A 72,089-nucleotide genomic window follows, 5' to 3' on the forward strand; every position below is an offset into this window, starting at 1 on the left:
GCAGTATTGAGATATAAAAGAAACTGTACATGGATGAGTAACTTTGTAATCGTTTTTGTTCCAGCTTCCCTTCTCCCTTATTTCATTTTCCTCTTCCCGCCCCCACTGCTTTTTTTATTTCCCCCGTTTCTCCTTCTTTTTTTTACATCATGAGTTAGCTGCTTCTTTCATTAAAGTGTCATGCTGAGTCTCAACGTCTGGACTTTGTCGGTGAGGGATGAGAACGGCGTGTCGCCATGGTAACCCACGTGCGATCTGCACAGAAATACACATGTAGTGTGCAAACAGACACTCGCACGCCATCTGTGCGTGCTTGTGCGCTGTGTGTGCATGCACTGGCACGTGCACTTACGTCACATTAACAAAAAAATGGACATGAGTAAAGGAGAGACAGAGAGACAAAGACTCCGAGGCTAAATACCTGTTTGAGAGATTATTTTAGTCAAGGTCGTTTTAAATTCCATTAAGGTTTCAGCTGCTTGTTTAAAGACTAATCTGAGCCCCCACACTGAACCTGTAGTGTATCAATGTGGTTTTTTTCTATCAATAGATATGCTGGAGAGGCAGTATTCACTTCACCTCACAGACTGCCATGTCCATTCCTCCTCCACAACACTCTCTTGCAAAAAACATGAAGCATGGTGAAACAACAAAAAACCTTGTGGATAAATGATTAGTTACATTACAAGCTTACGAATGAGTCGTTCTACAGAAACGGTGGAATCTAGTACAGATCTGCTGAAATGTATTTCTCCTTGCATACCAAAAACGTATTGTGTAGCTTGCATTTACATAAACCAGGTACACTTTGCCAGTATGAATAACCTATTATATACCGTTTAGACAGCATGCTGATAAAATAACTTTATGCCGTTGTGAAGCAGTTTGACAAATGGCACGAGGTAAGCGGGGCGGCTGAGATATTGTCACCGGAGGGCAGCGATACCCTTAATAATATTTATCTGCAAGTCAAATCATCGTAATGGCTTTGGTTCATTTATTTATCCGTGCTTTATGTAATGGCAGGGTGACGTCTCTGATGTATTAGCCGGCGCTGAGTGGGCAGCTCAGATCCATTACCCATCTACTAATGCAGGTCTTTTTTTTTTCTATGCAGCCATTCATCTCAGCCCTCTCCCACTGTATAACTCAACGGCTTCCAACGCGAAACTGATGCCAGTTGAGATGGGAGAAAGAGAGTGCATGCAGCAGCCCATTTGGAACAGGTATAAAAAAGGGGATGGGCTATCAACAACTCTGCAACACCAATAGCAGATCAGTTCCTCCCCCGTTTGATATGTTTCGCAAAACAAATGGTATATATATATATTTTTCCAAGTAAAAGCACGATGAAGTGTGATTGTAAACCTTAACACCCACACAGCAATAAGCTCAGAGGAAGCCACAAAGCTGGCCATCCTGAGATCCTCAAAAAAAGCTATTGTGAGGCCTGAAGCCAGAGGCTCTGGTGTGGCTTTGATTGGCAGCTGACTAAACTGCGCAGGGTGGGATTTGAAAAAAACAAAGTTAATTACTCTTCTCATTACACGCAGTGATCGGGAATGCTCTCAGTCAGAGACACATCAGACACTTCTTTTTTTTTCATAATTCTTATCTGGAAGATTGCAGTCGCGGCTGATCGCACCTGCTCCCCCCCACCCACCCCCCGAAACGGATATGCGCGAGGCTGACGTGCTGCGCCGATTCCCCCATTAAATAAAGTCCTCAGAGCGTTCGGCACGTCCGCACCATCTTTTCTCCGCTTTCATTGCACATTCACAAAGAAACAGCGCGTCGCGGGCTAATGTCAGATATTTCAACAAATTAATTTTGATGCATTTGGCATGCACGTTGCATCGTTTTTTTTCTTCCCCCTCAGTGTGTCAGTTGTAATTGCCGCCACACAAAGGCAGTGATTAATGAGTCTTGCTGGAACTTTTAAATCTACTTTTTATTATCATCACAATTGGAATAATAGACCACATACACTGAGATTTCCGTCATCCTCTCACAGAAAAAAATTGTAGTTTTCCATCACAGCTGCTCTGAAAATCTGATTGAAATAATCTTTTATGAGTTTACAGATAATAACCACAAAATACTTTGAGCTTTCTTACAGAAGGAATATATTGAGGATGGAGATCTCTTTACTGTTCATTCATATATGAATCATTCTTTTTGTGTTAGTGTGGTATATTTTCAGGCCTTGCACAATACAGCGAAGACCCCAAGTGTAGTTGTCTTAGATGAAAACCAGATGTGCAGGAGACCAGGGGCAGAAGGGGGGATGTGTAGAATGAGGAGGCCACATACATTCTCTTACGTTCCGCCCAGATGTAAACATGACATGTACCCTATATAAAGATGAAGCGAGAGCCCTAGAAGCAGGGACTTTTCGGATTCGACTTGAGACCTCCGGACGATCTAGACGTCCGTAATGGCATGTGTTGCTTGTTTGTAATAAACTTTATTATACCAGCAAGAACAGTGTCCACGGAGCATCCTTCCTCATCACTTCAACAGCACTGTCGCATGCAAGAGACGACATAGATGGCGTCACGAGCAGTATCGGAAGTGGCCTTGCAGTTTCTTACGACGACTTCACATACGGTGAGCTCTCTCGATTGAATGCTGGTCATTAATTGGGGCTGTTATGTGGAATTGTTATGTGGAGTTGCTTGGACACACCGTAAATTAAGAACCTTCTTGTTATGGACATGTCCTGTTGATTTGATGTTTAAAGTGAGGCTCCGTGCTAAATTTAATGTAAAAAAGGGGGAAGATAAAAAAGTGAAGAAAAAGGAAAAAGGAATAGTTTAGAATAGCTTCATGGTAACGATAAGGTGTGCTAAACAGTATCGTGCAAGATTAATGAAGAGGGGCCCTCAACTTCTTAACGGTAAGACACATGCATATTAGTCACTGCGTAACGATGGCTCTGACATAGTCCGGAATTAAGTTAGAAAAAACAAAGGGGGAAACCTGGATCCAGGTAATTTGAATAAATAAATGTAAAAGGTTAAAGGAAAGAGTGATAAGGAAATAAAGGAAATGATCATATGATTGAGCCGCAAATCAGATAGGTAGAGCCCTCAAGTGTAGGAGCATGTAGTACGGGCCGCGTAAAACCTGAAACGACATCTTATGGTCAGTTTAATAACTGGAGAGTGTAAATTCACAAATTCGATTGACTGTTACCACTCTGACATTTGTTGACGAACGGTGTCTGATGCAGCCTCTCATCGAATATTTACACCTCAGAGGTAGCATGAATTTTATAAGAAAAAGGAAAATAGCGGCAAAAAGCATGCTGTGTGAATGAAGACTAAGAGAATGTGTGTGTGTGTTTACTTTGGGATGAGAAGAGAGGGGAGAATGGGTGTGTGTAGAAGTGCTGAAGGGATGTGTGTGAAACTTAGCTGCTGATGTGTTCCAGATGTGTGCCATAAAAATGCATAGGATGAGAATAGATGCGTTAAAAGAAAGAAAAAACATATTATGATTGAATAAACGTACATAGGTGGTGATGTTAGAACGGGACATTTAATAATTTGAAAGGACAGATATGTGGCCCGATGTATTTTATAAAACAATGAGCTTCGTTTGAGAAGATGTAATGAATTGAACGATGTATTGTAAATAAATAAAACATGAGCTCTTCTTAAAAGGGACGTAAAATAACAAATGAGCTGTTAAATGCACAATGAACTTCGTTTAAGAAGGGTAGAATTTGACACCCCCCCCCCCCCCCCCTTACTCGTCTCAAAGTTCCCTCCAGATGGAGGTCGGAATGTGAGGGTGGAAAGGCGTTAGGTGATGATAAAACTCTCTTGGGAGATACAGAGAATTTCGTTGCCAGTTGAACTGTTTGGGTTCAGTTGGAGTTCACTAAATGCTACAATCTTTAGGGAAGGGGTTCAAGTTAGGAATAATATTTATGTATGCTGTTAACGGGACCGAAGGGGTTCATAAGAGACTAAATCATTGCCTGTTTCTTGTCTGTTATGCCATTTATGGTGAATGAGAATTGAGAAGGACGGGCAAGGCAGTGGACCGGCACATCACGGAGTGTGGCTGGCTGACGTCCACGGGGAGGCTTACGTTTCAATCTACTAAAGGCCGGTACAAATTTATCTACAGACTCTTTATGCATTTTCCATAGTGGTATGTGTTCTCAGTCGTAGGTAATATTGAGGGTACACATATAAACCTGCTTTCATTTATAAGCCTAAGAGGATACTGACCTGCTCCTATACACATGAAAGAATACATGCTCTAGGCAGATAGGAGAAATAAATAAATAAATAAATAGAAAACTTGGCAACTGATTGACCAGTTAATGCATTTAATTAATTAATGGCATATGATTGTTTGGTCTAACCTCTGCTGACAATTGCAGATGTCCATTTTTGTTATTGTGCGTGGTTTGTTCTGATCTGTGCTGTGGTGTACATCAATATGGTGACTGTCTGATGATATGAGCTGAATATTGGATAATTGATTAATTTGTTGATTGATTGATTGATTGATTGGATAATTGATTGATTTGTTGACTGATTGGTTTGTTAATTTGTTAATTGGTTAGTTGTTGATTGGTTGATTGGATAATTGGATAATTTGAGAATTGGTTAATTGAAGGGGGGAAGTAATCTAAATAGCCTTGAGTAGTTTTAATTGTAGCAATTAATTCTTAAAGTACAATAACGGAACCTAAGAGGAAGTCATTATAATGGGGAAAAAGAACACTAAAAATCCAAAAGTAATCACTCCTGTTGAAGTGGTACAGAAGAATAATCCTCTAATTAGAGGCATTGCAAACATTGCAAAAATATCGGAAAAATGGCATAAACGCTGGCCTGAAATTGACCAACCATGGCCAGTGGAGGGGACTCTTAACCCAGATGTAATTAAAATAATGCTGGTACTTGTATCAACATACAAGGCAGAGCAAAAGAAGGGAAAAAAGAGGAGAAAACGCAAGGAGAAGAGGCAAGTGGAGCTTGGCATTCTCCAGTTGTTTGAAAAAGAGAGGACAGAGAGCAAACGAAGAGGGAACGTACAGAGAAGGAGCAGAAAGAAAAGGAGAAAAGAGAGAAAGCACAAAAAGACAGGGAGAGAAGAGAGTATGAGAAAGAGCGAAAAGAGAGAGAGCTGAAAGAGAGGGATAGAAGGAAAGGGAGCAGAGAGAGAAGTAGATACAGGAGAGAGAGCAAAGTGAAAGGAGAGGGAGAAGGAGAGAACAGATAAAGAGAGAGAAAAGAGAGAAAGGGAGTGTATAGGAAAAAGGATGAAATGCCAAACGAGAGTGTTCACCAATTATTGATGACAACAGAGACTGAAGCTTCTACAGTATGTTGGATCGGAAATCTTAATGAAGATTTTCTTGAGCCAGTTAAGTTGTGGGAAAAGTTTATCATCGTAAATATGCCCGACGCGAAGCTTCCAGAGTATCCATGTCACTGCACGCTCAAGTATTTCAAAAAAGATGCTCAAACATACGCAGAAGAATGGTTGAGTCGACAACCAAAACAAGTTCAACTAAATTCGGGCTGTATAATTTTGGGACCACAAGGAGCAGCTATGAAGATACACAGAAATGACTATTTGGACAAAGAGTTTGATATCGAGAAGAGTGTGCCACATGTGACCTTGTGGGTGTGTGAAGAACATACGCCGAAGCAAGTGGGAGAAATGATGGCGGAGGCAGAAGAAGCTGTTTTTACACCAGTAACAGAGAATCTTGCCATCTGGAAGAGCGAGGATCAGAGGTTCATTAAGATCATGATCTCTGCTCAAGGACAAGGACAGCCACATGCTGTGCGAATGACACATGAGCCAATCTGTAGTACTAAGATGGACTCAGACCCAATGAGAGAAGAGATGCTACAACAAGTCCCAGAAGGTTTGTGGGCTCGGCATAGTACTGATATTGGACTTGTGAAGTCAGCTCAACCAGTAAGAGTTGAACTCCGACCAGGAGTCAAACCACCTTGGAAGAACCAGTATCCACTGAGTGAAGAGGCAATCCGAGAAATTGAACCACAGATTGAAGGACTTTTGAAGGCGGGTGTTTTAAGAATAACACAGGACCCGCAGAGCAACACGCCTTTGTTGCCAATAAAGAAGCCAGATAATTCATATCGCCTGACACATGATTTAAGAGCGGTCAATGAAGTGGTGGTTGATTTTCAAGCAGAAGTACCGGATCCACATACTTTGTTAGCCCAACTTCCGCCAAATGCGACACATTTCACAGTGTTAGATTTATGTGGTGCGTTTTTCAGTGTTCCACTTAGTAGGGAAAGCCAAAGCTTATTCGGGTTCACGTACAATGGACAATCTTATGAGTATGAGAGACTGCCACAAGGGTTCAAACATAGTCCTCACATTTTCAATAAAATAGTGAAAGACGATTTGGAGGGAATAGAGCAGGTATTAACAAGTAATGTAATTCAATATGTGGACGACATCATCATTTGTTCACCGGATGAGGAGACATGTCATAAGGACTCAACTAAATTGCTACAAATACTGGCAGAGAAGGGTCACAAGGCCTCTCTGAAGAAACTGCAGTATTGTAAGGAGAAGGTAACTTATTTGGGTCAAACAATAACGCAGGGACACAGAAGCATCTCTGAGAGTCATGTGGAGGCTATTCGCAAGGCTCCAAAACCCAGAACAGTTCGAGAGATGATGACATTTCTTGGTATTGCAGGATATTCTTCAGCATGGGTTGAGGATTATGCTAGCTTGACAGGGCCTTTGAGAGCTATGATTAAAGATACTGGGAATGCTAAGCTACACTGTAATCTGTCCTTTACACGATGGCCTTTTGGCATTTGAAACGAAAAAAAAAAAAAAGCCAAGTTCTTATGTAGAGAGGTCATAAGCAGGTGGGGACTTCCAGATCGAATATCCTCAGACAATGGGAAAGAGTTTGTGGATAAGACGGTGAAATTGATTTAGCAAAAACTTGGAATTAAACAGCGTCTGGGTGCAGTCTATCATCCGCAAAGTCAAGGGATGTGCGAAAGAATGAATGGTGTTCTGAAGAATCGTTACAACAGTGACGACATCTGTGGCACCTACGACATTTGTAAACATAACGCGGACATCTAATATGACATCTAGGACGTTTAAGGATGTGATTAATGCAACCCAGAAGCTAATATCAAAAATAGAGCCTAGCGTGAACAACAGTAATGACATGGTTGAAGTTAGAGAACAAAGGATGGAAGAGAATCATGTAGAGACATCCATGACAGCTCAGAGGACTATTTCAAACGTAGATAATAACTTTGGTGACTCTGATCAGGCACCAGAGTACATGATGGATCAATAACATACAGTACAAAAGAGGGACACTAAATGGAAGGCATTGCAGTGTTAGTTCAGATTGTGGTAGCGCTCGTTCTGTCGTTGTGTGTGATGTTTTGTTTTTGTACGCTGTTGTTGACCTTTGCAAAGGCAATGATAATTAGATGGGTTGGAGTTGTGCTACCCGGCGATCAAACTCTGATGCCATTATTACACGAAGCTGACACGGACATGGATGAGGATGACGCAATAAAGATCGAAGTGGTGGAGGAATATCCATTTTGAATATCTCATGATTATAATCCTATTATTTACCTCTGTTATTGCTTGCGTAGTTTGTAGTGTTGATTTTGTTTTGCTCTTTCGAGACTTTGTTTAGTCTCGAAGGGGGGGTATGGAAACAAATGAACAATATGATTAATGGACATTATGAGTTATAATCTCACATTTTACTTATAGAAGTGTTATTATTCGGTGTTTGATGTTTTAATGTGTATCTGTTCTGTATGCAAAAGATACTGGCCTTCTTTTCTTTCATTCTAGAACATATTGGGGGAAGACCACTGTGAGGGTGGTGGATTGTCAGGGACTCCGATGGGCTGAATGGATTCAGACACTTCAAACATGAAAATACGGATGGTCTGAAGGACTCTGAACGTGGACTGGCGATACAACATCCAGATTCAAGACATCATCGATACTACACCTGAGTCACGGCTGCTGAGAAACTGCAGCGTTATACAGTCTTATGTCTTCTCTGAAATGTTACATTAGTATTATTAAAAATGAATTTTCTTCTTTGTATATTAAATGCTTGGGAAATGATGGTTTCTAAATATAATGGGACGTCGGATGTTTTCTTTTTCTCGATGTTTAGGGACAGTGGGGTAGGCAGGAAAAGGTCCATAGAAAGGTGCGATGGGTCGACCAGCCTGACTTTGGACATTGTTTTGTTTTGATTTGCTGAGTGTTCCATATGTATTTGCTTAAGTCATTTCCTTACACAAATTGCTAAATTTCTCATTTCAGTGTTTTGGAGTATTACTTATGGTTGCCTTGGCAGAGGGACCGTGAGAGAATTTTCCTGTTTACATTGTTTAATGGATATTTCAAGAAAAATTAGCTGCCTAACAGGTTTTTCACTCTCACTTTTATATACTCCGTACCGTTGCTTTAATGTTAAAAAGGACGGGTTGTTAATTTTGTCATGATCCTACACTTGTATGTCTCTTCTGTTAGTTTTTCGAGACTTTGTGTAAGTCTCGAAGGGGGGAATATGTGGTATATTTTCAGGCCTTGCACAATACAGCGAAGACCCCAAGTGTAGTTGTCTTAGATGAAAACCAGATGTGCAGGAGACCAGGGGCAGAAGGGTGGATGTGTAGAATGAGGAGGCCACATACATTCTCTTACGTTCCGCCCAGATGTAAACATGACATGTACCCTATATAAAGATGAAGCGAGCGCCCTAGAAGCAGGGACTTTTCGGATTCGACTTGAGACCTCCGGACGATCTAGACGTCCGTAATGGCATGTGTTGCTTGTTTGTAATAAACTTTATTATACCAGCAAGAACAGTGTCCACGGAGCATCCTTCCTCATCACTTCAACAGCACTGTCGCATGCAAGATACTACATTAGTTCATCGCTCATAGTTCATGTTATATGTTTATCATTCTGCTTTTTCTCACCAAACCACATTAACACAAAATTGAAAATTAGATAAATTAAATGTATTCATTGGAAAATATATTTTCTCTTGTATATTTAGCTAGCCTGTTTTGCCTTTTGCACAGACTGTCTGATTGTTTGCGTGGCTGGATTAACCCATTATAGGGGTCAGTGGGAGAACTGATTTGTTTGTTTTTTACTGTTTACGCACTGTGTATCAGTAATTATTTTGTGTTAATTGAAACAAGTAAAAATGTATGTAGGGATGTGCAGTACAGACTGAAACGATGAAGACTATCGACATTTTTGGAAATATTCCTCATCGTTTTCTTGCTGAGAGTTAGACAAAAAGAGTTGTATTTTCATCTATCTAGTAAACCTGAGTTTAGAGCCAGGAGACGGTTAGCTTAGCATAGCATAAAGACTGCAAGCAGGGGGAAACAGCCTGTCTCTGACTAAACAAGAATTTTGGAGTTTCGGAAGTGCCAATTCCAATTCAAATACTCCTTGCAATTACTACAAAAGGCATTATTAAAAACACCGTTGTCTTTAATGTCAGCTCTTAATTACAGTGACATCATATGAATAAAAACACCATTAATTCATTCAGAAAGAAAAACAAATCTTTCTTCTGGCAGAGTGTGTTTCTATCCCAGCGATAGATGGGTAACTGCTGTACCTCAGAGGGTTGGTTTTTTTGTTCTTCTCTTTTTTATTTTTTTAAATGAATGAATCTTTCATGGTTTGCTGCCTGTGTTGAAAATAATAGTAATCAAATTGGCAGGATGGTGACTATTTGGCTGCAGGTGTCCTCACGCTGCGTGGTGAGATAAAACTCTGTGTGCTGGCTCCATTTAATTATGTGGCCCAGAGCCTTTGTTTTCCATTGCCACCGTGTGGAAATCCTTCTTGACTCCGACATATAGGCCGAGCAATGAAAGGAAACACGTTTATACTGTCATAAGAGAAGGCATTGAACTGACTCTTATGGTCTGATTGTTGCGAGCCATAAAGAAATCCCAGGTATTAACACAACACCATTCATTAAAATCACCCAGGGGGGGGTGCAATGAGAAAGCATGACATCCACTGCATCTTGTGGTTTATAAGATATGAGCACTTAGTTGCAGCCTCTCTCCCGAGTATGAAGAATACGCCTATACATGTAATGACCTATTGTTTGGAGGGGGGTACCGGTTGTAAGATGGGGGCCCACATATTTTGCATGAGCCCCCAAGTATTTACAATTATTCCTCAAGGTCTTTAGCGAAAAAGGTGAGGAGTCTTACAGGTGAGGTCGCTCCCTACAATTAGAATGAATAATAAGGGCACTTCCTGGTGGATCCTGTTACAGCATTGCAAATCCAACACAATTGGAATACATTCAGGTGGAGAATTTGCATTTTTATGTTTGGTCTGACTGTGAGAATAGGCTGGATGAGAGAGAATAAGACAGTAACAATGGCACAGGTATCTTTTTGCCAAATGATGAGTAATAATCCCAGTTTGTTCCAGCAGTTTGTTCAAAAAGATGAAGTACAGGTTTCGTAAAGTGCAACGTGTCGATCTAGGGAGTGTGGTGAAATGTCTGTTGTTACGGGGCTGTGTCTGTCCGTATGCAACAAAGCTCGGTTAAATGTTGAAATGTCTGTCATTTTTTATTTAATAGAATTTTTCTACAAAAGTGTAACAAAAATAGGTTGCAAATCGATGTTCGCAGTGTACATTGTGAATATTGCTGAAGATCCCTCACATGTGTAGTGCAGGTGGATGGTTTGTGGCTACAGGAGTCAATGCTCTACAAACTGTTTAAAGAAATCAAACGTACAGATGTATTTGCCAGCTTCACGACTGATAATGAAATCATCTTGGGTTTATTTAACATACGTTGTAGCACTACACACTTTCAATCCCAGCTGTGCATACATTGGTAAAGTTTGTTTGTAGGACACTGGCTTATTTTATTCCAGAACCATGACTTTTTATTGTGCTTTTGTATGTAATTTATTGAAAGTAGTCTTGGGTTTTATCTGGATCCTGAGTCTGTAATAAATCTTTGATTGATTAACACACATCTGCTCTTTGCTCTCTTGACTTCAGTACATCCCCATGTATCAGCAATCACGAGGACAAACCTGTTATACTAACATATCTACACAAAGGAGAGTCGGTGCATGAGTCCAGCATGATCAATACAAGATTGTAGACCCCCAAGCGAATTCTGAGAATGCTATTGGATTTACTAGCAGCGCTGTGACAGCCGATCCGCTACATCATGACATTTTTCACGAAGAAAATAAGAGAGGCAACTAAAAGAGAAACCAACAGAGACGGATGAATGCTGGAACTGCTGAGCTCCAGCATTCACGAGGAGACGTCCTCCGCTCTCTGTTCCGACGATGAAATCAAAGTCGAGAAGATAAATGAGGGAGAAGTGCCATGGGAGAGTCGGCCATTGATCCAACGGAGAAACAAATCTGTCTTCCTTTCTGCCTGCAGAGATCCGAATAATACAGTACGGATAACCTGCGGCTGACTCTTACTCTGTGTCGTTTCTCTAAACCTGCTGCCTTTCCATCTGTTCACATCTTGTCGTATGCCTTTGCCAGGCACTCAAATTTGATGGTGATGAAAAATCTGGTGTTGTTGGGGCCTTACTTCTGTCTAGACAGTCGTAATTTTTTTTTCTTAATGGCATCACTTATATTTGTATCGTTATTTTAAATCAAATTTTGTGTTTCATATATTTTTCTGAATTAACCATTCAGTATATTCACACTCAGTAATTGCCTCACTATATACTAGTTTACATTGGAGAGTCATATTTTACAGGTAAACAAAGATACATACATGTGAATGTCTTGGTGCACAAAATGGAAAAGGAAAAAAGGACATACGTCGCATCCTTGGTAGTATAAAAGAAACAACTGTGGGATAATATTTAAACGCCCCCTGTGTATGTTAGCAGACATGCAGGATGGGCATTCCAGCCACTTTGGAAAAACCTGTGCTGTATAAATTGTGTACCTACAGAAACGTGTTTGACAGGAAACTGCGCCTTGACCTAGACATGCAACCCATTCCAACTCCCACCTCGTCAAATACTGACAAGTTGGGACCAAGAACATTTTGAGACACGCAGAAGACAAAAGCCTGCAAATGCGCACATTCATGTAAAATCGAACTTTCGAGTATTTCTGGTATTTTCAGTTTATGGCGTGGTACACCTTGTAGGCCAAAAAGGGGGCAGGAGAAGTCTGAGTGGAGAAGATTTGTTTCTAAATATATTTATTTTTGCCAGCGTTATAATGAAGAAAACATATGATCATGAGTTCAGTATTACTGAGGCTGACAACATTGAGCGCACAACTTGCGCTGCATCATGTATGAATAAATACATTTGTTCAAAGATGTTTTCACAGCAATTTAGAATAGATATTATAGAGGGACAATATGAACTTCCTAACACTAGCTCTAGTGAGCTTACAATGCTTCATTAAAACTACTAATGCCAAGATTCTTTTAAATTATGTTTTTATGCAAATAACCGCTAAAGATGAATTATAGAGCCTTGTATACCAGCTGTTACAAAAATAGAAAAGAATAACAAAACGATCTATATCGGCCAATGTTGTTCATTGACTATATCTGGGGCAAGAAACATCATTGAAGCATCTGTAAAAGTTTTAGTTATTCCCATTTTGTATTAACTGATCCAATTTGTGACTCAAAACCGTGATACAATCTGTACTGTGAGTTTTGTGATCCCTACTGTACAGGATATTATCTGTTACAAAGTTTTGAAAAAAATGCATTCCAGGCTCAGCTTCGTGCAGAAGCTCTTGCACTCTGAACCTCTCGCCATTGGAAAACATGGCAAGATCATCTTTTGAACCATCAAAAGATCAGGGCTTTGCTAACCATTGTAGGAAGGGGGGAGTTGGGGCCCAACATCGGCTTGATTATTGTGTAGTTTGAACCCTGCATTAGACGCCAGAGTAGATGAATATAATTATTCAGGAAACATGGTCTCTATTGGCTGTCATCGTTTCTGCAGTATCTTGCCAGACTTCCCCGAAATTGTCATCATCTCATCAGTTGTTAGTTCTTGCTCTTCTTCTTTGGTGTTGATGATTCTCTTTAGCCATTAGGTCTTACTTGAAACTCATCAAGGAAGGCACAGAAAATATGCAAATTGAGATAAAGCCTCAGTTGTCTTCCTCTCTCGCAGCACAAACCCTCCCTCACTGGCTTTTTTTTCTTTTTATCTCCCTCTTGTTTTCTCTCGTCTCTTGGTATACAGGGAAGCATGCGTGTTAATATCAGTGGCTAGTTGAGAGGAATTAATTAATCTGGCTTCCCTCTGCTCTGCATCTGAGCAGACACACATCCACTTGGTGCAGCCAATAAAGCAATTGGTTCTGCTGCAGCCTGAGGACAACAGGCAGAGGTATATCTGCTTCTAACAGATGGCCTCACTGAGACTACAGTCTATTGACACACTGACAAATCACACCACACATTTTGTAGTCAAACCTCATTCATCTAAACCTCAAACTTCAAAGCCTCCTGTAGTCCATGGTAAAGAACCCCAGAGTAGGTCAGGCTACAGTTTATCCAAACCTCAACCAATGAAAAATGTTTCCCAATTAAAAGTGCTGCAAAGTTAATTGTATCCCATGAATAGTAAAATCATACTTCCAAAACCCGATATACTCTTGTATGTATGTAGCCATCAGATTAACAGCACTATGGTCCATTACCGGCTCAGAGTCCAATTTATTTAAAATTTCATGCCTTGAAGCAGTCTATAAATAGTGACTTCACTTATCCAACGTCCCATTAATATAACTATATACTCACTACACACTGCAGTACATTCTCACTGACAAACCAACTACTACTGTATATACACTGCCACAGCATGCAGCCCATATACTGCCAGGCATTGACCTCCAATGGTTGAGATTGTCTAACAGTTTATTCAAATTTTAACAATTTGTGAGTAACCATCTAGACAACTTTGGTGATCCCAACCTCAAATCTAGTGCTATCATTAGGTCAACATTTTAATCTGTATCAATATTTTGATTTACTAGCAAATGACTGCAGAGTTAATTACATTCCCATCAGCATCAGCTGTACTTTGTGTTTAGTGATAATCAGCAAATGTTTGAATGCTAACTTAGAAACTAAGATAGTAAACATAGTAAACATTATACATGCTTAACATGAGCATGTTAGCGTTGTCATTGACATTTAACACCTTAGCCTTTAGCTCAAGGCATTGATGTGCCCAGTCCGACAGAGCTGCTGGCGTGGCAGTAGACTCTTTAAGTTTTGTTTTGGTTAATCATGGTTTTGCATGGCGACATACCACTGTTGCACATTTGACCTACATCCACGTGGGTAGACACTATAAACCAATTCTTCTCTCTATTTTTTTCATGAGAAGTGAGTTGGAGTTCTATCCAAATACCGACATGTATCAGACATCAATTAATGCAACTACTTGTTGAATAAATACTGCATATAAAATGTGCACATGCACCCAGCATCACCCATGCCCACCTATCATTTTCACTGTCTGCTATGGAAACAGATTTAAGAATAGTCAAGCAGACCGCTGCAGGAACGAATCTTAAAAAATCCTGAATGGTGTTAGCATTTTTGCATTTCTGGTTCCCTGGTCTTGAAGTCAATGTTTTTTTTTTTTTAATGTTTTTGGTTAGATGCCTGAAATAAGGTTTGTGGTTAACACAAGTCTAAGATATTTTTATGTTTTGTCCTACAATACTCCACTAGTGAACTTTGAAGCTTTTAAAGCAGGCGGTTGCTAAAAAGTTGTTCAATGAGACTACAAGCGTTGTCGGGGACATTATGACGAATACCATCCAACCATTTAGTGGTTGCTAAGTGGTGGTGACACGAAGTCATGTGACCATGGTATAGTTAATAGCCTAACATTAGCTTTTTACTTCTGCAGATTGCGTTGACACTTCAAAAATCATAATGTGGTGTTCATTTGTGAATACTATCCTGCTGAACAAAACCTGTAAGTTGATTAGCGTTTGTTCGCCACGGAGTGTTTTTTGTTAATATAATCTCAACTTCCAGGTTGGCCTACAAGAAGTTGTCATTCCTTCAGCGGTTTATTGCCTCTGGTTCTGTCCATCTGCTCCCACCGTATTGTATTTCACACTTTTGTCTCCAAAAAGGGCTCTCTGTATCTCCACACACTGGAATATTAATGTAACTTCTCATCCAATCAGGATGAGCCTCGGGGCTTGGCATACCCTCCCCCCTGTGCACAAGTCCCCAGAGATATCACAAAGCTCCTACTGTTTTCTATCCCTTCGGGCCATTACATTTTGACGAACACATGGAAAGAGTAACTTTAACATGGTGTACGGTCAGCTGTGTCTCTGGAGGAAATAAGTTGAGATGAGGTGTATGTGCACTTGTAGTATGCTTGTCAAGGCACCCTTGTTTGTCTATATATTAAGAGTTTACTGCAAACATATGGATTTTACCTTAGTATAACTACTGGTGTACTTATCACCTTTTTGCTTTGACCCAAGATTTTGTTTTTTTATAAATATTTAAGGCTTATTACTGTCCACTCACTTGTCCATCCTCCAACTTATGACTTATTTTTGGTAGATAAGGTTGAGATCAGTGGACACACTCCATGGTCTTCATGCAGAAGCTTGCATGTTCCTTTAACTTACCGTAACCTTTAATTTGCATGTTATATACGCATTACTTAACCATACTTGGCCATTCATCTATGCTCTTAGTGACCCTTATTGTACAGTTGAAAACACTTATCCTTTAGTAACACTTCCTTAATGCACAAGAGTGCTGAATAAGCAGCACTTAACCATCATTAACCATTTATAAATGCTCTTGGTGACCTTTTGTCAATTGGAAGCAATCACACAACTATTTAAAGTTGGTGAAACTTTTCCACCTCATGACAACAGTCTTGACTCAAGCAGGACGCTTGTGGCTGTGTCTTAGTGTCTCATGAGGTTGTGGCCACCCTAAGTTATTGGTCCACCGGCTGTTCAGTGCTGGAGCTCAGCCAGTGCGGCAACCTCCGAGGTCTGAAAAGTGAAGCCAATGCGGAAGTGCCTTAAAAGTTGCATTCTCTCTAATGGTCATCAGGGGGCCACTCCTCTGGTTGCAAAAATAAGTCTGATTGTATGGAAGTCTATGAGAAAATGACTCTACTTCTCACTTGATTTATTACCTCAGTAAAGATGTTTGTGTACCAGTACACCCCTGATACATATACAAGGTCAGTTGCGCTGTGTGGACCTACTTACTGGTGTGCATACAAACAGACACATACACCATTACACACTAACATAACACACTCGCAGACATTAAATCATGTACAGTGTCTCTCCGTCTTTTAACAAACACACACACACAAGTATAAGTTAAGTACAATATTGCTCTCTATGCCTCTCAGACAGAAGTGCCTCTCATAAACGGACGCAGGCTCTTATTTCCCCTCAGCAGAGGAGGAGTTAAGTGCGAGGGAATACCTTCAAGTGAAGACACTTTGAGAATGACTTTGCCTCCTTTTGGAATTCATTATGTGATCTTCTCAAGACGTTTGAGGCTCATGGTGAAAATTGAACTAAACTTCCAGGGACATTTCCTCACCCATAGAGTCAAGAGTTTTCCAATCTTTTGGATTGGTGAAATCAAGTAAATATGTATTGCCCATATATTGTTATCTATATACTTACCTGTAGATGGTATGTCTGGACTAATTAGAGAGACCATGTTTATATAAAGGAGCTCATTTGTTTGTGAAGGGACTGGTGGAGACTAGGAGAGACGGGTGGGAACTTTTGTGTGGTGGTAAAATGTAAAAAAATAAATGAAGCTTCATCCGAAAACTCTTCTCGACTCCCAATCGGCTCATTTGCCTCCATGGCCGCTCGGGCATCTTAATGACCCACAGAGCAAAATAAGTCGTAGAAAAACAGGCTTCACGTAACGGATCAAGTTCAGCTCACAGGTAGGCAGTCAGTCGAGGCAAACAAATCAGGCAGCGATGAGGCGAAAAACGTGGCAGAGATGTCACAACCAGGACCATGAACACTAGGAAAATCGCTGGAACTGGCCCAGAAACAGGGGAACACAGGGTTTAAATGCACTGGGGAGGTGTAGGTTGTTAGACACAGGTGGATCCAATCAGGGGCGGGGCAGACAATCACAGTGGCGGGAAAACATACAAAGACAGGAAGTGATTTGAAACAAGAGGAGAGGTATTTAACACAAAAAAACTTAACTAGGGATCAGGATAAGACATGACAAACACAGGTGATGCTCAGAAAAAAGGAGGGAAGACCACAAAGACAGGAAGTCATCCAAATGCAGGAGACAAGAGGCAAAAAACTTCAAAATAAAATGGGAAACAAAAACCAAGGTAAAGACTTACTGGGGGCTTTTCATACACCTATTAGAGAGAAGCTTTAAATGCATCTTTACCTGACACCAAAGATCAGAGACGGGGGTCATGTGTGACCACGTGTTACCAGGGAAACAAACTTAAGACACGTCATGACATCTGATCCAATCCATACTCTGATGAAGACTGAGAGCACAAATATCGTTACCAATGTCTTTCTATCTTCTTCATTGTTTTTGATTTTTCAATGGAATCCTTTCTATTTTTTACGTGCATCCGCCACCAGTTATTTTACTGTGTGTTTTTGTGCTGCCTTACAGCTTTTAACTAGTATGAAAGGTGCCAAACAAAAAAGTTAATTTGGATTGATTGATTGTAGGTGAAGAATGAATTTGCAAACATGTGTTAGTCTACACCCAACCCACATTCACATGTACATGTTTGCTCAATATTTTTGAAAGTTTGTGCAATTACGAGTGTTATAATTATACAGTACAGACTATGCAATGTTTACAGTGTTTAAAAAGGAACTTAATCATTCAGCACTGAGATCTATGACGTGAGCAGCGTGCACAGATGGGCGTATTAAGGGGTTAATTGCCTCGTCACCTCCCTTGTGTTTTCCAATTGAAAAATAGTCAAACAAATAAGCAGTTTTGTACAGCAACAGATTATTATATCACCACTTGGTTGTTCTCTGTAAAATTACATTTGAATTTGTCCAAACAGACGTGTTTTTTTTCTAATGAACTGGTAGGACTGAAGATCAGCTTGAAGGTTAACAAAGTAGTAATGTGACTGGAATATTAATGGTTTGAATCGTTGGACCAGACAGGGACACACATCTCTATCTGTGTGTGTGTGTGTGTGTGTGTGTGTGTGTGTGTGTGTGTGTATCTAAAGGCAGGCTGAGCTTTAAAGCTTAGCTGCAGGGACTACTTGTACAAGTGATTTGGGGATTTTGAGAAAAAAAACTAAAGCATGAACATTACATCCACCCAAGACCAAAACATAAAGCAATGAAACATCACAGGTTGGAATATGTTTGAATTGCTGATACAGGTACCTTCTCAGGCCTCACCAGAACCAGTTCAAACTAAACTGTTCTTAGTGGCTGTCGCTTTGAACATAAAACTACTCTACTAAGAGCCCAGGTCAGCAAGAAAGAACTGCTTTGCTTAGCTCCTGCAAAACGCAGGGTTGTATAACCGCAGTGTCGACTAACTACCTACTAATACTATCTACAAATGTTTGGTCTGCAGCGTCAGAATCATAATTCCACCTGTTTTTAAAAATACAAGGAGCAGCATTGGTGTCAGCGTGTTGTTTCAGGTAAAATACAAACTAAGAATGCCTGTTTGAGCGTATTGACTCCTACTGGGTCAACTCTGACCCACCGTACTTACCGTATCATACCGTAGTTGTGCGCTCTCACCTTTTCAGTGCAATGAGAGATTATAAGCGACATGATGGGTGTGTGGATTTAAAATGGTCTAGAAAATATGGATAACATGTTTGGTCCCGCTGGAGTAATGTAGTTATACAGCATTCAATTTAGGCTGTTTCATAACCAGTTGGAAGTTACTTGTAGTAACTTTAATGTAACTTTTTCTGTACTGTAAGATTAAGCTGTAACAGAGCGGAATAACTTTTAGCATGGCAGATGCTAACAGGTATGCGCCTCAGGGCTTTTCCTCACTTAGGCCTACTATGCTGGAGGCAAATCTGTACACGGGAAGCTTGACTTGTATGGCACTGGTACTGAACACAGCACATGCAGCTCATATTGGAACAGTTTGAGCTAATAAATAGTTGTGTTCAATTGCATTTGATAAATAAGTAGGGCTGCACCGATAGACATTGGGCTGATACTGACTCAGAAAGTTGGATTGGGAATCTGTGACAATGGGGCCGATCCATTCAATCCTGTGTTTCAATGCTTTATACATTATGTACTGGAATTTTTACTTCCAGTTAAAAATGTTCACTAGAATTGTAATTTATGTAAATTTGGAAGATTAGTTTACAAAACTGGTGGGGTACAATTTAGTTTTTGAATAATTAATAGTAAATCCATTGTTACATTTTGTTTGGGAAAGTTAAGAAAGCAGTGTTTAAGTCAAGCCAGATGTTGCCTCACACATGAAAGAATGATCCCAGTCACTTACACACAGCGAGGCATACAGCTTATTAATTAAACACTAGTATCGGGTTGGTAAAGCTATCGGTGCACCCTTAGAAATGAGCAAACGATTCTCGAGTTCTTGCATTCTCGTTCTCGTACTCAATGGTCAATAGTCACTTACCTTGACCTCTATTCCCCTCAGGGACTCCATTCTACACTTACAGTATGTGGGTCCAGCACCGATACTGAGCTCTATAAGTCTGACTAAGCTCGGCAGTGGTTCAGCGATTCGTTCAGGTTCTCGCTCCAGTACCCGCAGCAACAGCTGGCTCGTGGGATGGAGTGGTATCTTGGACCGGAAGAGAACACTGTCGCTCCATGCTTCGGGGAAAATCATGCTGCTCTGCTCCCACTACGGTGTCACCAACAAACCGCCAGTGTCACTGCAAATCAGGGATACAAATGTCCTGAGAATAGATGACCCTGAAGTAATTATGGATAAAGGACGAGTAAGTAAGATAAGGAAATAAGAGCTGAGGAGAAGTTGTTTTCAATTACCTAGGAATGTTTCAGTGCACAGGGGAAAAGGCGAAATAGAAGCATATGGGACGATGCATTCTCTTGTAGCGATTCAATTTTGCCCTTGACTTAGCAGCAGCACTTGAAGGCTGCAGAGTGGCTGCATTAACATATGCTCTACGTTAATGAGAGAAGGACAGACGGAGGGTTATCGTTTGGAGGTTTCATCTCAGCTGTAGCTGTCACTGGCTCCTGTGACTTTGCAGCAAAGAGGAAAGACTGAAAAGAATTCGATCGAAGGGGATCGAAGTATTGCCAAACCACAGTCATCTTCTCACCTTGTTCATCCACAATGATTCTGAGGTGTTGAACAAAATATAACAAAATCATGTGATTTCTTAAACTGCCCAAGCTGAGGTATAAACCTCACCTGTGTTTTAGTTGAAACCTAGTTGCTGTTTCCTGTATAAATCACTTAGAACTACTACAAATAACTTTATGTGTTGATTTTGGCGTTCCCTGTGGACAACAGCGGCAGTGTTTCTGAGCACCAAAGTCCCTTTAGTTCAGTCTTGGTTCTGGTTCCCCCGTGCCCCCCTCCTGTACCAGTGGGTCCATTAATACGGCCTGAGCCATTTTAGAGCCGTCACCAACCTGACCAAAAGCAAGAAAAACCTCACTAAAGAATCTTCAAGGTCTTTGTGTTTAATGTTTGTCATGAGAAGGTTAAAACAGATTGCAATAATTAAGGCAATTGCCTGTTGATTTCTGATATTGGATACAATATTATTTTTCCAATAGAGCATCTCATGTTTGTTTGAGGTTATGGATGCTTATTAAATTACACGATTCATTGTTGAAAAAAGAAAGAACAAATTCATTCAATTATTTAAATATTGGGTGATTTAACATTTAGCATTTATAAACCAAAAAATATAAAAAAAAAATGATGAGGCCTTTTCTTAACTACTGACGGAAACAGGTAATGGAGAGGCAAAGTCTCTCTATTGGAAAGAAAATGATATAGTAGTTAACGGCAAGACAAATACATTTTATGATCCCGTCTGAATTATGCCATGGATTACAACAAATTACACAACAAATGTTTGCGCGTCAAGAAAATCTCCTTTTGTCATAAGACTGTTGAAGTATAAGACTGTAAAATTGGTAATTAGAAAACCCAAAAGTCACTTAAGTAACGTCTCGATATACTCGGACTAACAACCGGTCTTGCTCGTTCTTTCGCTTCCCAGCTGAGGAAAAGAGTTGCTGGATGAAACACATCAGTTAAGATAATGTTACATTCTTTTAAATTGAAAACCATGCTATGGGTAATTCACGGCACAATTCAAAAGGGATCAATAATGTCTCTCGCCGTTAATTATCATACCTACTTTTTTTCAGAAATAAGGTCCCATGGGTGACTCCGGAAGGCGAGGGACTGCCTCTCTATTACTGAGCATCATGATGCTGCATTCCTCTGAAGCACCTGTGTTGGGCAGATGTAAAGGTAACATTCAGTAGAACCTGTGCAATTGACAGAGCAATCAGGTCCAGTTTAGCATGCAGCTACGTTTTTAAACCCCTGCAAGTTGCAGCTAAACTCATCAGGTGTGAAGTGACAGAGAAACAACCCCTTTATGTTGAAGCTTGTTTGAACTTGTTTTTGCCGACACTAGAAGGTCCCTTAACTACCATGCACACCCTCACAGGTGTTTTCCATTGTCCTGGCTGATTAGACCTCTGCTCAGGTTGAATACTCATGGTACTCCAGAACCAGTGTGTGTCAGGTGTCATTCGTCTCATTAATACCAATCAAACATGGTCAATGCAGGCTCACAAAGTCCTGGTATCTACCTTGCTGTGCATTTTTAGGAAGGGCGGTTATGAAAACTGCTTTCAGCTCAATGAGTTATGAAATAATTAATCTTGAAAGCAATAGAAGTCTTTATCCGCATGTCATGTGCATTTTGTTTCAAAAGCCAAAGCTCTCCTCTTATTTAAATGCAAACCAAATCCAGAGCTCTTAGCATGTATAGGAAAGCCAACTCATATTACAAATGGACCCTCAAAGTGCCCTTTTCAGGCCAACTCTATATTGGTCTTTAGACCAGAGTGGTTGCTTATATGAATCACAGTAGAAAGGCCTCACCTGAAGGTCAGCCGAACAGCGGCTGAATCAAGCACGGGGGTCCGCACAATGCAGAGCCTTATCATTATTCACTGCCGAGCCACCGGGAGAGCAGCGATGCTTAAACCCCAACATTTATTATGGCTGCCCTTGACGCTCCGCACAGCCTCGATAAAGTCATTGAGCGCAATAAAAATGACAATCGAGGAACAACAAACATCTGCGACTCCCTGGGTTCCATGCACGTGTGCGTAGCAAAGAAGCACTTTAAGAATTTCCGTTCAAGGGCACGCAAGCAAGCCTAAAGAATCGAACCTTCGACCCTCCACTTGGAGGGCAATCTGCCTGACGGATGGGCCACCAGGATACCGCACTGGTCTGGGCATACCGACGAATGAGCGCAAAACACACAAGAACACGCACTCACACATTCTGCAAATTGCCTCCGCCCCTAATGTCCCATCCATTCTCTTACAGTACCACTGTGTGTAATGAGCAGTGAGCCCAATCACTCTCGTTAAAAAAAAACAATTGTTGGAAGAAAGATTTAGAAGAAAATCCATTGAGCAGCCGTAATCAAAGCCTCGGCTGAGAGCTCTGATTTACACCAGCAGTGTTTTCTCTTTCACAAGAGAAAATATTGATGAGATTCATCTCTTGAGTGGGAGGTTACAGTAATCAGGATACGATGCTCTCAGCAGTAGCATTTCATTTTCCTCACAGCAGCGTCTGCCACTCTGCTATTAGAGATGCTTTGTACTTTGTATTTGACGAGTTGGGAGGCACAAAGGGTTGCCCCATCCAGCCCCCCCTCCAGTTTTCAGATGCTTGGTCTGTGCCCCTTGGTGTCTGATGTCGACGAACTGAGGCACCTTCGACTGTCTGTATGAGACGCACCAGTTACGCAACAAAGATACTTATTTTGAGAAACTAACATACTTGCTTTAACCCAAAGCACAATTGTTTCCTAAGCCTAACCAAGCACTTTGCCTACACTTAATCAAGTATCTTCTATTGCGTCAGTAAAACTAAAAAACAAGAAAACCTACGTTGGAATTTTATTATGAAAAGAGACTGTGTGCATGTAGCGAGCGCAAACTGACACGCTGTCAGTGCCACGTCCAACACTGATGCTAGAGGAGTACCTAGAGGGTCATAGTTCGACGCGTAGGGCGTCGGGAGTGAGGATGTGTTGACTGGGGGCCCGTCTGATGTTAGAGGTGACTACAGTCATGAGTCATTATACAGCAAGTAAATACAGGAGATGCCGATAGAAGGTTTACTTTGAAAGGGGATCTTACCATACTGGGTAATACTGTAGAGCGCAGTTTGTCCAATGGCAACGTTTAGCGCCACATCAAGAAGTCGTATGAGGCCGGTTCCAGGCATTGGCACGGGGTGGGGGAAGTCAAGTATCCTCTCTTCACCACAAATTTTCAAGAGTCAAAAGTATTTTATTTTGTCCTTGTCAAATCAACCAATCATAACAACGGCCAAACCGGTGACTACCAGGGGTGTAGTGCTATTTGTTTAAAAACAAAATGTAAGCGCACATGTGACACACATGGTTAAGTGGTGGCTCGATTGGAAGGTTGTGTAACTACCGTTCTGGAGGCAAGTTTACGCACATTAGTCAACTATGATCGGCCACACTATTAAATGTTAATTTATCTTTATGGAGGCCTGATATGCAGATAAATCTGCAGCCTTCGAGATACGAGGAATAATACTGAAATAGTGTTGGTTGGGATAGTCCACGGTCTCTAAATCAGTTTCTTATTTTTCTCTGTTGTGACTGATGTTAAATTATACTCGATCTGCTATGTGTGCAGCTTCATGATGATGTGTAGTGAGGCTCTGAACCATGAGGGAGCATACCACACTTATTACAAGCTTCACGTTCATTGAAAATCACTTTGGACGAAGCGTCTGTCAAATAACAGCGCTGACAGAGTCTGGCCAGAAGGAGCTAAACTCTTAGAGCTGAGGGAAACTGCAAAATTTGGTGATAGTAGATTAAAAAAAAGGAGTCAACGGATAGCTTGTGTTACTGACTGGAGGTGTAGAGTTTGAAAGGCATGGATGTTCACCAAGCAGGGAGGGTCTAAAAAACAAGGTGATGCTATGGATTTGTATTATGGGGAGCGTAGGCGAGTTTGGAGGCCACTAGGGAATCCTAGCCTGTCCTGCATCGATTTTGACCATTCTAGGTAAGGTTAAAGTGTAATTATCGCTATCAGTATAATTAACATCCGTGTTAACATACATGCCAAACACACATTGTCTCTATTGCAGATTAGACCTGCTGGCTGCTCCCACATTTATGCCCCTGAGAGCATCTACAAATCATTAAATCCCATCCTCACCAAACTAGGGCACAGACTAGGGCACAGATGACAACAGTCACGAGCACACATATACCCATTGAAAGGTAAGTGTGATTCCTGGGGGCTCCATAAAGTCGAGAGAAGCGAGAGAGGGAGCGGGGGCATCCTTCTCTCCCGGCTTTTTTCACAGGTCTGTATTCACAACACAACACTTTTGAAGAGTGATATACAGGGAGATTCACTTGCTGAGTAGAGCTGCCTTTTACATGATGAATGCACTCGTCGCTGGTAAAATGTTACTGCTCGCAGAGCTATTGATTTTCACTTCTGCAGCCGTGGTCCCACAAGCCCCCTGCTCTAAAATCAGGGCAGCGTGACAAAGACCCACAGAAACTAAAATACCCCTGTCCCACAGGAAAACATGCACAATAATCAAGGGTAGCAAACAAGCCAGAAATAACACTTCCACAATGCAACAAGGACATCCGATGCAGGCGCTCACACTGAATAGATTTCATGTCGGTGGCTGGGAAAATAAGCTCCTGTAATCCGCATTCTCTGCCGCCACATTGTGACAAAGCGTTTTCCACGTCTCGCTGTGATGTTGCAGAAGCTCTTGTAATGATATGGAGCAGAAAAGGAGACCCTGATGTGAGCGCGGGGAAAGCCCATGTATCGCAGCACAGCCGTTATCTTCACACCTATTCACGAGCCATCGGGCCTCGGTAAAACTAAATTGCTGCACTTCACAGTTCAGTGGAGGGAAACAGGCCTTTTGTGTGAAGCAATTATTCAGCTGTTGTACCAAAAAAGTGCTAACACTGGAAGGCAAGCCCACACATGCGCAAGTGGACATATGCACGTGCAATACCGTTCGCACAAACATCTGTCTTTCCCTATGCTTTGAAACTCATATGGGCATGTCACGCCAACCCGTTCTCCCGACTCGTCAAATGTGGCAGCTTGGTCAGTGGCCCTACGTGATGCGCGGGTCAATTGATTTGGGAGTAAGAACGGGTTGGTCGTACACCACTTGATCAATTTTACATTGCAAGGGGAGGGATGCTGCAAGAAAGACTGACAGGTAGTCAATAAGACTTGAAAGTCTTTCCAGTCAGCTATAGGTATCCCTCTATTCAAAGAGTAGAAATCTAAATATCAAGATATCGGTATACACTGAGTATTCGTAACAATAGGCAAGGATTCTTGAGAACAAAGGTATGAACTCCTCTGAATTCCACATGCTCTTTTCCAGCATCTCCTTGCTTCACATTCACACAGTGCATGATCCAGGGGGCAACCTCCGGTTGTGCTGAGTGAAGCCGATGCAGAAGTGTCATAAAACTTGCATTCTCTCTACTGACCATCAGGGGGCGACTCCTCTGATTGTATAGAAGTCTATGAGAAAATGGCTCTACTTCTCTCTTGATTTATTACCTCAGTAAACATTGTGAACATGAGTTTATGGTCTCAATCTCTAGTTTCAAGTCTTCTTCAACACAGCATGATGTTCATTTAGTAAATTATGCTCCATTTAGAGTCAAATAGACCATAAAGCAGAGTATGCTTAAGGGCGGGGCTACTGTGATTGGCAGGTCGCTGCAGCTACCAGAGTAATCGGCGTCTCTACATCACTGCTCCGGATTCCGAATATGGTAACTTCCTTTCATGAGTTGCAACAAAAACCACATGGTGATGGCTATACCTGTATTTGAAATCGCAGAACTCAAGACTTCAAAGCGGCAGTCCACAAACCAGTGGAAGACGTCACGATGACTTCGTCAACTTCTTATACACAGTCTGTTGTACTATGAGTCTCCTGGTTGGGATCATACCATCGTCTTTAAGCTTGACTAGAGCAGTTGGTGGTGTAGTGCCTTGCCAAGAGGCAGCTTAACATTTTCGGGTGGGGAGAATATTTTTCAACCTCAATATCTCATCCTACTGAAGAGTTACGGGAGAGCGGTGCTGTAAAGCGGACACGGCTGGAGCCTTGTTGCACTCTCACTTTACGAGTGGAACGAGGGCACGGTTGCTGCAAACCGCTGCAGAGGAAATGCGCCTGGAAAGTGCATTCCAGCCAGCCCACTCATTGATAAGTGTAAAAATACTTTCGCTTTATTATGAAATTGTGGCGGGACGAAATAGAATATGGCGGGCTGCCAGTCTAGCTAAGTAATGGGAAACACTGCGGATTAGAAGGTTTACTCTCGACCTTATGAAAAGACGTATCTTAATGAAACACACTTTGTACTTCATATCATCAGGTGCGTTCCCATCCACCTGTTTTGATGTGCATTTTTCAGTTTGTGCATGAAATTCCAAAATATAACCAAGAGTGACCAAAATGGCATCATACTGGTTGTACGTTCTTTTAAAACCAGTTCTTAAAGCTATTCATTATTTTTCAGTTCAATGGAAATTGTACATGTTAAATGTAAAACAAATATACGTTAAGAACAGTAATATGCAATTATTAATTAGTAATATTTAATGAGTAATGAATAGTTAATTTAGTAACAACACTAGAAATAAAAAAATGAATGACTGACAAATCCTCATTATTTCAATGTGAACAAAGGTCAAATGTAAGGTCAAAAGGTCACATGTTGCCCGTGTGTAGAGTGAAAGTCATTTTTATCACACTGCCTTATTTTACTGTGTGCACCATGGCAAAGCTTTTATCTCCATTACGACATCACAGAACGTTTCTCAGCAGCCATCAATTGAAGCGAGCGCCAGGATGACGTGGAGGGGAATACCTCCTCCCATCCAAAGGTATGTGGGACTCCTGCATCCTGTTCTTTTATTCCCATTCTCTCTGCGGGTTCCTCTGCGCAACAGCTTAATGCCCAGCCTTTTGCTGGACCATTACCCAAATCCATCTCCTCAGCGCATGTCAGGCCTCACAGACGGCGGGTGCTCGCGTCTGAAAGCAGCACGTTTTTAAAGCCTTCGCCGCGGGGCAAAAGGGGCTTCTGTGCGTCGGCGGAGACTGGTATCGGGGTTTAGGGAGATAATGGCGACTGCTCTGTCCAGGACAGACACGGCCTTCGCTGGTTTTATTTTAATATGATTAATCAATATTCATTTCATTTCATAAAGCAGTGGCCTTCTGTGATAAAACCCTTCGGCCCGTCGATCTTTCAGATTTTCCCAGAAAGGAAGAAAATCTTCTTTTAGCTCAAACATCAGCGCATCAAATACTTTCGGAGACAGCCGCACCTTCACAGCGTCCTCGTCGCGGTCTATATTTAGAGAGACCAAAGACACCGAGAGTACAAACGGATGCTGTTGAAGTGACAGCGATGTCGGCGCTAGAGCGAGCGTGGCTTTCTGTTTGCTCCTCGTACCAGCGGTCCTCAATAAGTCTCACGGAGAATAAAGCGAACGGAGGAGCGGTTAAGACGGGACGAGAAAAGGGAAGCATGTCAAGACAATCTCGTGAAAGCCAGCGGCGACTTAAATTGCCATTTGTTTTCTGGAAAGGCGTAACAACGAGTTGACAGCGCAATCAAAAGCACGGTGCCATCGATGGAGAGCGCGGCAGCCATTACTGTGTGCTCTGAACCAAGCCAAATTGGTTATTTCAATGGCACAATTTCAGAAACAGGGAAGTGTGACATGGCGCCTAAATATACAAGCATTCGGAATACAAACTCTTCACTATCTCACACACCTTCCCTTGTGAGCGACAACAAATGATGAGGTTTTATTATCAAGCGAGCTTGAAAAAGACGTGTTACAAACATGCTCATGCTTACTTACTTTACAATGTTCAATACCTACAATGAAAAAATTTATTTATTTTTGCTCACACACTTGCACACCGTCTCTTGTACTTAAAGGGATAGTTTGGATATTTTTAAAGTGAGGTTGTATTAAAGTACTTCTCTATAGTTGGTGTATTGCCTACAGCAGATGGCGGTCAGCACGCACCCCAGTTTGGAGAAATATTTAGAATATTTTCTCAGCTTTATCTTGCCAACAGACGACGGGAAACTGATGGTGTTCCATCCACCTGTGCTCTCCTCAAAGCCACCAGATTCCATTGAGAAAAACAGTATTATCTTATTGTTAAACTTATAGTTAACTGTTAAATCTTTTTCTTCTTTTTGTTATTGTGTGACTTTTGGTGAATCCGAGCTAACCCTTAAAATACCCGAAAGTCATCCGTCCTGCTGGGGACTGAGGCAGCATTTTGTCCACTGGCAACTTTGGCAAAATATCTTCATTAATAAAATAAGGAACACTTTTAAACACTTTTGTATTACTGTACAAACACTGAACAAACACTTTCCTACAAGGCAACAGGTCACAACAACTGATAATTGAACAGAATAATAAAAAATAAAACATGTGCTTTAGTTGGAATGTTTCATTTAATAAGATAATACAATTAGCAAACTTTATACAAAAAGTAATTTTAAAAACTATGTTACAAAGTGCATCACAAGATAGAAATGGCAGACAAACAATGAAGAAAAAAATTTGAAAAGTAAAATAAAACAATGAAAAATCATTAAAATAAAAGTTGAGAATGCACTGTATAATGCACTTTGTATACAGATGTAAGTGAAAATTAAGGCCACAAATCCTGTGAAAGGACACTTATACGTTTCACCTTGGCTATATTTAAACATGGATTCCGTTCTGTTCCGCTTTTATGTCTAAAGGCTGTTTGAAAGCAGCCGGGATGAGGAGTTGGGTTCTGGTTTGTTCTGTCTTCGTCCAGGTGAATGGACGAACAGGTGATGCCGTCGAATGTGTGTTAGGATTCTCCCTGACTCGCAAGGTTATTAGCTTGTTTTGTCAACCTCAGCGCATGTTGCTAATGGCGTACGGCTAACAGTCGCCGGACAGAACTCACCCTTGTGAACTATGGTTCCACATTACCTACATCAACCATGACGGTTGAGCATAAATATACTGAACAGAGGTTGCCCCGGTAGCTCACCTGGTTGAGCGGACGGCCCATGTACCAAGGCTGACTCACTTCCATTTCCCTGACTATCACTATCCAATAAAGGCAAAAAGCCAAGAAAATCTAAACACACAGAAGAGTTACACCATGATGCCACCCATTTGGAAGCCTCGAGCTCGGTATCGTGGCCGTCCCCATCTTGGCTTTTGGCCGGACAACACCGTGGTAGCAGCAAGTCACTTACAAGGTAGCCCTGCCCGAAAGCATACTCTGCTTTATGGTCCATTTGACTCTAAATGGACCATCATTTACCAAATGAACATCATGTTGTATTGAAGACTTTAAACATTGTAAACATAAGTTTATGCTCTCAATCCTCTCATTATGCGACTTAAATGTCAAACAGCAGCTATGACATGCCAAGCTGACATTACCCTACAATTGACATTTAATCAATGCCTAGTGTTTGCTGGGTCACATTGAGGCTGAAAATGTTCCTAAACCTCTGTACATCCACAGATATTATACACACACTATCTTTACTCAATCACATGTCAAATTTCAATGCTTGACTTTCGTGGCCATTGTTCACATATGTCATTCGTCCTACGGGGGTTGGGATGCTCTCCACCGGAGCAGAGTGACAGTCAATCTAAGTGGGTGACGTAAAGATTGAGGTACGGACCCATGAAGGAGGCAAAGGAGCGAAGGACACAACTTCAAGCGTGCGGCCTCCTGACACAATGGCAGGGCTGGTGGATGAATGTGAACTCTCGTGACGAAATAACTCACCAGGGGAAAGGATAAGAGGACAGCTGAGGAGGAATGGCAAGGCCACGTGAAGGAGAGATGTCATTCATACACCTGCACTGTAATATGGTCCTCCCTACAGGATACCTCAGCACAGCTGTCCCTCATTACATGCCGATTGATTTAGCCATTTACAGAAAGCTGGCCCCTGGTCTTTCCCTAGCTCCGTCCTTAACGCGTGTACTAGATGCATTTGTGGGAGACTTTCTGTGCAAGACTGGATGGTGGGTGATACATTTAGGCTTTTTTAGGTCAGTCATTTGCATTGCTGTGCCAAGGCCTTTACACACTGGGAGTGTGACAAATGTACAACACAAAAATACTAAATAGTCCCCTGCAAATATTTCACATCAAAACTATTCATACTAGGCAGAAATGCAATTTTGTGACAGTTGCAGTTGCAATAAAAGGTTCCAATAGATTCTAGCAGACAGAGGACCAACTATATATAGACCCTATTGACTCAAAGCAGCTTCTGGCAGTCTGTCTGAGCTTAACTGTTGTATAGTATAAGCTACTATATTTTATGGAGTTCCTTTTAGTGAAATGCTTTGAGTGAATTGGAGTTCACTCCCACTTAGGCTTTTATTGTGAAAGGTAAGAACAGAAGTAGTGGATCTGGTCTGCACTTCCTTTGTCAAAGATGAAAGGAGTAATAAAGTGTGCCATCTTGGTTCGGACCGAGAAGCCTCCATGTTATTTTACACTACAGTGTACGTTTTGAATATGTCTGTTCCGCACAACATGATCGGTTGATGCCTTTATTCGCACTACATTTCAGAGGTAAATATCGTGTTTTTTACTCATTTAGTTACTAGTTACTTTTCAGATTACAATTTGTCATGATTTTTCATTTCTTGAATATGACGCATTGATGTAGATTAAACCACATAACAGTATATAAAGGAGTGTAGTATTGTATCTTGTAACTGCTGGGACCCCGACTGCCCAAACATTCAACAACATATTAGCTATAGAGACCAAAACCATTTTGAGTACCAGGCTGTAAGCATGTTTATTTCTGCTGTAAAGTTAAGATGGGGGTCTAGGGGGATTGACTCGCTTTTGGAGACAGCCTCATGTGGGCCATCAAAGGAACTGCAGTTTTTTGCCATTTCCGCATTGGCTTCATTTTTCTTGCAGTGGATTCTTTCACAGAGTGGCATTGCTACTTTTATTCAAGTATAAATATTGTATTCCACAAGAACCAAGGTGTAAAAATGCATGGCAAAAATCTAAATCAAATCAGGAGCAGTAGCTTTACAGTGAATTTAACAATGAAAAGGGTCACGACACACCCTTGTGTCACATCATGCACGCGATGGAAAACCCTCCTATGTAACTTTTATCTGGGGATTTAGGTGTGTCGGCACATCAGATATGACACCTTGGTGCATTTGCCAGAAGCAGTAATTGGATGGAAATGTTGAAAGGGAGATATTGGTTCACCTGCAGGATTAAAAAGAATGGAAACGGTCTTTTCATTTGACAGGACACATAACTTGTGAGCATGTATGTCACAGAACTGGACATGCAAATACACATAAGTAAACTAAGAACTTAGTGGCATGAAACCAGATACCTTCCCTTTTTCTTTGGCACTTTCTCCCTCTCTCTTTCATGGTCACACCTTCTCTCAGTGAAGCAATTAACAGCTAGCACCCTCGCTAACGTTTTCCCAGCTGATCGGAGTGCTGGGGCTGCATTATTCAAATGTGATAGATGTTGGGATTCAGGTCCATGCACACACAGATTGAGAGTGTCATCAAAAATGACTGTTTCCTTGAAGAAAAGCTTATCAATCAAGACTGTTTAGCCAACTAAGCCCATCCTTGAATGGTGAGAAATTTGACTTTATTGTCGACCTATTGTTATGACACTGTAAGCAATTTTACAGAAGTTAGCATGTGTTTGCTTAGCCTGATGAGAATTCATTCCACTGAGCTGATCAGCTCTCGTTTGCGTGACGCAATGAATTGCTGTATTACCAACAGAGCAAAGTTTTCTGGGCCCAGACTCTTAGGGGCTCCAGGGAATTGGATTTAATTGCAAATATGCACTACTAAATTGCAATATCAACTACAATTGCAATGAGCAGGTTCTGCATCAATACCTCATCTCTACCACCCTATTGTCAAACTATGACCCTCCACTAAGGTTGCAGTAAACGCCCGGTTAATGCTGTGAATTTAAACTTAAATTCTAAATTACAATTAGGCAACAAAACCACTCAGTAAAGTATAAAAGTATTTAAACTAAGTAAAAAGTACACAATGTAACAGTATGGGAAAAAACATCACAAACACCCCTAACTTCACCTCAGTAACTCAACAACACTTTGAGACAAACACCAGTCTACACCACATGTCACCTGGTTGAAAGTCCTGTTTGTTTGACCCATCCAGCTCTCCTCTGTACCACCATGTGTGGCTTTTTTTCCGTCTTAATACTACATCATCACACTCCCAGAGCATTTTCTCTAGAACATGTTCTCTAGAGAGGCTGGTGTGTTTCATACAGACGTTAACGGGTGCCTTGTGTATCTGTATTTGACATCCTGGGAATGAGAACGAGCTGACAGTCCATGCTGACACTGTGTAGTCAATTTATTTTTATAAAAATACCCCAAAAAAATAGGAGAAAAGAAAAAAGCAGTGACAGTAGCTGACACATCTGAAAATAAGCAGCTAAATATATCAGAACATGACCTTAACAATGATCAAAGAAATGAAAAAAACCTCCTTGGCACAATCTCAGTATTCCACTGTCAAGCTTTCAGAGTACTCTACCAATTCAGCATTGCATTCCTATAACGTTGTTGTATGGACAGTTGTTGCATGTTCAAGTTTACTGCATCATCTCCACAGAACCCAATAAGCCTCTTCTTCATGTACCAGTTTACAACGTTGAAACCTCACGAAACCAAAACCTTAACAACTGAACAAAATTCAGAGGAAGGTGTTTCACGTCTTTCTGCTCTTTCTGCTCCCCGAAGCAGATGTTACACTCTCAACACACTCCAGAATAGCTGCAGGGCAAGACTGCAATACATCTGGGTGATTCCTTGTCTCTAGAAACATTTATTATTGTGTTATTAGGCCAGAAATAACAGCATTTTCACTGCACCACAAACACAACGCAGTTCACCTCTATTGTATTGGGGTTGAGGCAGAAATATCAGGTACGGGTAAAATTAGCTGACCTATCCCTATCTATTTGAGTCCCTACCATCTGGAGTTTTATTGAATTTACACAACTTTTTAAAAATGTATTGACTTTAGCAGGGATCATTTTCTTCACTTTGTATTTATCAACATCTGCTGCGGGCTCAGTTAAAACTATTTTTAGCAGACCGCCTGCTGTCCAACTCAGTGAGGCCAAAGCTACAGTAAATACAACTAGAACATTCTGCAGGACGTTTTGACAGTGTGGCTGCTACTGCCCGAAGACGTCGCAATATATACATACACACCGATATTAGTATCATTGAGGTTCAATTGAGGTATCGCTTCTCTCATTCTGAGCTTCATGTTAAGATACAGTTACTCTGTGGGGCTTTTATTTTGAAAGGGTGGGACTGGGTGGGCGAGAAAGGGGGAGAGGAGACATAATCATAATGTTTGACACACATACACAGGTTATTAAATGACAAGCTTCATCACAAGCATTCCACTTAGAATATTATTAAGCCCGATGGATTATATACAGTGTAGTGCTAGAAAGCACACTGAATTAGAATAATAAAACAAGGCAAGGCAGGAGGGTAAAAAACTTAAAGTTAACAGCATGAGCTGATGGATGTGCAGGTTATTTGATGGGGACAGATACAATATTGATAGACAAACTGAAAACTTGCTGCCTAAAGTTTATCAGGGCATCTTGTGCAGTAGTGTATGCAGTACGTAGTCTGATGGATCAGGGACATGGCGTAAGAGTCTACAGTTACACTAGTGTTTCTGATGGCCCCAAACACACCAATATGTGTTGCTTAAAACAGTCTAGATCGCAATTTCCAAAAACTGTGATGTTGTGGCCAAAAACCAGGATGCCAACAGCAAAAAACCTAAATGAAGCTTAAGCGTAAGTTCAATCAGGAAGACTATCTTTACTCTGCTTTTCATTCATCATCGCTCTCTCTCTCCCTGTGATTACTCTATCAGCTGATTGTGGGCGTTCAATTTAAGTTAACCAACCGGATTCTGCACAGTCTCTTTGAAGCCAATCACATCGTAGCTGTCAAACTTTAAATAGTTTATTTTTTTAGTCTATTTGAGATGACCTCTGCCATCAGTCATAGCTCGGACCTGGTTGCAATTCATTAAAACGTCTTTATTATGAATATACAACTTTCTTTTGCCAAAAGGTAATCCTTGTGAATGTGTTAGGCTGTTGGACTGTGGCAGAGTTGGACACTCGGGTGCTATCAGGATAAAGGGCTAGGGCAGTCGTCCTCCTCCCCCTGCTGCCCCTTCACACGCACTGTTGTGTCACACACTGGGCATTAAAACGGATCCGAGATGAACTCCCCCACGAAGCCAAGTAACCTTTGTGTCTTCTAGTCTGTGTAGTAATCCATTTCTCTTTCTCTGTTTTAATTGTGTTGGTGCTCAGAGACAAGAGAAAGTAGATCGTGTCAGGCTGGATTAGCCTGATTCATTTAAAACTTTGATTCGGCTAATTCAATGCTATAGCTTCCTTTATTCCTCATAAACTGATTATAGAGAATAAGGATAAGGATGTTTATTGTCATTGTACGAACATACAACGAAATTAAATTGGCGACTCATCAGTCAGTACAGCAGCAACAGTTAAAAAGTGTATAAAAACATTAAGACAAGACGATTTAAAACAAGACATTAAATAAATATATACAAGATAAAACAAGATAAAGCACAGGCATCAATGGCTTCAAAGTGAAAAATGTGCTTAGTTAAAGTGTCGTGTTATTGACTATAATTGTTTCACCGCAGCACTGTCCGGTGTGAGCTGGGTGGGGTGGTGGGTGGCGGTGGGGGGGTGATGGAGGAAACCGCTCTGGGGAAGAAGCTGTTCCTCAGCCTGTTAGTCCGGGTTTTGATGGTCCTGTATCTCCTTCCTGATGGTAGTGGAACAAACAGAGAGTGACCCGGGTGTGTGATGTCTGTACAGATGTTTCTGGCCTTCTTCTGGAGACGGCCAGCATACACAGTGTCCAGGTCAGGCAGGGTGACTCCCACAATCCTCTGTGCTGTTCTAACCACCCGGGCCAGGTCCCTCCTGTTCTCTGCTGTGCAGCTGGCGTACCACACAGTAAAGCACTGACAGAGGGTGCTTTCAATGACACTGGGTGGGAAGGGACAGCCTCTATCATCAGTTATCTATCGTCAGTTCACCTAGGGACCAGTGAAGAAGAGGGGGGGGGGGAGAAAGTAGGCTGAAGACGGGCTAGAGGACAGTAACATAAGAAAATGTACTCTGCCTGATTGGCCTCCTAGCTTTATATCACATACACCACCCTACATTTAGTGTTTAGTGATTAGGGCTACTGATGTGGCTGTGGGATTTGAAAATAACATTTAAAAGATGATAGATTCATTTTTTTGCTAAGGATTGGGACTTCACTTCACACCCAGGCTAGCAAAACACAGGCACATTGCATCTAGCGTTGTGGTTTGTCCGTTCTGGGGTACTGTAGAAACATGGTGATGCAACACATTGGACTCTGTGAAGAGGACCCACTCCCTCTATAGATATGAAGAATTCATGCTAAGCTAGCAAAAACACAATGATTCCTAGTTTCAGGTGATTATACAATAACGTAGTTATTAAGGTGATATTCCATTTTTGGTTATAGAGCCCCCTAACTGTTGCACAGTTGACCTTTATATTTGAACATTTAACAGACATCAGACTAGACATCTCCAACCTCCCATCCTACTCGCCCTAAGCGGACTTTCTCGCTCGACTCGAAATTTGCCATCACAGGACCCTCTCATCAAAAACAGGGAACCTTTAAGGCTGACAGCACAGACCAATTATGTAGTGTTTAAGAACAGCATTATGTATCCCTATTTGGGGTAACCCTTATTATTCACCACTGTGAGAAATATAAGACTCCGTTTCAGAAGTGTTATCCTATCAAACAAGTTGCTTTGAAAATATCAGAACCCCTTCACAGAGAGCAAATTATTAATGCTCAAACAAGTCTGATTGGGGACCATGAGCCAGATGAATATTTCAGAAATATTTGTGGAGTCACCCTTGCTGGGTCACCTTTACCGGCCTACTTTCAAGGCAACACAGGGACATTTCGATCAGTTCAGGGGTTGTGCTCAAGGAATCATGTCTCCCTGCTGAGGAGTCAGAAAGTAGGACAGTGGATATTAATGCTGTCTGGAAACAGAGCACAAACAAGCTAAATCTGTACCAGCAGACATCCGTTGGTTGGGGGGGGGGGGGGGGGGGGGGGTTGTCTAGACAATGCTGCACATCTCAAGCACTGCACTGCCTCCGGTGACCGTCCTTCAGAGGACCTTTCAGCTTCGACGTACGTTTGCGTGATTGACAGCTGTCGTCACGTCCCACATGTTCATCGTGGCCTCGAGATAAGTCAGACAAATGTTAAACTGGATACTGATTTGATGCGATGGTTTTATTGATACTTCTCTTTTTGTTCCCCGACATCTGGAAAGGTCAGAGTGTATGGTAGGAGCTCTCTGTGATGCCGAGGACACTTCAGCTTCACAGCTCCTCCTGAACAGGGGCCATCACCTTCAAGGACAGCTGCTCTGCTGTGCTGCCAACCAGCCGCTGGCCAGGTACACGCACATTGCGCATGGGAATGAATTCCAATCCTTTGCGACCTCTGCAGTGGGTTCGATTCCCAGCTTCTCACATGCCGTTGAGCAAGCCATTGGTGTGTGTGAATGGGAGAATGAGAGGCAACATTGTAAAGTACTTAAGGTGAACTTCAGGTTCATGCCAAATAATACACAACTTTACAACATTTACTAAGGTTTTATCTTTATCTTATCATTTTAAGTATTAAATGTTTATTGTATTATATTTATTTTCTTATAATCTGACATTTTTCATTTATTTCATTTTTTTCTGATAGGTTTTGTCCTTTATTACTGTTTATGTATTGATTCAATTATATGCATCAGTGTTGATGGAAAAACTGATCAGGAAAACTGCACACCGTACAGAACGTTTGGCTGCTCGATGCTTGGACCAGATAGAACCAGTATAGCCAGTTGCTGAATTGTGGCAAGAATGCTGTCTTCATGGGAGCATAAAGCCGATGGGACGTTTTGCGGTCTAGACACGGGGTAAGTGTGCTAATCAAGCATTTATAAACTTCTCTTGTGTCAAAATACTGGAGCCTGAAAGCAGCCTGTGCAAGAGGGCACCACCCATTGTTCTAACGCCCCATTATTCCAAAACCCCATTTCTCTTGCAGCCTGTTATTCTGACAACAAATGCCCTTTTTCCCCCAAAGGTCCACTGCTCAGAAATACACAATGCAAAAAAAAAAAAAGCACATGGCTAATTATTATTCAGAATGAAGTCAAGGGACATACCCATTTGTTTTTTTTCTCACTGGCGAAGGTATGACCAACCACTCTTATTAGTCTTTGTTTGTTGGGCTGGTTAGGTTTAGGGTAAGAATATCTGATTAAGCGAACCAGAAGCAGAGCAGGGCGGGTCATGCATTAGCCGTGTTCATTGCAGTTTGTATTTTTGGAGCAATGGGCCTTTGGAACAATAGGACATTTTCTGGACTGTTGTAGTTTCAGAATCATGGGCCGTCGGATTAAAGGCATGGCAATGTGCAACAAGGCCTGTGTTCTTCTTACCAGAGATTTATTAACTTAATGTACTGAATGCTTCTCTGGGAGTCATTCATTTCAATTGAAGAGAACACAAAGTTAAGTTGGCTGAAAAACATATAAGATGTCTTCTCAAACCAATCTTAAGAGTTTCTTGGAAGCAAACCAGCCATAACTAAAATATCTCAGCTTGGAGCAGAAACGGACCTGTTGATCGGGAATCAGACACCTTGTTAGAGAATCCCATTCATCCGGATTATCTCTTAATCAAAACATCTGATGCACTGTTGGCATCAACTTCAGTTTCTTCAGTGATGAAGATGCTCTGAACAATATTACATTTAATAGAAAATTAGCACAATTGTCGATGGGGTCTGCTGGCTGGCTTTGGAAAAACTATTGAAAGAGATGTGCATTGCAATTTTAGCATTTTTTTTCCCACTTGTGTGATCCAAACATGACCAGTAACTCTACAGTGCCGTTAAGTCCAAAAAGATAGACCTAATCATTTCCCAAAGTCACAGCATGTTTTTTTTTTCAATCCATATTTGTTGATGTTTAGCCTTTCAAAAACTACATTTTCACTGCCAGCTCATGCATTAAGGTGCCATTGTGCAAAGGCAGCCTGTTCACAAACTGCTCTATAAATGACCAAGTCACTGTTACGCCATGCAGTCTGCACTGACTGCAGTGTGAACTTATCCACATTGATGTGCTACGCTCTGAACAAGTGACATATCACATTTTAGAGAGGCTTCTTATGGTGGATGAGTCGAACAAACACAGGACCTGAAACGGACAAAAACCCTAAAATGCATAAGAATGACACATGTAAATGTCCTGCGAGACGGGCTTGGCGTGGGATTGTTTCCGACTCGTTTGATCCAAACATTTTCAAAACCAACTCCAGAGCGTAAAGTCCAAAGTACACCAACCTACAGTCTTTAAATGTATTTGCGTCTTGCTTAAAAAATGCGTCTCAAGCGTATCAAATAAAAAAGAATGCAAAGATAGGATCTTCTGTTGCAATTATATTATCAAGACATTAAAAAAAAAAGTAATTCAGAAAATTGTAGGCATCGTAAACAAAATTACAGCTGCTGGCACCACTGCAAAACATGGATTATATCCTGTCATTATGTGTGAGTGATGGTTCATTTCTGCCTTTTTTTATTTAAAATTATCTGGGGAACAAATACATACTATCACATAACTAATATACTCTGCTGGTTTCAATGCTAAAAGGGAGTTATTCAAATCCAAAATGCTCTGCTCTAGGTTACCTCTCACTGAGTGACCTGCTCACTGGCATTTCATCAACTTTTCCACTGCCGTTGCTTTCCTGTAACCCTTGGATGGCGCCATGCTCCTTTTCACCAGTTGACCAAGCATGAAATGATTATTGGGATCCCAAACTGTGCGATCTGGTACTCTGCTGGGCCTCCGTGCTGGCAGGCCAGTTTGGTCACTGGCATAAATCAGGTAGAAGCAGAAGGGAACTATTATCCAGATGTCATCTATTTTTGGACGGGGAGGAAGACGGATGGAGAAGAGATGAGATACTCGGTCGCACAGAAACACAGGCCGACTGGTGCAGAAAAGGAAGAGAGGATAATTGAGATTAAAAGATAGAACAAAGGAATGAGAAAAAGGGGAGAGACATGGGAGGGTGGGGGTTCAAAGGCTTAATGACCATTTGTACAGCTCATTGGTCAGGAAGAACAACCTGGGCAACCTTGGCGCAGCCCGGGAAAAGCTATCCATATATCTGGTACTTTACAAGCTGCATTAGCAGACTTATCCGGCTGTATTGCCTGCCTGCCATCGGTCCGCCCGCATCATCAGCCCGAGACAGATCCCTTCATCTATACTGCCAGCAGCTGTCAGCAACAAAAATGGCTGAACCTCATTCATGAGCTAGGACAGTCTCATAAAACAGTCATACCGTACACCAAATCCATAAAGCATGGGTCGTATATTTGTTAAGATTATTATATATCATGACTTATATAACTTTGCACTCGTCACTTTCGTTGTAGAGAATTTGGCAGCTCCAGCAACACAAAGCATATGAGGACAAGCCGCGTGAGCCTCCTGAAGCCTTGCAAAAAAAAAGAGAATATAATTTTGCAAAACGAATGCTACGTTCACATCGAATGCAAACCAAACTTTCCGCGTGGTACAGTTGCACGCAAAGTTAACGCAAAGAGGCTAATAGACACAAATTCACGCATGTCGAGTTGAAAAGTTTCCTTTGCTGGTGTGTTGCAAAAGCCCATCGTCTGTGCTGCTAATTTTTTGTTTTGTTAGATTTGCTTTTCCTCGAAGGTGGCGAGTGCAAAAATGATGTGAAACGTAGTCACAAGAGGCACAACTCTGAGAAAAATGCTGCATTCAGGGCAGAATGGGAATAACAGGAAAACCTATTATTCTGACTAGGGAATGGCAACGCATGGCTATCCCACTGCTAGTCTTTACATTATTCAAATAGCCTATATTATCTATTTTTGGCTGCTGTTACAGATTTGTAGTGGTTTGTCAACAAGTGAAACCAGATACAAATAAACGGTGTGAAGCCCCACCTTAGATGTAACTACTGCGATGTAGACTTTGCCGCCATTTTGCTTCCAGTTTGTTGGCACTTACGCTGCTTTACCGCCAGAAGTCGGAGATCGGAGTTTCCCTGAAATTCCCAACTTCCAACCGCCAAGCGTTCCAGGTGTGTGCAGGGTGCAGGATGCCAAATCTCACACAGAAAACTGATGTCTTTTGCAAATGTACACAGATGTACACAGAATTGAAGTCTCAGCAGTGCAGCCTCATTGCATATCTATAAAGAAGAGGAAAAAGGACGCATGAGGGGGTCAAGAGACATTTTATTCTACGGACGTCAATTTACAAGCAAAACAGATCTTACTATATTTCCATGGGTGCTGCAGTTGTTATTTGATGTTCTTCTTCGTTAAGTTGGGGAAGATAGATTTGCCTTGGCGTTAACAAGTAGCTACTCCGGCTTAGAGAGGCATTCCATTTTACTTTTTATATTAGGAGGTCGAAAAAGTTTTGAGTTCCGAGTCATCTGGATCGCAGCATTATTTCTTTACACCAAGTGTAAGATGTTGTCACTTTCACAAATCCCCCAAATCTTCAACTCTAAGGCAGACGTGAATAGTTGCTTGTGGTCAGGAGAATACGTCGCGGACGCTGATAAGACCCAGGTTGACAACACTCCATATGTGTATCTATAGTTCACTTGGTAAGTTTCCAAGTAAAGTTTCAGTCTACTTCTTCGCAATGAATTTGACCTTCATACAACAAGCTTTTCCTTCATGCAACACTGAGCTTCGCCATCAGTCAGCTGACACTTAGTCACACTGTCTGGCACACCATCAGGTGCTATAACAGAGCAGGTGCTGGTGTCTCAGAGCTGTGATTGTGTTTTGAACAAGGTATTTCCTCAAGGCTCCCCTCCCTACTTCTCTCTCTCAGAGCAGCTGGATGTCTCATTGCTAGCCTTATTAAAATAGAAAAGCCATTGTCTCTGTTAGGGTTAGATGTTTTCAGGGGAGACCCAGACCGCTGGACTTTCCAGTCGCACCAAAAATGAACTGGATCCGGTTAACAATCAAAAAGTATTTAATAAACAAGAGAAGCTAGAACAGTTGCAAACTGAATTACTCTATCGATATCAATATGTCCCCAGGGCAGAGTTCTCACAAGGCCCACTAAATAGCCCAGCCCAGCTGGTAAACTACTCAGAGTGGTAACGGCGCGAACTCTGGCAAAAAACCCTCTGGAACTAAGCCTATATTTAAAAGTCTCTGTCCGAAAGTTTAAATGTCCAGTATCAGCCTCTGTGATTGGCCGAAATTCAATAGCCCCTCCTGGCTTGGGGCAGTTATCATCTCAGTGTTTGGTTGAAGTCGTCCGGACTCCTCCTCAGGTCCTGGTGGTCAGATGTCCATCCCTCTGTTCTCTGCTGCACCTCTGTAAAGTCTCACTCAAAATGATCTCTTTCTGACCCTCAAAATTATTCATACAGTGTTTTAATACCTTTAGTGACTATACTTCTATGGTTTAATACATTCAATGAGTAAAATACTGTAACATAATATCCTCTACAAGTAAGAATATTGTAAACATAATACATTCCATAAGTAAATATATTGTGACTTTTTAACCTATTTTGACATTCTTATTATTGTGACGCTTCTACTCACCACTAGGGGTGTTATTTAATCCTACTTATAATATTTCTAATACTGAAATCCTTAACATCTCCTTTTAATACCGTCTATACAGCGTATGTCAGCCTCTGCTTCTTATGGGGTCTTCTGTAAGATATCCATCGCTGGTACAATGACGAGTTCTGTGGAGGTTCAAAAAGAGCGAGGTCCAGAATGTTTGTTGTTGTTCAACCTGCTGTCGGTTCACAGCACATTTTGCAAATAAGGTGGACAAATTCATAGAGTTCCATTAGTAATCTGTTATTCTTTCAGCCTGGATCGGAAAGACAGAACCAACAGTTCTTCGGTTCAAAGATAAAGCAGAATATTTCATCTTGCACGGCGTGTAGCCAGAGGAAATAATATATAATGTTCATGTTTCAAGGTGCAGAATACTGCATATTGAGCCGCGTCCTCCATTTCTGTGCAGTTTCTTACGTTTTTATCCCCCCCACCTTCCAAGCAGGCTGCTGCAGGGACGATGTTTTGGCCCACATGGCACATGATGTGTTCAGCTCCGGGAATCCCTTTGTGGCAGGCCTTTCTGATATTGTTGTATTGCCTGGTATCATTTGGCTTTAATCCATTATAATTTGAGACACACAGAGTGTGGAGTTGAGTCCTCATTAGCGGTAATAATATCCAGCTGGCCCCTCTCGATGCCTACCAATGAGCCGGAGGCCTGTTGACGAGCACGAAAGGTGCTGCTGCTTTGGACTTGGTGCCAGACATCAGAGTATGTTGGATGTGGGAAAGAAAAATACCGGCCCGAATGCAGCTGAAGAATAAGAATGAGGCCAAGTTCAGAATTTGTAACTACCAAGAGACACTCGCTAATTTTAAGCAAACGTTGCATAAAAAGAGTTGCAAATTAGGTGCTTTTCCATCAACTGGTTTGGAGAGAATATACTCGACAGCATGGTTTGGTCGGAGGTTGGCGCTAGAGGCTGAACATGGCTGTAATCCGCCAGTAAACAGTAGAGGTTGTCACCTGGGCCAGCTAACCCATGTACGATAGTAGGGAAGAGAGAGGTCTTCACAAATCTGGCAATTTCATTTTTTTTTTCATGTCAGCTTGTATTTGCTATGTTTCATGTTGTCCAGAAATGAAGACAAGTATTTATTAAATGCAGTGGCGGGCCGTGCATTTTATACCTGGGCCTTCACTGCTGTCCTGCAGCTGAAACACAGCTACGGTCATTATTTGTTTAGTGTAAAAATGAAGCCAACACCTATCTGCAGAGAAAATGCCGGGAGTGCGTCTCCTCTCTGCTCTGACTGCAGCTGGGACTGCTGCGCGAGTTACCGCCTGTGAGCTTTGGGGCCGCGGAGGGGCAGCACCCGCTGCTCGTTCACGACAGTAACTGTAGAACGGTAGTCCTTTAACGTCACAAAAGTCTCCAATAACACCAGAACAAGTCGCTAGATTTGCCACTAATAGCTTTTGACAAAAAAAGTCTCCATGAGGGTTTAGAAAGTCGCCAGATTTAGCGAGAAAGTCGCCAAATTGCCAACACTGGCACCGGCTAAATATGTCCCTAGAGCAACACTGGACATAACAATGGTTCCTATCACATATTAAACCAAACAAAAATCCAATCTTCATAAAAACAAGTTGTACAAATAATAATATATAAACAAGCATATTAAAGCTACTGCAGATGTACAAACAAACGCATTTAACTTACCAGAGCTGCTGTTCACTATTTAGCTGCTGTTCCTCCTTTCTTTGTTAATAAAGAGTTTAATCTCACGGTTGTTCAGTACATCCGTGCGTTTTAGTTCCAGTAAGAACTCCTTCTGGATTCATGGACGCCAGTGAAGACAGTCGAGCCTTAGTTGTATTTCTTGATTACGTTTTAATGCGTTTGAGGGCTGAAAATGTCCGCTCCACAGAGGCAGCAGATATTGGGATTGTCACCGCCCAACACGTCAGGCTAGCCCACTGACCAATCACCTACTTGTAGGCCAGCTAGCAGGCTCTGGCACGTCAAAGAATACGCCCAACATGTCAAACTAAAGATCTGATTGGTTGAACACTGACAATCAACAATATCGTCCCCATTCACTTAAACTGCAAAGGGATTCACTTGTGAGTCTGCAGGCCTGGGGCCTCTCTTCTTACCTAGAGACACAGGTGAAATCTGATTGGATAAAAGCTCTACTTAAAACAAGCTGCACTGGAAGCAGAGCAACTGAGGAAGACAGTAGCTGTGCAATGAGAAAATAAGCTAATGGGAAAAATATTTTTATAAATTATAATACATGGTGTATTTAAGAACAAATATTAAATTATAAAATAGCTATAACTTTGTGATTCTGTTTAGGCCAGCAGAGAAGGCCTTGCAGGCCCTGACGGCCCACCACTGATTAAATGTTATCTTTGCTACAATCTATTCAGAAAAGTGTTGATAATCAACTCTTTGGGGCAAATGCAAAAAACAACTGAGTTAGTATTATCGGGTTTTGTCCTTTCCATACCATGTGATACTTCAAAAATGTGCATCAAATGTGAATGTAAATCGTACATTAGGGTGTGGTTTACTCAAGATTTCTCCAAATATCCAGCAACCTGAGCGATCAGTGAAGGCAACAGAACTGCTTGGTTAGGTTTATGAAACGATGTTGGTTTGGCCTAAAATTAGTGCTGGGCAAGTTAACGCGTTAATTTCGCATTAACGCCGACAATTATTTTATCGCGCGTTAATGCATTTTTTTTATTTATTATTTTTTTTTTTTTTTTATTGAAAGACAAGAAACAATACATATACATAACAAGAAGATGACAAGAACAGTTGGGATAAAAGCCAGCAAACATCCAGCACACATCTCTATCTGTGTGTGTGTGCGCGCGTGTCCTTGAGCCCTTTGAGATGGGAAAAAAATAATAATAATTAAAAAACAAAAAAAAAACAGGTAAGTATTTTAATTTATAATTATTGTAACAGACTGTCTCATGTTTATCGTTTTGTATTTGAGATATGATGTCCCTTCAGGGTTGCCGTAGAGAAAAGGCGACTTCCGCTTCTTGTCGAGGGGGGCAGAAATAAAGAGAGAAGCTGCACCAGCTGTTGCTCTCCCTGGAGACTACTGGACATCGCTGCGGTCAACTCAGCAGACACTTACATTTTAGTGCACCTATATGCTGAAATTCACGGTAAACGCATTCAAACGGCACAGATCGGGAGCGAGCGAAGGACTTTGAAAGTTGGCGGAAAGATTAACGTGAGACAATATCCGGTTTCTTCAGACGAACATCCGGTTTTCAGAATAAGATGCCAACAAAGTATGAATTATATTCACATTAAGTATAAAACATGCTACCTTCATCTCGTGAACCAAATGTTATTGCCCTTTTGTTCATATAGCAGTACTTTTAAAATAAAAGTGCGCAATACACTACTTTTGAATTCATTATTGAACTTTGCCATAACAATGCGATTAATCGCGATTAAATATTTTAATCGTTGCCCAGCACTACCTAAAATACATTCGAAAGTATGGAAGTTACATGACAGATAAGTCACCAAGTGGGAGGTTACGAGACAAATTACATTAGTCATTTAGCAGACGCTTTTATCCAAAGCGACTTACAATTCAGATTCTATCACATTTCTACAGCGTAGGCACAGCTACGGGAGCCAATAAGTCAATATTGTCCTTTGTGTATCAAACGGGACACAAATGCTGGCCTCCTAGACCCGCCTATCCACCGTGACCTCACTACGTTGTTGCTCTTTATACTCCACAAAATGCTGCCATATACTACTCTGTATCAAATGCATGAGTGATAACAATTGTATAATTATATTAAAACTAAATATATCCATCTATATCATCTTAATAATTAGACTTTGACAAAATCTCCACAACCTTGTCAATCTTGCATAAATGATGACGTTTGTCAGAATCACAGTCGGTGTTGACTCATTGTGACAAAGACCCTCTCCATTGCAGGCATTTGTGGACTGTTCAAGACAATGAGAGACTCACACACTGAGTTGAATGTTTATTGTACAGTTCTGATATGGTCTCAGGAGTGATTATTGAAGGTCGGGCCTGTCGACACAAACGTGTTATTAATGGTGCTGTCAAATAACATGTATGTTCAAGCACTTACCTCTGCTGTGTCTCCTCTCCAGGGTGTTCGTCTTAAAAGAGTCCCCAGGGTACAAGACCACCATTTTATAGTTCCGGGAAGGTACCATGTGGGAATTACTAGAGGGGTGGTAGGAAAATTGAATCCTCTGTTTGGGCCAGATATGATCTCTCTGGCGAAGTTTTACCATAATAGAGATCATATAGAGAATTGACCTTTAGAACGTTAGGCATCTATTTTAATGTGTTGTTGTAGATTAGGGGATTGTGGGGTAGAGTGAGGGGCAGAGTCGCCTATCTTGCAGTAATGTGGAGGTCCTCATTAGTTTCAGACTATATAAGGCTGCCATAATTACATCGAGTCTGTCGCTGCCAGGACCACATGCTGCCCGTGGTCCCTGAAGATTTATGCCATGTATTTGTTTTGTTTTTTTGTCGGTGAAATAAACACCTGGTTGGGTTACACGTACTCTCTGTGTCCGTCCTCCTGCTTCCGAAGTCCGGCCACTGCGTGCCAGCCTAACACTCATCCATAATGAATATTCATGCTTCGTGGTTGTCTGTGTTTTTGTGCTGACGAAGGCCTTTTCAGTAGGGTCTCTGGTGATGTCAAGGTTGTTGGCATTGTGCTGGCCAGATGTACAGACGCAGACGCAGAATAAGTCAGTGCTACTAGCTCCTTTGGCACCAGAGCATGAGAGAATAGACAACAAGACATGCATGGGAGAATGCCTGAGCATGCTGAAACAGACGTGCACCACTGGATATATATAATATATCCATAAGGACCCACGGTGACACAGGTGTCACGCGTCCTTTAAATGTTTAAATTAACACATTTCTTGAACAAACTGATATAAAACAAATCAGATAAATATCGTTGTGACACGTACGTCACATCGGGAATTTAACCTAAAAATGAAAAGAAAAAGCTGATGTGACATATATGTCACAATAAGAAAAATAATTATGATCTGCTCAGTTAATTTGGCTGATTCAATGATATTTAGCTAATATATTTTATATTGTTCAATTGAAAACATATTCAAACAAATGTAAACCAAAAATCATGTTATATTAATTAAATGATTAATACAATGTATGAGGAAACTATTTTTACCTATCGGTAAATAAAATAAAGAGTCATATTTCAATTCCATTTAATTTTTTCTGTAGTATGTACAACAACAAGCAATATAACGTTCAGGATGCGCTGGCAGTCATCCAGGGAGACGACAGTGACTTTGAGGGATGTGAAAGTGGCTCAGAAGACCTTGAAGACCCTGAAGACCCTGATTACACTCCCAGCAACAAAGACATGGAGAATGATGAGTCTGCTGATTCAGACTGTTTGAACCAAGTGATTTAGAAGAAGTACCTCAACCAAAGGTGAACCCTAGGCAGCAAAATACAACTGCCCGAGGAAAAAAACAGTTTTCTTGGAGAAATACACCTTTTGAAGCCCCTGAGTGCACATTCAAAGGACAGAGTGTCACACCTCCAGACAATCTTCATACTCCCCTGGAGTATTTCAGGAAGTTTGTAACAGAAGAAATGATTGAGTTACTGAAGGAGCAAACTAATTTGTACAGTGTACAACAATCTGCATGTCACAGCAATGTTAACACCACTGTTAAAGAGCTGGAAATATTGATCGGCATCTACCTGCGCATGGGTCTTTGCCAACTGCCGGGAAATCGTGCTTACTGGGAAAATGACACAAGGTGTGCCATGGTGGCTGACAACATGTCACGCAACCGTTTTCAGACCCTGCTGGCATCTCTACACTTCACTGATAACACCGATTTGTCAAACAGGCTCGAAGAGGATAAGTGCTGGAAGATCCGTCCATGGCTTGATATGTTTCGCAAACAATGCCTTGAGATCACCCCAGAAGAGCACAACTCTATTGATGAGCAAATGGTGTCTTTCAGAGGGGCACACAGCCCAATAAGGCAGTATGTCAAGAGCAAGCCCCATCCTTGGGGATTGAAAATTTGGGGTCGTTGCACTTCCTCTGGAATCCTCTGTGATTTTGAGGTCTATGAAGGTGGCACTGGGAAAAAAACCTCACTTGGCATGGGAGGTGACGTTGTGGTCAAGCTGTGTGAAACTCTCCCATCAAACCAAAACTTCAAAGTATTTGCAGACAACTTGTTTTCTTCAGCACCACTGGTGCTTGAGCTTCTTCAGCGACAGATCTACTTCACAGGAACACTCCGCAGCAATCGCTTGGCTGGTTGTCAGCTTGAAGATGAGAAAAGTCTTGCCAAGAGAGGCAGAGGATCTGTGGATGCCAGGGTTGAGAAAGAGGGATCCGTGGCCGTTGTCAGGTGGTATGACAACAGATCTGTTAATCTGATCTCTTCCTACTGTGCAGTTGAACCTCAAGACAAAGCTCGACGCTGGAGCAAATCAAACAAAGCATTTGTGGAAGTCAACAGGCCACACATTGTGAAGGAGTACAACACATTCATAGGGGGGGGGGGGTAGACCTCCAAGATGCATGCATCGCAAGGTACAAGTACCACATGAGGTCACGGAGGTGGTACCTCTACCTGTTCTGGCAAACCATAATGATAGGCCTTGTTAACGCATGGCTGATCTACCGCCGTGACTGCACACTACTTGGTGTCCAAAAGCCACTGAAACAAAGGAGCTTCCAGGCAGAGGTCGCAACTAGCCTTATTCTCATCCATTCACGAAGGGGCCGCCCATCAGTCAACGCCACATCTCCACCACCACCTCCCAAGAGAGTTCGTGTTGGAATTCCAAATGATGTTCGCGTGGGCCAGGTTGCACACTGGCCTGTGAAATGTGACAAGCGTGGGCGTTGCAAATTCTGCAAAATCAATGCAACCACCACCCTCTGTGAGAAATGCGATGTGCGTCTTTGCTTCACTGAGGAAAGAAATTGTTTCAAAGATTTCCATTTGGCCTAGGCTAAAATGCCACACCTGCTGATAACAACGGTTCAAACACAAAAGTGTATTTGTTTCTAAACTCTTTTTGAAACATGTTTTTCAAGTTTACTACATAAGTCTGTTGCTCAGTTTTCTACAGTTACAGTAGCTTTTTGATAAGACCTCAAATATGAGGTAGTCTTATTTATTTTTAATCAGTTTGCAACTTTTTGTGTTGTAAAACAAATCTGAAAAAACTGTAAAACCTTTTGTAAAAAAACGTTTTGTAAAAAATTTTGTACAAATGTTTGTACAATTTTTTGTAAAACCTAAAAAGGAAAGTTATAGTTTGTGGAAATGCAAATAAAAAGAAGTTTTGTTACCAAACAGAAAGAGATTGTCAGGTTGATTTATTTTCCAATGAGGAATAAGTTTACCATTAACGCCCAATGTGACATATATGTAACATTTCAGATCTTTGACAGTAGGGGGTGGTATTTTGAAAACTGTCAGAAATGGGTTCTATGTGGTCTATTTAATCTGTCTTATGTCCCCCATAATTTTCCATGAAGGATAAATGGGTCCGGGTTCTTAGGAAAATAAATGATATTTTATCACAGACTTACATTCAGGTATTTTAGGTAAATCAACCTCAAATACCCCTATTTAATATAGCCAATATGTAAAACAGTAGTACCTAAAAGTTATTAAATGCATTAATAGCTGAATCCAGAGTTATTTTCCTTCCTCTGTTCATGTGAATGATGCTGGCCTCAGGGCTGGGAGGCGGGGTTGAAGGAAACACTAGTGCGCTTGCTGTATGGGCCCCATTGATGCGGAAGGTCGCCAAAATATCCGAGTAATTTTATCACTTAGGAGTCAAACTTTTTCACTTATTGCGCAATGAGGCAACTTTCATAGGAATGAACAGGGCACCGCTTCCAACGTTGTATGACCCGTTGACAAATGTTACCAAAAATATTCTTTCAAGGAAGACCATTGCCATTATTTGACCATGGTCTACTGAATAAACACAACATTTGAACATATGGGCCCCACTCTCAAAAAGAGAGAGATACAAAATAACTAATACTGTGAGGGAGTTGCGGCCAAGGTGATATTTGCAAATCCATTTCTTTTTTTAATGGACATCATGGTTTCTAAATTAGTTTATATAAGGCCACGTTTGGGGGAAATGTGAATATTGAATGAATGCACCAGACCTCTGGAATAATTCATTTTGATGGAATGATGCAATATAACATGGCAGATTGGGTTTTAATATTTCAACATAGGAGAAGCATCATAGCGCTTGTTATGGAACAGGCAGATAGAGAATAAATTGTCAAACTGTGTGGAAACATGCTTTCCTAACGCTTAATTGAATGGAAAAGCAGGCTTAACAGGTTAATAAATTGTAGAATAAATGTCTGATTAGTGCGTGTTTCCATTCTAACTGTCGAATACATTTTTGCGCAAGCTGTTGAAACGCTGTCTGACATGGGTGCATTTAAGTGCATCTGCTTCCCGACTGTCAAAACGTCTCACATCTATGAAGAAAAAATGTCTTTCAGGATATGATTTGTGTCTGCCAGGCTGATGTTTTCTAGTTAGCTACAGCTGGTAATATTTCATACTTTTATCTAGTCCTCTCAGTCACCGATCCACTCAGCCTCGCCACACATCCTTCCTCATGCAAACAACTTTAAAAAAGGAAAGAAAAGTAAATCCATGACAGAGAAAGGTCTCAAATCAAAGATTTTGGTCAAGAACCAAGTATGTGTTGACCCGATGATGGATGACAAAAGTTATTACAATTCCTCTTGATTGTCTAAACCACATTTCATGGCTATCCCTGGTGTAATGGAAACATACTGTATATTAGAAGTGGATGTAATCGCTGTGACGTCAACCATTAGTTAGTGGATGACGTTTTGAAGCCTCATGTTTGTCGTTTTGGCCGTCGCCATCTTGGCTTTTTGCAACCACTTATGGTCTATTGTAATCTAAATGGACCATCATTTTGGTATATTAAAGACGACTTGAAACTAGAGAATGAGACCATAAACTCATGTTTACAATATTTATTGAGGGAATAAATCAAGTGAGAAGTAAAGTGAGACGTTTATACAATCGGACTTCTTTTTGCAACCAAACAAGTCAGTCCCCCCCCCTCCCCCTCCGATGGCCATTAGAGACAATGCCACTTTAAGGCACTTCAACATCAGTTTCACTTTTCATAACTGGAGGTTGCCGCCTTGATTCAAATCAGATTTTTTATATCATCCAATTGTGGCAGCTCTGCTGAGGAGAAGCACTCCGGTTGGAAGGTGAGGGAGAGATCCTGCACTTTACTTTACAAAGATTTCTCAAAATACGGTGGGTTCGTATTTTTAAACTGTCATCGAAAATGTCAATCTGGTAACCAATTTCATGAGTTGATCAGTGACCAATGTCCAAGTTGCAGGACAAATCAAAGCAGAGGCGGTGAAGGATCAGAAATAACATTCATCCAAAAATTAAGAAATCCACTTCTCCAACTAATGCTTCACATAAAATCAGATACTGCCCTTGATAATGTACTGTACAAGGACTCAACCATGGTTATGGCTGATTTTCAGAGGAAATGCTCTATTAATTAGGTGTGTTTCTAGTCCTAACTATTGCTAGATATTTAGTCCACTCACAGCTCATTATTGTGGCTGTTCAGCTCTAAAGTATTTACATGGACATGATGCACATTCATATTAATCTCTGCCACATGATTTCCAGCGAAGATTAACTGAGCCATTCCTGCCACTCTCCCATTTTGTTATTCAACAAATGATCCGTACTGTGGCTTTTCAGATTCAGTTCATCATCATTAAAAAAACACTAATAACACTTGAAACACTCACAAATGTTCATTTGCAGACGGGATGCTATCAGTCGGGTGTCTTTCCAGGACATTTAGGGAATGCAAATGACACAATTTCTCAGGCAGGCAGACACGCACACACGGTCTCTGAGGGCGGCAGGAAACCTCTGCATCGCGTCCGAGTTGCAAACCAATCGATCGTCTGTGTCTGCAATGCTTCCCCTCGCAGGAGTCAGGGTACAGACAGCGCGGGGGGGGGGGGGGGACCCTGTAAGTGTCATTAAGCTTGGATATCTGAAACACGACAACAAGAACAGAAAACATGACCGAGTATCTGTGGGTAAGATAGACAGAGAGAAACAGTCAGAGGGTTGAACTTTACCTCAGACTTCCAATGAACTGGTGCCAGACAATCACGGATAATAAACAAGATAATCTGACAAAATGCAGCCAGGCCAATATTGGCTCAGTTAAATGACTCTTTCTACATCCCCCATTTTCTTCTATTGAGTCTTTCTCTCCCATTTACCCTCTAAGACAATGATTTTCAACCAGTGTGCCGTGGGAAAATGTCCAATTTCACTTAATCGGTCCAAAAAAAACATTATTTAGTTGTTGCAAATAATTTGCCATTGTTGAGCATCTGAGCTTCAATATAGTGGCTGGCTAAGTAAATACTCTTCCATACCAGTGGGTGACAGTAAGTACCACAATAATGACCTTGTTATTTTAAGACGTAGAATTAAATGACGCGCGGGAGAGGTTGCGGTGACGAGACGAACAGCGATGGAGAAATATTTGAAAAGGAAAAATGCAGACTCTGAACTGGGCCCTGGACAAAATAACCCAGATGAAAAGCTTAATAAAGATCAACAAATTGAGAGACTTGTCAAAATGTCAAACTCAAGGCCCGCAGGCCAAATCTGACCCTCGGTACAATTATATCCAGCCTGCGAGAAAATACCATATGTCTATCATAACTGGCCCGCCACACCACAGAGCTCCGGGACGAAAAGTGGCGATGTGAGCTGGCCTTTTTGTGTGACATAACAAAGCATCTCACTGCGCTAAACCTCCAGCTTCAGGGACGGGGACGTGTGATCACAGACATGTATGATGCAGTAAGAGCTTTCCAAGCCAAGCTGCGCCTGTGGGAGACTCAGATGCAGAAAGGAAACTTGGGTCACTTTCCGTGTTGCCAAACACTGACAAACCGTGTCTCCACCGCTGTGTTCCCGACTGCGCATTTTGCTGATAAACTGGGCGCACTTGGCACAGAGTTCACTCGCCGATTTGCCGACTTTCCAGCTCAGAAATTTAAATTTGAACTGCTCAGCAATTTTTGACATGGAAAGAGCACCTGTGCACTTCCAAATGTAGCTGATAGACCTCCAGTGTAATGACACTCAAGGCAAAGTATGACTCTGTGGGCGCTGCACAGTTTCCAAGCTTCATCCCCGAAACGATGCCTCTCTATGCTGCTCAAATGCTCTGCATGTTTGGGAGCACATAACTGTGTTAGCAGCTTTTCTCTGTGATGAAGATGAACAAAAACCCCACACAGTAGTCGTCTCACTCACACCTTCACTCCATCTTGAGGGTTTCCACAGCACAGAACCTAACCCCAGACATTAATGAACTGGCAGCCAAGAAAAGATGCCAAACATCTGGTACATATGCATAAAAGAATGTAGCCCATTTATTTTTGCCCAATATCCCTTCTATCCTGTTTATTAAATGTTGACCCTGTTTGGCCCTCAATATTGTAACTTTTTTGGTTGTTGATGTGCCGTAAAAAATGTACCGCGGCTCAGAAAAGGTTGAAAAACACTGCTCTAAGAGACTGCACCACCGCTAAATAAATGTTCCTCTGCAGATATAAAAGAGTGGCTTCATCTGCCCAAGTGATGTGCACATATTGTCAGGATTCACGGTTCAGCAAGACTCAGGAGACGAGGTGAGGTAGAATGCAAGGTTCTTTACTGGGCACCAAGCAGTCATAAACAGGAACTCAAAACAACTCCAACAGGGAACGGGCAAGAATCCAAATTGAAAAAAGGCAAAGTCACAAACCATAGGAGCCGAGGAAGAAATGCCGGGACACAATGAACACACGGGGAAGGACAAATGACAATCTGACAACCAGAACAGGGAAAGCAGGGGAGTATATATTGTCAGGATTAACGGTTCAGCAAGACTCAGGCGCAGACAGAGACGGAGGAGCCGGGAGGAACACAGGGGGCAAAGCCTTAACGTGACACACATTGCACACAAGGCTTACTGGAGCCTCGGGGTAAGACATGCATTATGCATACGGTGGGGTTCATGTGAGGACCATGTGACCCGGCAGCAATTTTGATGATTTGTGCAGCAAGCTGGTCGGAGGAGGATTTCACCAATTCGAAGCAGAGTTTTGCACTAAATCGGAAAATCCTGTGAAAACACTTTATTATACAGTCTGCAATTTACAGTTTAATTTAGGCCTAGTCCACACAGACATGGGTACTATTGTAAAAATAGCTTTTTCTTTGCGTTTTGGCCAGACAGTGGTTTTTAGATCACTGACAACTGAGCTGTTGTAGAACTCCGGCCACGGTAAAGAAAGTCCTATTTCAGTGTAGATGGAAGCAGAGCCCGTAGCGTCAGACTGTGCTCCAATGTCGCTAAGATCTCTTTTACTCTTGAAAGGCCTAAATATTACATATTATTTCAAGAAATCTTACCAAGCATATTTTCACTTAGCATATTTTGTTTACTTATTAGAAGCATTTTTATTTGTGGCCTTTGTTTTCAGTCTCTAGTTGAACGCTTTTTTTTTAAATTTCCTTGTATGACTCGGCATCACTATCGGGCTTTTTCTCTCGCAAAAATATAAGTTGAAGTATCGGTACGACTAAATTGGAACTGGCTGTAATCAGCCGCAATCGCCAGGAATCAATGAGGTAAAATCCTCACTCTGCCACTGCATGAGTAGGTGAAGATGGCTTTTCTATTGCAATTTGATCCACCTGTGATTGAGTGGAGAGCACCATTAAGATTGGGAATTTCGGTTGATTTATTCCCCAACACCCAGTGTCCTTGAAAACATCTGTCAGCGCTGCCATGGATGGATCAGCTCCCAGAAAATAAAAATAACAAGCTGCAGAGTGATGAGTTCCACAGTGATTTCTGGGGGAATTACAGTAGCTGGAAGGTAGAGATGAGTTGTGACTTGTAGATGGAAGTTTGCCAGATGAAATCTATGTGTCGGGAGAAGTAAATGAAAGCTTCTCTGTCCTGTTATGTACAATTAAAGGTGCCCTGGAGCACCTTTATGGACAGTGGCAAATGTCCATAAAGATGGACAGTGGCAAAGATGCAGATGGCACACCTGGACCAAAGGCTTACTGTTACTACTCTGCCCAAGAAAAATATTTAGAATTTCTTTCTGTTGTCTTGGCAGTTTGAATGTATGCTGAAGCAGATAAAGATGGTGGTAGACTTTCCACTCATGTCCATTTTATGAATATGAATTAGTATATTCCATAAAAAGCTAAATCCATATCGAAAATAGCCAATTTCTTATGATTTTACGTAAAAATATCTAGATCAAGGAGGAACCAAAAGATGGTGTTTTGTATTGAGAGAGAGAGAACAAGATGCAAATTTATAGGAACAAGATGCCATCTGTGGATGTGAATTCCATTGGATGCGCGTTGTGGCTGTCAGCATATTTGGGTTCACAATTTAAGTCTGGTTGCATACCCCGCAGAAAAATGAGTGCATGGCTCCCGCGCTGAGTGATAATGTGAAAGTTTGTCAAACTTGTCCTTTTGGTGCATGTGAAAGCCCTTTGAGCTAAATGCTAACGTCAGCATGCAACATGACGGTATGGTTGCCCATGATGAGGTTTTCATGTGCTAACATTTGCCAACATCTAATGAAAAATAAATGCAAAGTTAGGAGTGAGAACAAAGCGGAACAAACTGGACTAGAGGCAGCTTGGTGTCAGCAAACAGGCAGGTGGGGCAAATGATTAGGCTAATCAGACCAAGAACACTTATGGTCACCAGTCCCTGTCAGCAATCGTGACAGTGGGGAACATGAATATATCTACCATATTTAATGGCAATGCATCCGATTGTTGTTGCGATATTTAAATTTGAACCAACAACTAGCCTGCTGGAGGTGCTTTTGTGGATCCCCAATGTCATTAGGAAATATTTTCTGGGAACCATAAGTTTCTGTACCCAATTAGCTGCTGGTAATTAACACGAACTGTTCAAAATGTCACAGCAATTGATCTTATATTCGATTTGTCTGGATATTTTCTGACCCACATTGCCTTCCCCTTGGCAACATGGCTAAAAATATCCTCTCCTACTAACAATTAATTTTTAGAAGACTTGATTCAGTCATTCATTCATTCCAGATGCAGATGCAGAATGTCTCTTTCTTGGCAAGGAATAGAGAAATTTGCTGACCTTCAAAAAAAAGGAAGCTTTTCTTGCCACCTCGGTTTGAATTAGCTTCTATGTCGGCACCGCATGTTGTCGACTACTCAGCTCTTTGAAAATAGCTGAACAGCCACCCACTGCGAAAGCAGCAATTTTGGGATATTTTCCCAGCTACGGTGTCTTGACCAATTACCAGGGATGTGAATGCTTGTCACGCACAGTCAAATTACTGCTGACACATTGACAGCTTATCTACCCAGCGCCAATGACAATTTTATCACATCTGTGCTCCTCCCAATTACTCCTTTCAGGATCTGCTCCCTCCCTGTGATCACAAGGTGATCAGAAAATACACTGTGTCATTTAAATTCAATGGTGTCACACAGGCCACTGCTCATAGGTGTTCATTTATATCTTACCAATATTTTATCTATGTTGCTACATTTCATGCCTCAGCATTTCTACCATGAACTGTATATATGAAATTGACGTAGTTGTCGTGACGTCACCCATTGTTCTGTGAACTGCTGATTTTGCCTTTACTCTTAAAAAGGAGCATCATTTACGAAATGAACATCATGCTGTATTGAAAAAGACTCAGAGACTTTTATACAATCTGACTTATTTTTGTGACCACAGGAATTGCCCCCATTGGCTTCACTTTTCAGACCAGGAGGTTGCCACCTGGTGTGGAGCTTCTTAATAAACTATGACCTGGACGCTGCTCTCAACCATCTGGATCCCACTCAGGATGCTGACACTAGTCTTTAGTAACATGCTACCAGAAAATGTGTGTGTAGGTGTCGACATGTGTATCGTGTCCTCTGAAGAACAGAACATTGCTTTTTCAGGTTGTGATCAGCAGAGTGCAGCTGTAATTATCCTCCTGGTTATTACAGATTTGTTTTGCTCTGCTGCAGGTCTCCTTTTCTTTTTTTTCCTCTCCTTTTGTCTTTACCTTTCTTTAATTATTTTTTCTCGCCATCTCCACTTTCCCCCTTTTGCCAATTATGAATACAAAAACAAAAGACTTGTTTTTGACTCACTCTGACTTGCCTCCTACTCAATTATTCCCTCTCCAAGCAGCTGCAAAGCCCATATAACAGGTGCTCAAGACGACCTTGTATCCACTGTATCTTTCCTAAGCTGTATGTTCCTATTGAGCGATGGGTTTCGTATTAAGCAGACAGACAGCTTGGTCAGGTCTTTATAATAATCTAATAATGCAGTTGCATTGGACATTTTTCTGTGGGACATGTACTATTACTATAGAGATAAGTACAAGTACAGATACACTAGTGGACAAATACCATAAATAAAGCAAATAAACAGCACTGGTAGTTTAAGTTGCTTTTAGTTCTGTGCTGTATACTAACTCATTAACACTGGTTTCTATTTGGCTCCAGGATACACAGCTTCTATTCTTGTTCTCCATACTGCTCACTTGGATAATCTCTCTTACGGCAACTTTGTACATTTCTCATGAAGAGGCAGAGAGCACTCACGATGCTGCAGAGTTGCTGCTTTCAAAGGCAGAGACTAAATAAAGGTTCTGGTGTCTGTATTAACTATACAACTATAAAGACATTTTTATCACCATTTAACTTGCTTATACTATATGTCTCTCTCTTTATTGGCACCATTATTGTACCTCTACAGGAAGTAGGTGCAGGCTTGATGTAATGGAAAAGCACTCAGTTTCATGTGATGTGATGCTTTGAGAGAAATGTGCAAAAGTATCTATGTGCCGTATTTTAGCCTCGAGAACCTTGAAGGAGAAGTTTTTTAATCTGTAATTTTGTTAAAAATGTTGTCAAATTGCAAATATTTATTTAAGGACATTGATCGTCCATCTACCACCACTCAGCTGAAATAAGCATTTCCGATTAATCTGATTACTAATATTAAGTATCTGACATTGTGCAACATTTTGTAATTGTTTTTTAAAAAGATCTGAAAAATGTATTAAAAATAGTCGAAGATTCAGTGACCTCATTTCTGAAATATTATGGAATGTAATTTGTGCTCAACCCAGTGTTTTCACAGTTTTTTCCCTTCATTTTCATGCATACCCAGGCACTATATGCCCTACTTAACATGGCTGGTGAAGAGCCTCATTAGTGAAATTCGACATGATTAGCTCCCCATCCAGTCTTTTCGTCAAAGTGGCCCCTCCCTCAATTTGGTCAAATTTCTGACATTTCCCACATCTGCGCTCGGTGCAACTTCTGTAATCAAGGTTCGGCAGAACAGTGAAAAGGGGCGGAAAACAAAAAAAACAAACAGAAACCGTGACGGAGCAGGAAAGCAGACAGACACAGTGGGGGAGACGTCAGTCCCATATCTAGCATTTGGGAAAAGCTCTGATGCCAGTCAGTAAGCAGAGCTCATCTGGGAATGTTATTTGAGTTCACAGTATCAGAATGCAGGCAAATAGAAGAGGCTCTGTGATGCAATGACTTGTATGGCAATTTTCTGAATTGATTTAAAAAAAGAAAAAAAGAAGTAACACATTGTTTAACAAAAGGGCAAAGTGGGAACTAAAGAATCGGGGAAATATTGTGTAAATAAACCTAAAAAACGGAAATTAAATAGCACATTTTGGCTACAGCATACATATCTGCTCTCTAGATCGTATTGTCTTCTGCTATGCATCGACGCAATATTAGACATTTTCTAAAACGGGAATATGGCATTTGTGTTTGTTTCATGTATTAAATGTTTAATAACTTTTGGTAAGTCTTTTTTTATTTCCAGCATTTCCACTCCATTATTCATGTGCTTCTTTTCCATTTGTGGATGGAAACACACTTTCTGACTAACAGCCAGCAGGACGTCAGCTGGAGACACAGCACAACAACAGCAACCCACGTTAGTTCTGCAGCTAATGTCTTCTTCTTATCTTGTTGAACAAGCTACTAAACAAATTGCACCTGTAGCTGAATACCTTAGTCCACCTAGAGCTGATCTGTGAGGCTGTACTTTGGCACAGCAGTGCTTTATCCCCTTGTGCCTCACTTTGGACATTTTCATTTTAAATTGCCAATCATTCTAATTGTCTTAAGGCATATAGCATGAATTGGAAGGGGTGTGTTCTGTTTTTTCTCTTCAAATTTTGGAAGTTCAAACTCAGCTCCGATAATAACTCAATAATACACTGTGTGGCCTAAATACAGCATAAAATCATTCAAGACAAAGAACTCGCCCCCTAGCATTTGGTATACAGAAAAGAACCATTATAACATGCTAGCTGACGTCCGCATATTCAACGTCTTAGTTTGGGATGTTAGCATGTTCAAATCTCAAAGTATCTCTTCAAACTAAAAGTGCAGCTGAGACCAGTGTTTTGCTCAAACTTTGTACCAGTTACACAACCCATCGGGTGCAGGACTTAGGCCCTTCATACTCAACTGGCCATATAAAACGCAGTGTCAGCAGAAAGGTGGTATATGCGCCTGAGGCAGAAATAACTTGGCCGGGCAGTTCCTCTTTCTCCCCTGTTAGTGAGGACAAACTGTCTGTCCTTCCTCCAAATCTACACCTAGAATGTCCCTCTGTGAAGGTCTTAAGCCGGTGAGCTGCACTCTTGGTAAAAAAACATTTTACAAATGTCTGCTTGACATAAGTCGTTCCACTGCACATGACTGTGTGATGTCATATTGCTGCTTGTCTGTCTAATCAGCAATAAATGGACAGTCAATATTTTACATCCACGGATGTGTGTTATGTCTTATGGTGAAGGGATTATGTAGGCTATTACATAATGTGTGTTTTCATTTCTTGTTATGTGTTTTATGCTGTGACTGTTTGTTGTTCTCTCGTGAGCAAACTGAGGCAAATTCCCAACTATGTTGTATTGCAATAAAGCCAGGAGGACTCCAGCTCCACAATTGTCAAATATGGACAAAAAAAAAAAAAAAAGGTGACTGCCAAAGTACCAAACTGGAGGCTTCAAAACAGTAGTCCACAAACCAATGGGCAGAGATGGGCAAAAATACATCAAAATGTATTTTGATACAAAATACCCCTCAAATAAATGTATCAAAATAAAATACAAAATACTGGTGCCAAAAAATGTAACAAAATACAATACATGTATTTTGTATTTAAAATATAGGAAATACTTTTTCTGGATTTTCCGTTTTCTAACAATTTGGTATAGCAGAGCATTCAGGTTTGGGCTATATAATGTACACAAAGCTGTCAGAATGAAACAGTCACAGAATGTCAGTGTAACTAAGCACATCTGTGCTTGTTGATGGTGCTTCTTGAACATCATCTTGCTGAGACATGTTGTCCACCTGGCCAACTGTAAAATGTATGAAATAATAAAACTAAAAATACTTTCATAACATGCCTTTTAAATAAATTTTATTTTTTTAACAAATGGACATCTACTGTCATAGCCTGGCTAACTGTGAACTATATTATCTGCCAGTAATTGATATGGCATTATGACATTCACATTGAGAAGATACAGCATAACTTGTAATACAGTGCAAGATTAGATGGTCAGACGTCTCTTGATAAGGTTATTATGAACATACAAGCTCCCAATCTCCCTCTTCCTATATAGCTAGCTACTTGACTGATAAGTTAACTTGCTAAACACTGGCTATGCACTAACCTAGACAGCATGCTAGCGTCATTTGCATGTTAGCATCGATCGCTAGCTTGATATTATAACCATCACCATGTATGTACAATAGGCTATGTAGCCAGACCCAGACATAAATTATACATCAAGCTAGTTGACATCTGTCACACTCAGATTAAATATTTAACTTGACAGACAATCCGTTGAACTTGAAGACCTGAAGACTGAACTCGTGAACTGTTTTTTGATTTGTGGAGAAAGCATTTTGAGTATTTTGAAATTACTCCACTCTAAAGTATTTTTATCGGCCCTATCAAATACAAAATACTCAAAAGTAATTGAAATACGTATTTCAAATACAAGTAATAGAAATACTGCCCATCTCTGCCAATGGGTGACGTCACGGTGACTGCGTTCACTCATACAGTCTTTGGTTGAGGACCCATTGGACAGCTGGTTCTGATGAAACCAGAGCTGGATCACACACAAGACACTGAAAAGACAGCTGACAGCTGTAGACAAAAAAACTGATTTTTAAATTTGACAGTGCCAAGGCTATTGGCTCATAGATGCCATGGCACATTCTGATTGGTTGTATAGTGAGAAGTGTGAATGTCCCGAGTATGCTGATATATACTAAAAAAACGTTGCATGCCGTTGAGAGGTCCAGTGAAAACATTTGAACCAGGTAGTTTTAGTTAAGCTTGACATCATTTTTTTGGGGGGTTGTAAAATATATACATCTTCTAAATTTGACCCCAAAAGTTGATTATTATAGTTACATAATTTAAGATGCTTGATTCAAGTATTTATCTCTTCGGTTTCCTTATTGCTCTTTGTTTTCCCAAAGGGATCATATTAAGGATGAGTGTTTGCACCTGAGCAACTTTTGTTCTACCAGGCGATGGTAATCTGGACAATACCAGGTGAGATTTGAGGGGGGGGGGGGGGTGCAAAGGGTTCTCTTTCATTCTGTTTTGTATTACCGGTAGTTTTGTTGTCTTGACAGCACCAGTAAGATAAATGTTTACATTAGATTTTGTACAATTATTGTGAAGGAAAAACTTAAGTGCAAACCTAATGTTGCTTGACAGCTTTAATTGTTTACTTGGTCTAACTCTTGGCTAATGTCTCAGTGGTTTGAAGATGTTGTTTGCAGTCTGTGGGCTGTCTTTACTGATCTGAATCAAGTTTTTGCTCTTTCAAACAAGGTGCCATCCTCCAGTTCTGCCGAGTGAAGCCAATGGGGAAGTGTCTTAAAATGTGCATTCTCTCTACTGACCACCAGGGGGCGACTCCTCTGGTTGTATAGAAGTCTATGAGAAAATGACTCTACTTCTCTCTTGATTTATTACCTCAGTAAACATTGTAAACATGAGTTTATGGTCTCAATCTCTAGTTTCAAGTCTTATTCAACACAGCATGGTGTTCATCTAGTAAATTATGGTCCATTTAGAGTCAAATAGACTATAAAGCAGGGTATGCTTCAGGGCGAGATTACTGTGATTGACAGATCCCTTCCGCTACCAGAGCCGTATACGGCGTCTCCACTTCGCATTTCAAATATGGTAACTGCAAAAAAAAAAACATGTTGACGGTCGTAATCCAAGATGGCCACGGCGAAAATGCCAAACTCGAGGCTTCAAAACGACAGTCCACAAACCAATGGGTGACGTCATGATGACTACGTCCACTTCATACAGTCTATGATTTAAACCTTTAACTGCTGGATCATATCCACCTTGACAGGGGTTTCACATATATACCTAATTTAATTTTAGTTGTGAACGTCCTGTTTCCATTATCTGCTGCTGCAATTGTCTACAATGCAACAAACCCTCAGATTTCCCACAACATCCATCATTGCACTAGTTTCCTTATACTTATGGTGCATGAGCGTTGGAACACCATACAGAACTAACTGAGAAAGGTTTGATTAAAAAGAGATGAGTGCCGTAGAGTAGAGAAATGGAGCATCACAGGTAAATGGGCACAAACACTCTATGTCATTCAGAGTGAAAGAAAAGGAGTGGTTAAAAAGTAGGTTGGAGGGCCACAGATGTTCCAGACATAAGTGGAGATGTTAGAAAAAGAAAAAGGCGAGAGAGGAAAAGTAAATTTGCATTCACAGAAAGAAAGCTGGTAGAGCGAGAGGCAGGAAGAGCACCTCTGATGTATCTTTGCATTCACTACCCATGAATGCTGTGTACTGTCAGCCGTGACAGATAGACATCTCCATTCAAAAGCTTAATCACAGCTGCAGCAAGTCAGCTCTTAGTTTCTCCCCCATCATCACAGGCTGCCATTCAAATGTACAAAAGAGATTACCGAAAAAGATGCATGATAAAGACACTTTGTTTGCTTCTTTCTCTTAAATTTAATTTCAATCTTTTGGTGCATGACTTGCATCATTCGTGTTCGTATGAAAAGGTGAAGTACATTCATTTGCTGTATGCTAACTGAAAATGAGTAGTACATACTGTGTGGTGTTAGTTAGTTGTGTACCAGAGTCCAATACATTGTTAGCTTGGAGCAGTTCCAAAATGAATGTAGAAATAAAGATGGGATCATTTTACAACGGCTACATGCTGGATCTATTGAAGTCTCTCTTCTCTTTAGTCCAATGATCCAGATGATGACATCACTGTACACCTCATTAGAGCTATGCATAGACTGTATTTAAGAAGTGGCCGTAGTCATCGTGACACCGCTCCTTGGTTTGTGGACTACAGTCTTGAAGCCTCGAGTTCGGCATTTCGGCCGTCGCCATCTTGGTTTTCGGTGGTTGCCATCTTGTTTCTTTTTTGCAACCAGAAAGGATTCTATGTACAAAAAGACATGTATGAAATACATTTTTAGGCGTACAATTAACTTTCATGAGCTAAAAACACAGCTTAAGGTTCTAAGACGAAAACATGGTTGCCGTGATAGCGGGAACTGTCATTCACAAGGTAGCCTCACCCTAAAACATACTCCGCTTTATGGTCTATTTGACTCTAAATGGAGCATAATTTACTAAATGAACATCATGCTGTATTGAAGACGACTTGAAACTAGAGATTGAGACCATAAACTCATGTTTACAATGTTTACTGAGGTAATAAATCAAGAGAAAAGTAGAGTCATTTTCTCATAGACTTCTATCCAACCAGAGGAGTCGCCCCCTGCTGGACATTACTAAGAATGCAGGTTTAAGGAACTCAAGCATTGGCTTCACTTTTCTGACCCGGAGGTTCCAGTCTGGTACTGTGTGTATGACATTGAAACACATGTCAGTCTGTTCCTTGAAAGCCCCGTTGCACTGGTTTTGGTGTTTACGTTAAAGATTTTATTTAATTTTCTTTTTACATTTGACTGGCACATGACATACATTTTTTGCTTTTTTCCAATAGTACAACACTATTTGTTTCTGTCTTCTCTTCAGAAGCGAGGCATGGAAGAATTCACCCCCTCAGTCTGGAATAGGAACGAGAGAGAAACCGAGTGAAACGGAGTGTGTGACAAACAATTTAAATTTATGAATGCAAATCACATCGCGACTCCTCTGTTCTCTATTATATCTGCATTTTCCTTCCCTCTGTTGTGTGAGTGTGTGTGCACCAATGTATAGCTACAGTGTGTGTGTGTGTGTGTGTGTGACCTGTCCGTTGATTCTCGCTCTGGAGTTAAAGAGGAGATTGGATCTGCACTGTTGATGAGTTGGAATGATTTAATCCAGAGCAGACACCAGCTCAGCCTCGCAGTACGTACACACGCACACATACACACACACTGCTGCATTGACACTATGATGAATTGGAGGGAATGTGGCAACACGTACAGGCAAAGATGCATTGGGACACCCACCCATCTTCGCCCGTCTCAAACACATCCATTTACTCATTTGCACTGACATACATATTCAACTCAACATGCAGTCAACTGTGAGCATGCAGGACGCACACCATACAATTCTAGGCTTGTTTCAGTGAGAGTAGCTGCACATGCATACGGTATACAAGTACACCATAACTGTATTGTGTTTCAAAATGGAACTTGTACATGGAGCCCGCAACATGTTCAGCAGAAAATACATTTACAGCATTATTGCTTCCACGAGAGTTGTTTAAGACTCTTGTCTCTAATGCTGCAGCTAGTCGCTAAATACATACTTTTATTTAAATAACTGAATTCACAGTTTGTTCTTTGTATCGCAAAACAAGCACACAACGGAGAGAATAATTGACTTTGCTAAGACTCGCCCCTCGAATGCAGACTGGCCAATCAAAGCGCAGCATCGGCTAAGCTCCGACAAACAAACCCTGCTCTTCTCCATAGACTCTCATGCAGTTGCTTCAGTGAAGCATAGAGATCCCACCTGGCTTCAAGCCCGATGAGCGGAGGCTAATGCGAAAGATTTGCAGAGATTTACTTGGCAACTTGCAAGCAGTTGCAGAGATTGCAGCAAGTGCATTGTAGTAAATTTATTTCTCATGGAAGTTTGTTTTTTAAACACCGGTTTGACTCGGCCTTAAAAGTTCAGCCGAATCCAACACAAGCAAAACGACAATAAATGAATGATAAGAAAATATATCTCACATCTTTTACCTTTGAGATGAATGGGGAAGCAGGTTAACGTTTGGGAAACGGAACTGATTTTTCTCCCCTGAGCCTCCATACAGGGGGTCACATTATGTTATGGAGCCCGGAGACAAATGTCTGATGCCTTCTTGGTCTTTCTAAAGTAGCGGTGTTCAGGATGTCAAACCTGACAGTACCATGAAAAGTGTTGTTGTTTAGTTTGTCATGATAACTCTGGAGCTATCGTGAATCTTAAAGTAGGAAGTGGACCCAGCGAGCCAAGTCTGTAATGTAATAGATGTTTGCAAATATGCAAAACAAGTGGAAACAGAGAGAACCCCCTTCAAGACAATCTATCCTTTATTGAGTGTCTTCTTCCTGACTAGGCCACGGATTTATACAGCTGCGAGCCCAGCAAAGGTTATCCGCTCTGCGATCTCTCAATCCTCCTCCATCTCCACAGCCCTTTCGGTGGACCCCCACCACCCCACCTCGCTCCCTCTCCGAGACAACCAAATGACCTTCACCCAAGACGGATTGTGTCAGCTGTTCATGATCAACACCGGCCACAGTGAGTCACCTCCACCAGAGTGACGAAGGAAGGGACGAGGGGGCGGAGGCTTGTTTTAACGACACGGTGGAGAAAAGCGTAAAAAAAAGGGGGGAATGCGAGCGTGAGGGAGCAGGATGGTGGGAAGACAGGTCTATGGGAAGGATGCTGTGCTGCTGCACTATTCATAACAGAGGGGGAGAAAAATCCTCCCCAGGTCAATTAATTAGCAACTCCCCACGTAGGGAAGATGGTGGTGTAAGGGAGGAGGAGAGGACCGCCAGCAGAGGCATTTGAGGAGCATGGAATGAAACGAGTGTGTTGGGAACAATCGAATGACTAAGGAATGTTTGGTTGGCACAGGCCTGTGTTCTCATACTGAGTGTTTGTGTGAACTTTCTCTGACACTAAGCGTCTCAGCTGTTTTGGCTATTAGGTGTCAGTTGTCTGCTAGAAGAGCACTTCAGCTGTTTGTCCTGAATAAGAGATAATAAACCTGTAGAAAACGTCAATACTTACGCAGAGCTGATTTGCAACCATGACTTCCTGATTATGATAAAGTGACCTTTGTACTAGAACGAATTGTTAACAAGTGATGTTCCAGATACTCTACGCAGACTACGCTGTGTGAAACGCAATTTGTGTGTTACCCTGTGCCACCACACTGCCTGTTGTTATTCAAGTATATATATATATAGCAGAGACTCAGAGGCAGACCTCTGAGCAGCCTTGATGCATAACCTGTTTGTGAATTTGTTCCTTCTTGCTGGCTACTGTGGCACAGATATATTGAGGGAATGTATAAACTGGTCTTCATGACACATTTAGGCCAGCTGTTTCCCCCTGCTTCTAGATGTTATGCTAAGCAAGGCTAATCGTCTAGCTCCATACTTAATGCACAGGCTTGACAAAGATACCAATCCTGTTTAACTTGTGGAAAGAAAGCAATTCATTCTCAAAATGTTGGATTATTTCTTCAACGTTACTCTCTTTTTCGAAATATACTTTGTGCACAAGCTAAGCTAATGCTTCACCTTACAAATCTAAACTACTGTTAGTAGTAGTTTTGTTTGGATAACAATAGCAATACCACTTTTTTCCACTTTTAGAGAGGGAGACATTCAGCTCAAGGTGGAACTAAAAGAAAGGTGGGAGAGGATCAGAAGAACAGGTGTAAAGGAGGTTCTAAGAAGAAGAAAAAGAGGGTGGCGAGAACATCCAGAAGACTGACGGAAGACATGGATGGAAGATGTTGGAGCATTGCATAGAGAAAGCCCTTTAAGCCTGGAGGGCTATATATTTCCAGAAATGCTATGTCAGCATGTTGGCGTATCGGCCTCGTCAAGTGCCAGTGATTAATGAGATCGGGAATGACTGCTCCGACGCCATTTAATGAGCAGCTATATTTTTTGGTGAAGGCCGCTTTGCAGTGCATTCCGTTGGCGGTTGGGCGCAGGCACCTTGTACCTCTAGCGAACACAATCACCCCCCTACGATCAGCGTTATTTATGCTTTTCATGGAAGAGAAATATTTTATGACTATCGTGCCGAAGATGTGTCGTAGATCAAGGGTTGTGGACACAGGGATGCAGTGTCGGATAGAAGACTCAGAGTCTTCCGGCAGGGTGTTTATTCTGAATCCTACGAAAAAAGCAGTAACACGTCCTAACATGTTCCGAAAATTAAGCCAAGCTTTTTATACTCAATGTCTTTACATTCTGTGAGTACATTTCTGTATAGAAGTTTTCGTTGTTGGTGGCGGAGTCAGCCATTGCCACCCTGCATTCGAAACTGCCTCCTTATGCCCGAGGGATTCACAGAACACCATGCATGTGTTTACTCAACGGCAGGAATGGAACTAGTGGGAGCAGTGAGCACTTAGATGCGGGCGAAAGTTGCTCATTGAATGATGGGCTAAGGACGATTATAGACTGAGGTCTTTGTCAAACTGTGAGGTTGCAATGTAATTGGTTGCAATGTAAACAGATGCACCAGCTGCTCCTCTGTTGTATTTCTGACAAAGAGAGCTTCTCAAGGAACGCACGTAAACTGTAATTGCTGTCACCATGCTAAGACTGATATCTTAACGATTCCAACTTTAAAGCTACGATCTCTCAAGAAAAAAATGTTGTGTTTTTGACATGTAAGCTGTAAGCCTGTGGAGCTAGGACAGTGATAGTAAACTTCGGCATTGAAAAACAAGATCTTAACTGATAAAGAAAACATTGGCATTGAAACACTTTCATGATTTGTATTGGAGAAAAAGCTGAATTGGCACTGAAAAGAGTTCCACAGTCTTTTCTTCGCCCTTTTTGGCAGGACCGGGGGCCAGCCTATAAATGGGCAAGTCTGTCATTGAGTGAGTGAGTGAGTGAGGAAGTTGCTGAGTGATGAAGTTCCATCATTGATTTGTCAAGTTGGAGTTTGACCACCGGCCACTGCTCTTTTAAAATGTAAAGGCGTAAATTTGGCACGGCCAAATTGTATTTTTGGTGGCCAAGTTTACTGTCCTAGCTCCATATTTCATGTGGTAAATCTTTTAGACGAAGTCAAAGTTCGACATTCTAAAAACAATCAGATGAAAACACGTATGTTATTGAAGTCACTCACATATTTAAACTAAACAAAGAAATATCGAGGAGACAGATTGAGAATTGGCACTGCTGTAAAGGTCCTTCGGGGCTGTGAAAGCGGGAGAATAGAGAATAAAGAGTGGGAGAATAGATGACAAGCACAGATAATAAACCAATATATCAAACCTGCAACTCCGACAGCAAATTGTATGAATGTATTTATGCCACTAAGTAGATATGTCCTTGTGTTTATGGTACATTATTCAGAATTCCATAGTCAACGTCACTAAGGCACACTGACTGTACATAATATGTACAGGACATGTAATGCAGGTCGTTTGGGTCCAACAAAAACAACAAAAATGCCTAACCTAAACCTAATTCCAACCTGAACTTGAAAGTCTGAGCCTCAAACAGGCCTTTGAATAAGTGAGGACCATCCCAAAATGTCCTTATTTTCCAAAAATGTCCTCACTCTAAAGGTCTTTAACTTCAATTGACCCTCACTAAGAGTGATGTACAAGTACGCACACACACACACATAAACATAGCAAGCGCTGTGGCGCACAGTCCGGACAGTTGTGGAACTGCAATGCAAAAAGGTGGCAGTTTGCTGGTCGGGTCCAGCTGATTGATCGAGACATATTTTTGTGGGCTGGGCGATGCAGACTGACTCGCTCATACCTGGTTGGATGGGTGCAGGTATTAAAAAAAACTCTGACCCGTGAATCACTAACATACTGTTGAAGTTCCACTGTGCACATTATGTAGGCTTTTAGCTTAATCACAGCTGCTTTGACTCTATATGAGCCAGTGATTAGCTCCAGATACTGAAGCGGATCCATTCTGGCAAGTTCAGTAAAGTCTAGTAAAAAAGAAGTGCAGAGGGGATTGGGACTTTGCCATCCAGGCTCTTAGCTTTTTTACTGAATGCCTGAGAAGCTTAGGGCAGCAAAACCGGTGTAATCTTTGACATCACTTGCTTTTATATAATTAATTCAGTATTACATTGTGTTTGGATTTGACTGTTTTATATGGTTAATATAGATCATATTTCTTTGTACTATAGCAGCTTTCAGCAATTACAAATTGGTCTACGAAAAAAATTTTCTGCGTGAGTCGTGGAAAAAGAAAGTTCTCAATAATGTGCCATTGTTGTACAATAAGTGGGCAAAAAGGGACCCTTTCACCATGGCTACATTTGTACGCCACATGTTTTATCAAAAGGCATTTGACCAGCATCCATTTTGTGGTTTTTTTTCCACAGAAAAAAGTTATTGATCTTAAGACAGCAATGGGTTTTAAATGACAAACGGATTTGTTTAGCGCCTTTCTAGTCCTCCGACTACTCAAAGTGCTGTCATCATTCACACATTCATATACTGATGGTAGAGGCTTCCAGGCAAGGTCCCACCTGCCCATCAGTACCCTAAACTAATTCACATTCAGTAAGATCGTAGATATGGATATTTAAAAGGTACTTGTTCCAAATTGAAGGAGCCGAAATGTGTTTTTTCCCCCAACTTATTTCGATACAAATGGGACCATGAAGAGGATCTGATCAGAGCATCTTAGTGAATAGTTTGAAGATCAAACGACTTTTTAAACTGAGTTTACCATGGGGTGTAAAATAACCCCTGTTTGTATACATGATTAACATTTAGGCGTTGGAGATGATTTTTATCGGCATTCTGGAAAACAGTTTTGGCGTAGTCCCTCATTGGTAGTACAAGTTGAAACCAGTCTCTTTCTAATATTAAATGTAAAACAATGTCTAGAGCAATGCTAAGCACCAAACCTTTAAAAAAATCCAGTGAGGAATAAATGATCCTTCCCATTGTTATTAAGGCAATTAGCTTCAGTCTTGATTTGAATTTTCCAGTTTCAAAATGTAAGAAATTGTATTGTATCTCTTTTTTTTTGTTTTTGTTGTTGTTTTTGTCATCTTTCACATTTTATGCTACATCACAAAGATGTTCTTATCGCAAGCAAAAATGACTTTCAAATTGTCATGTCATTCATTTCAAGATTTAAAATAAATGTAGATTTCCACCCCCCACTGCCACTCCTCTGGATGGAACAGCCATTGAGCCGGCCCACTGCCCATTAAAAAGGACGAGCTGACAGATTGGAGTGTGGCGTAAAATGGGTGGACACCGCTGACGGACGGCTGTAATTCATGAGGCGCTAGCACGCGTATGTGTGTCAGCACAAGTTCAAGGAGGAGAGGGGACCACCTTCCATTCAGGGACCTCCAGTACAACTTCTCGGAGTCTGAGAAGACTGGAACGGAACAATCGTTGCCCGAGGATTATGATCACAGAGGTATGTTTTACCAAGTTGAAAATACGTACTGCATCTTCTACCTACAAGACCCACTCATGAGAACATTGCTCAGTGCTTTTGAGTCTCGCTGCAGGTGAAGCAATGTGATGTTAGCTCAGAGGCCAGAATGATGCAGAGGGTTTCCTCCATCCCCCCCACACATCAGCGATCAACTTCTATCATCTACCTCCTACTTTCTTTCTACTGCTCTGTCTCTGTGGAATAAAAAGCTCTTTTCATGTTGGTAAGTGGTGGAAGAAACCCAGAAGGATATCTCTCACACTCTCTCTCTCTCTCTCTCTCTCTCTCTCTCTCCTACACAACTTTAAATCCAGTCCTTCAGGGGGTTGTTATGCAGTGCATCTGCAGATTCATAAAACATGGTCTGCATGGTCCTGAGGTGTAAGCACTACTGCATGTTCATATGCTTCCTGCATCAATTATTAACACTGTGCATTTGTGTTTGCAGTTATTTCTAACTAACAACGCAAGGAACAAAGTCAAGCAGGAAAAGGTCACAGAGTGCACATTTTAATAGACATGTAGTGCATCAGAAAACTATAAAACACCAAATCAAATGTGTGCATGTATAACTGCTAAATGTAATATATAAACTGAGAAGGCAATGTCAGTCCGACCTAGAAGAAAACCTGAAAATACACTTATTTACTGGAAATTTATGTACAATTGTGTCTGTTCTTTAAAGGCACTCTGTGGAGTTGTTGACCTTTAGCAGCATTATTTACATGAGCTGGTCCTCATTTATTTATTTTCATTTTTTCAACGTATATATACGCACATGACTTACCGTCTGAAGTGATACACGTACAAAAAAACTCGGCAATGCTCAAACAAAAGTACGGGAAGAAGACTGCTAGCTAGCAAACGTCACTAAGTA

This window comes from Anarhichas minor, unplaced genomic scaffold (genome assembly GCF_050575085.1).
Source record: "Anarhichas minor isolate MPS153535 unplaced genomic scaffold, ASM5057508v1 ptg000136l, whole genome shotgun sequence".
Taxonomy (NCBI): domain Eukaryota; kingdom Metazoa; phylum Chordata; class Actinopteri; order Perciformes; family Anarhichadidae; genus Anarhichas; species Anarhichas minor.